This window comes from Phalaenopsis equestris, unplaced genomic scaffold, assembly GCF_001263595.1.
Source record: "Phalaenopsis equestris unplaced genomic scaffold, ASM126359v1 Scaffold000346, whole genome shotgun sequence".
Taxonomy (NCBI): Eukaryota; Viridiplantae; Streptophyta; class Magnoliopsida; order Asparagales; family Orchidaceae; genus Phalaenopsis; species Phalaenopsis equestris.
Window position 1 is genome coordinate 445,623 of NW_018164788.1, and position 68,494 is coordinate 514,116.

General features: G+C 33.0%; 1 protein-coding gene across 4 annotated transcripts; it reads left to right on the plus strand.

Annotated features, from left to right (window-relative positions):
* Positions 1-21,508: 21,508 nt before the first annotated feature.
* LOC110025973 (sugar transporter ERD6-like 4) lies at positions 21,509-57,117 on the plus strand. 4 transcript variants are annotated; one of them, XR_002294162.1, is made up of 17 exons: positions 21,509-22,058; positions 22,133-22,222; positions 22,320-22,379; positions 22,489-22,554; positions 22,678-22,743; positions 22,823-22,898; positions 23,275-23,339; positions 23,436-23,528; positions 23,674-23,757; positions 23,861-23,945; positions 31,565-31,611; positions 31,695-31,757; positions 31,837-31,896; positions 32,776-32,841; positions 32,928-32,987; positions 48,705-49,242; positions 56,454-56,532. XR_002294162.1 is itself a non-coding variant. In XM_020726688.1 (17 exons), exons 1-17 carry the CDS (start codon positions 21,774-21,776, stop codon positions 56,769-56,771), a joined length of 1,494 nt encoding a protein of 497 aa, XP_020582347.1. In that variant the 5' UTR covers positions 21,509-21,773; the 3' UTR covers positions 56,772-57,117. The 4 variants fall into 4 exon arrangements, 2 of the variants coding, with proteins under 2 accessions (XP_020582347.1, XP_020582348.1); XR_002294161.1 differs by having other exon boundaries at positions 48,705-49,247; positions 56,454-56,530; XM_020726688.1 differs by lacking the exon at positions 48,705-49,242 and adding an exon at positions 56,659-57,117 and having other exon boundaries at positions 56,454-56,568.
* Positions 57,118-68,494: the final 11,377 nt, after the last annotated feature.

The window sequence follows — 68,494 nt, forward strand, 5'->3', positions numbered from 1 at the left end:
AAGATTTGAATAAAACTCTTTCTCCACAGGGATGACTATGGGGCAGTAGTGTAACAAAATCACTTCCCAACATCTCTACGCAATGATCACTTCAACTCGAGTATTCGGTGTGTTGAATCCTAGTTTCACAAATACCCTCTCTTTGATTAGCCTCTTCTTCACTAAAAAATGATCATGCAACTTCTGCACATCGAAACTGGCAAAATTTCTTCGGTTGAAAATTCCAAATCTCACAATATTTTTGGAGTGGCACGCCATTGAATTTGAAATCTAATGGCTTTTCTCTTATTTTCCCTCTTGAGATTGACTTAGGAAACAGTTTTTGGGAGTTTTAAGTAGAAAAAACACCAAAAACTGCTAAAAACTGCCTTTCAAAATGTTTTAAGTCAATTTCATCACCGTGGCACATCATGCGTCAGCTCTCTGGAATTTGGCTCATCATGCGCCAATCCAACGCATCATGTGCCAGTTTCAAAAACAAAACTATTTCAATTTCAATCCAATAAATTCTCAATTTTTCCATAAAATAAAGATGTTTCTAAATATTTTCTCAAATATACGGACTATATAAAGACATACATATAAATATACATAAAATATTTTGAACAAAAACTCAAAAAAAAAATAATAAATGTAACTAAACAATGATACATATGGGTTGCCTCTCACAGCGCTTGGTTTAATGTCGTCAGCCTGACATTCCCCGTCAGCCTGACATTCCCCGTCTTTATTCTGGGTGACCCAACATTATAGTCTCTTTAACAGCTGGTTTTTGCCCATCAAAATATGATTTCAATCTGTGCCTATTCACTTTAAATATCTTTTAATCTTCGAATCTTCAATATTAACTGCTTTATTGGGATAGAGTTTTATAATTTTGAATAGCTCTTTCCACCTAGACTTCAGTTTCCCAGGAAATAATTTCAATCTTGCATTACATAATAAAACTTCCTATCCAGGTTCAAATTCCCTTTTTATTATCTTCCTATCATGCCATTAATTTTATCTTTTCATTATAAATCCTTACATTGTCATAAGATTTATTTCTAATTTTTTCAAGCTCATTTAATTGCAATAATCTTTTCTCACCAGCTTCTTTCAAATTAAAATTGAATTTGTTTATAGCCCAATAAGCTTTATGCTTCAATTCTACTGGCAAGTGAAAGGTCTTCCCAAAATTAATCTATAAGGGGACATTCCTATAGGTGTTTTATAAGCTATCATGTAAGCTCATAATGTCATATCTAATTTAGCAGACCAACAGTAGACCAATCCATTTACTAAGATTAACACTCTTTTCCAAAATTCTCTTAATCTCACGATTAGATACTTCTACTAAACCACTAGTCTGGGATGATAAGCAGTTACAATTTTATGCATGATATTATATTTTTCTACCAATCTTGTAATTCTTGCATTTCTAAAATGAGAACCTCCATCGGTAATGATTACTTTCGGCATTTCATATCTTGTAAAAATATTTTTAATTAAAAATTTTGAAACACTTCGATCATCACATTGAGGTTAAGTGATTGCTTCAATCCATTTTGAAACATAATCCACAGTAATCAATATATAAATATTTCTGAATGAAGGTATAAATGGTCCCATAAAATCCAATCCCCATGCATAAAAAATTTCAATTTCTAAATTAAAATTTTGAGGCATTTTATTTCTTCTTGAAATATTACATACTCTCTAACACCGATCACATGTTTTTATGTATATATTAACTTCTCTAAATATAGTAGGCCGATAAAATTTAGATTGCAAAATTTTAATGAACAGTTTTTCATTCCCAAAATGACCTCCAAATTCAGAATCATGACATTTTTGAATCATGCAAATTCAGAATCATGACATTTTTGGATAATTTTCTGAATTTCTCTATAAGACACACATCGTCTCATTACTAAATCTTTGCATTGTCTATACAAATAAGGGTCATCCCAAAAATATGGTTTTAAATCATAAAAGAATTTCTTTTCTTATTTTTTTGTTAGTCCATATGGTAAAATACCACTAACAATATAGTTTACAATATCATCATACCAAAATATTTCCCATCCTTTTACAACATAAAGCTGTTCATCAGGAAAAGTTTTTTTAATTCCTTTTTCCATATCGAGTATTTCTTCCCGTTTTAGCCTAGATAGATGATCAATAATTTGATTATCTATCCCTTTCTTATTGACTATCATAAAATCAAACTCTTGCATCAGAAGTACCCATCTAATTAATCATAGTTTAGCATCCTTCTTTTGCATCGAATATTTAATAGCTGAATGGTCAGTATGCACTATACATTTAGCTACAATCAGATATGATCTAAATTTATTAGAAGCATATACAATAGCTAATAATTTTCTTTCAGTGGTGGTGTAGTTAATCTTAGCATCATTAAGAATCTTACTAGTATAGTATATAACTTTAAAAATATTATCATATTTCTTCCCAAACACAACTCCAATTGCATAATCACTAGCATTACACATTAATTCAAAAGGTTTCTTCCAATCATGTGAAACAATTATAGGAGTAGTGATCAACTTTTCCTTTAAAGTTTCATAGGCTTTAAGGCAATCTCAGTTGAAGTCAAATTTTGTATCTTTTTCCAAAAGTTCGCATAAAGGTTTAGTAATTTTTGAAAAATCTTTGATATATTGTCTGTAAAATCCAGCATGTCCTAAAAAACTCCTAACTCCTCTTACTGTAGTAGGTGGAGGTAAGTTTTATATAACTTGAATTTTTGCAGAATCTACTTTCATGTCATTTTCTGAAGTTTTATGCCCAAGTACAATTCCTCCTACAACTATAAATTGACATTTCTCTCAGTTCAATACGAGATTAGTCTTTTCACATCGTTCCAAAGCTTTCTCTAAATGATTTAGACATATTTCAAATGAAGTTCCAAATACATAAAAATCATCCATAAAGACTTCAATCCCTTTTTTAATTAAATCACTGAAAATTGACATCATACATCTTTGAAATGTTGCAGGAGCATACATAATCAAAAGGGCATTCACCGAAAAGTAAAAGTTCCATAAGGACTAGTAAATAATGTTTTCTTTTTATCCTCGGGAGAAATATGTATTTGATCATAACCGGTATATCCATCCAGAAAAAAAAAATAGTTGTGCCCAGCCAGCCTATCCAACATCTAGTCCAAAAAGGGTAAGGGAAAATGATTCTTTATGGTGGCAAAATTTAATTTTCTATAGTCTATGTAGATTTGCCAACCAATGACTTAACTTGTTGATATTAATTCATTATGCTCATTTATCACTACAGTCACACCTTCTTTCTTGGGAATGCAGTGAGTTGGACATACCCAAGCACTGTTTGAAATAGGACATATTTTTCCAACATCTAACCACTTTAAATATTCTTTCTTAACAACCTCTTTCATCATAGGATTTAATCTCCTTTGAGGATCAACTGTTGGTTTATGTTGATCTTCAAATAAAATTCTATGCATATAAATTGAAGGTCTGATTTCTTTAATATTAGCTAATGTTCATCCAAAGGATTTCTTATATCTTTTTAACGTTTCCAATAACTATTATTTTTGCTCATCAATCAATTCTAAAGATACTATAATAGGTAAGGGAGATTAATCTCTTACAAATGCATACTTTATAAGTGTAGGAAGTGTTTTCAATTCTAGTTCAGGAGGTTTCTCAATAAATGAAATCAGATCCTTTTTTATTTCTGTAGAATCTAACGTCTTAAATTTTTCATGAACATAGTTCATATCTTCCTTACTCACTTCCATAACTTCAACTTGGATTTTATCCTCATCTTGATGTCTCATATATTCCTTTTCAAATTCGCTTTCAATTGTTTTCTTGAAATATTCAAGGCTTAAATATTTATTAATATCCATTCTAAGGCATTCAATCTCTTACTCTTTTGTAGGGTATCTCATTGATTTTGTAATATTAAATGTAACCTCTTGATCACTAACTCTCATAGTTAGTTCTGCTTTCTACACATCTATCAAAACTCTTCTTGTGGTAAGGAATGGTCTTCCTAAAATAATAGGAATTTATTTATTTTCCTTCATATCTAATATAATAAAGTCCATAGGAAAGATAAATTTATCAACTTTTACCAAAATATCTTCTATAACTCCTTTAGGATAGGTAATCGAACTATCAAGTAACTGAAGAGTTACAGTCGTAGGTGAAATATCTCTTAAACATAATCTTCTGAAAATTGATAACGACATAAGATTAATACTGACTCCTAAATAACATAAAGCTTTTCTATAAAATCGTTCATCAATAGCACAAGGAATTGTAAAACTTATAAGATCTTTAAGTTTTTCAAACAGCTTTTTTCTGAATTATAGCGCTACACTCTTCATTGAGTGTAACAGTCTCATTATCTACAAACTTCCATTTCTTATTAAGTATATCCTTTTTAAACTTGACATTTGTTCCAAAGCTTTAACAAATGGAATCTTTATCGTTAATTTCCTCAATATTTCTAAAAATTTATAAAATTGGTTCTCTCTATTTTCTTGCTTCAATCTTTGAGGAAATGGAGGTGATGGTCTTTCTATAGTGATTTTCATTAGTTTAATAGGACATTGTAGCTCAAAATGAAAATCTTCACTTGATTTATCATTTTCCACCTCATCTTTTCAAGTTCAACTTCTTATTGAACTCTATTTTCCAATTCTTTTCCACTTCTAAGCTGAATAGCTTTAATTTTCTCTTTGTTCTGATCTTTAAGATTTACTTCAACATTACTAGGCAATGTTTCTAGAGGTCTATTGCTAAGTGTGGTAGCAATACATCCCAATTGATTTTCCATGTTTCTAATTGCTTCTCCTTGACATTGTAACTTACTTCCCATTTGCAATATCAATTCTTCCATTGATAACTTCTTATCCTTAGTTTGTAAATTATTAAATCTTGGGGATAATAAGGTTTATAAGTTGGATTTCCTTTATTGTTGGAGTTTCTCAATGGGTTCGAAGTGTTGTTCCCCCATTGTTGATTTGCAGCATTAAAGTTATTGTTACTCTAACTAAAATTTGGATGATTACTCCAACCGGGATTAAAATAATTGGCATAAGGATTATTAGAACGATTATTTATTGCATTTAAGGTCTCATAAGAAGATTGAAATTCTATCATTGTCCCAATGAATTTTCCTCAAACACAGGTGATGTTTGAGAATAATTCATTTCATATTTATCTATCTTCTTTGATATAATAACTATGTGTGCAACTAACATATATTGCATCAAAATCAGGAATACTAGCTACTATTTTTGGATTTATCTTTTCAGAGGGCCATTAAAAATTATTAGCAGTCATCTCTTCAATTAATTAATATGCTTCATCAAATGGTTTTGACATTAATGATCCACCACCAACAATGTCAATTATAAATCTAAGAGGTCCAACCAACCCATTATAAAAAGTTTGAATTCAACTAATCCGTCAACACATGGTGTGGACACTTTCTAAGGAGAACTTTGAATCTTTCTCATGCTTCATAAATTGATTCCCATTCAAACTGGAAAACAGATGTAATATCATTTCTAAGCTTAGCAGTTTTTGAAGGTGGAAAATATTTAGATAAGAATTTTTGTGACAGACCTCCCCAAGTTCTAATAAATCCAGGTGCTAACGAGTTTAACCACATCTTAGCTTTATCTCTTAATGAAAAAGAAAAAATTCTAAGTCTGACAGCATCATTCACCCTCCATCATAATTGAATGTAGAACGCAATTATAGAAAACTAGCAAGGTGTAAGTTAGGATTTTCAGTTGGTATTCCCCCAAACTAATTATTTTGAATCATTTGAATAATAGCAGGTTTAAGCTCAAATGAATTGGCAGCTACAACAGGGTTTTGTATACTCAAATGAATTTCATCTGTTGTAGGATTAACATAGGGTGTTAAGGGTCTCTGATGATGTTCATTTTCATTTCCAACATTACTCAATTTGCAAGTTATTTTGCTAAAATAATCCATCTCTTCTTGTTTTTTTTTTAAATTTTTCTAATAGTTATTTCTAATTCAGAATCGTAAGGTACTAAATTTTCAGATCTTACAATACAAATAAATAACTAAAACAAGTAATTGATAATAAGCAAACACACTTAAATAAGAAAATTTTCAAGCTAAACTACAAACACCTTTTTTTCTAATTTTTTTTAAATAAAAATAAAATATCTTACTACAACTACTTTCCGTTACTTCTGCGACAATGACACCAAAAAATTTGATGTAGGTGGGTTTAGTGTGTTAATTTTACAATTAATTTTCAATATTACAAAATACACACTACAGATATAATAATAAATATGCAATATAATCCCAACAAAAGTAATTTGAATAAAAAAATGTATCTTTAAAACTCTTTTAAACTTCCAAATCCCGTTTAAAAATAATGCAAGTATATGTATCACTCTAGTAATAAAAAGCTCTAATGAGTCCCAGATATCGATCCCACGGGGAAGTTGGAAATGCCTGTAGATAGTTCTTAAAACTATAATTATAATTTTAACTAAAAAAAGAAAAGTGCGAAGTTTGAATATTAACTACTAAAGTGAATGTTATTTAAAATGCACTTGAAAGACAATGTTAACTAAATTAGAAACTAACTTTTAAATGTAAAATTATGAAAACTAAATGAATTTTTTGTTAATGGAAATTTCAAATTTAAGAAAGCATCCTTCCTCTTACAATGAGCATATGGATTGTGAAGAAATTAAAAATCATTTTGAAAAAATAATATATAAAAACTCTTTGTGACATAAAGGAGCAATCCTATTCCTTGCACTCTTCTGAGTGTTATAAAAAATATTGATTAATCTAGAGTTTTGTCCCTAATATCGTGGTTAGGTTGGGAGGATATCAACTATCACTCAAGAGCTCCCACTATTCCCTCTCCTAGGACTAACAATCTCTCATTAGTTTCCAATCAACTAGATCAAATTGGGGATTTTAATTTATCACCTTAAAATCTCTAATTTTGCATCCATTAAAGTATATTTCCTTATTTATTTGCACTCAATTTCATGGGTGACGTACTCTCCCATGAAATCAAATGTGATTCTCCCCATGTTGTAGAAATTATAGCCCTTTCGAAACATATATTTCTCAACACATTTTAACATTTCAATTGGCTAGATTGGAAAGCAAATGAAGATCGAAGTTCAAATCATCACAAATTATTAACATTTAAAACCATAAAATACAAAATTACTTCTACACAAAATCATATTTTAAAGTAGGGAGAAGGATAAAGAAGACTACTTAAAATTCTTGAGAAGGATACGACAAAACACGAATTTTATATATAAAAACAAGTTTACAAAATAAAAGAAATAAAAGTCAACATATCTCACAATCATTCCCAAGCAAATCCTTAGAAGTTCTCTCCAAGCCTTTCTCTCTTTACAAGCACTCTCAATTCTCTCTTAGAAGTGTAATGAAGAAGAAATCTCTAACCTTTTCTCTCCTCTTATAACCTTAGAAGAAAATCTCCAAGCCCCTGACTTTCTCTCTCTATCTCTCCCTCTTGCCTTTCACACCACCCCCCTTTCACTTTACACCCCAAACTCCTTGAAGTCTTCTTCTTTTATTTTGGGCTGCCTCTTTTCGAAAAGAATTCAAATTTCCCTCCAAAAGTCAACTCTTTTGAATTCAAAAGATGTGTCATTTGATCTAAGAGACATATCTCTTCATAAAAGAAACTTCCAAAGTGTCTAGATGCATTGAATTACTCCAAAAGGTTTTTAGAACAAGTGTCCCTTTGAAAATTTGAGCAAAATTTGTCTCAAACCACCTTAATCCGTAGAAATTCGACTTAGTCAAATGGCGCATAATGCGCCAAATTCCCAAAATTCACTGTTTTGGCTCTAATTTTCATCTTTTTTGCTACTTTTACTCCAAATGCCTAAATATGTTATACTTGTAAAAAAACACAAAAATACCCTTCGTTAAAGTGCAATATCACTAAAAATAGGCATAAAATACATACTTAAAACAACATATTATTTTGGTGTATCAACTGTCTCAGTAGTTTTTTAAATCGTTTCCATGCTTGATAAATAGATTCTCCTTCAAACTGACAAAAAGATGTAATATCATTTCTAAACTTCACAGTTTTTATGGTGGAAAATATTTAGCAAATAATTTTTGCGCTAAATCACCCTAAGTTCTGATATATCCAGGTGCTAACAAATGTAGCCATATTTTAGCCTTATTCCTCAGTTAGAAAGGAAATAGTTTAAGTCTTATAGCATCATTTGATATACTATCACATTTAAATATAGCACATAATTTTAGAAAATTGGCAAGATGTAAATTTGGATCTTCAGTTGGTGCTCCCCCAACTAATTATTTGATATCATTTGGATCATAGCAGGTTTAAGTTCAAATGAATTAGTCACTACAACATGTTTTTTAATACTACAATGAAGTTCATCCATCATAGGATTTGATGTAAATTTGGATCTTCAGTTGGTGCTCCCCCAACTAATTATTTGATATCATTTGGATCATAGCAGGTTTAAGTTCAAATGAATTAGTCACTACAACATGTTTTTTAATACTACAATGAAGTTCATCCATCATAGGATTTGCATAATCTCTTAAAGGTCTAAAATCTTGATTAATTTCAGCATTTTGATTATTTCAGTTTGTCATTTCTTGAAATTTTTTATCTTTTTCAATAATTTTAATTTTTTTAATTTTTCTAATGATTCTTTCTAATTCAGAATTGTGGGGCACCAGTCTTATAAACATGAACTACACATACATTACTACGAAACACATAAAATAAAAGCACACAAATAAGAACTTTATACAAAAATAACACAACAATATTCCTATAATAATTTTAAAAGTTTAAATAAGACTTTCTAAAAATAGAAATTTGTTCTCTGAAAATCTTTTCAAAATTTTTATACTTTGATTCCCCGGCAACGTTGCCAAAAACTTGATCCTGATTTTGTATGTCAATACGATGTATGCAATTATATTTTTAATTTTTCTTGACTTATAATTCTTTCTTTGCAACGACGCCAAAAAATTGATCACCAGCAACAACTAGGCAAAAGCTTGATTTCAAAGCAAATAAGATTGCAATTATTATATTTAATTAAGGAATACTACATAAGTATACGTATCGTTATAAAGCAATATAGATTTTTTTTTTATTAATCCCCGAATATCGAACCCATAGGGGGAAAAATATAATATATAATTAAAATCATAAGAAATTAGATAACAAATTCTACTTTGCAAAATACTCTTACTCAAATTATAAATGATAAAATAGGAATAAAAATTTGATTTTTTTTTTTTTGTAATTTTTTAAAAATTAAAGTAAAGAAAACAACTAACTAAACTTAACTAAATATTTGTAAAATGAAGGTAATATAAATAAAATATATTTTTCTATATTATGAATCGGTAATAAGTTTAGGAATTCTGTTGTGGAAATATTCAAATTGTGCTGTGTCAAATAGGAGCAATAGTATTATGGGAGAAATTGTAGGAGAGTGTGGAAGGGGATAACAAGAGAGAGTCTCCAAGAAGGGGCCTCTTCAATTTAATCCAAGTCTTTTTTTACAATTTTTCAAAAGGTGACTTGGTGTCTTTTCAAAATGTATCCACATTCAATGAATCTTCCAAGAGTTTCCTCCTTTAAAAAGCTCATTGGATGTATTTTCGTGTCAATTAATTGTTTCCCATGTTTTCACCAAGGGATGCTTCAAACAAATTTTCAAAAATTCATCCAAATTTATTGGATCATCAAGTAACTACTTCTGACACTTAAACACAATGTACTTGGCTCTTAGGCGCGACCTTCTCAGTTTTACTAGGCGCATAAACGTCAGTTCTGAGCACTTAGGAACCACAGTTCTTTTGCACACCTTCTTCATTTTTGCTCCAAATTTGATCCTTTTTTACTCTCATAAATTTTCATCCATTTGATTGACTTGGAAGAAAAACACACAAATACCTTCCATTAAAGTGCAATTTCTCAAAAATAGGTATAAAAATATGTACATAAAGACTATATATTTTAGGTGTATCACTCCCCAACATGACTCCAAAATTTTGATACCATTTTCAGGTGCACTCACACTCTGGTGGCTTATCATATCAGTAATATCAATTTTTTTAGTCTAGAATATCGATCATATAGGGAATGAGAGAATTAGACTTAAGAAAAGTTATAGACTCCTAGTTTCGTTCCTAGCCTGGAATTTAGATTGGGTTAAAATTCTACAAACTAATCCTACTATATTGCAAATAATTTTAAAGTTTAAATCATTTACAAATCCTACTTAACCTAGTTATTAGATTGATGATTTGGTTCTAAAGTTACCCTCCCTTGTACTAATTTAAGTGGAGTATAAGAAATGTAAAGTGTTAATAGTAACTTTGGCTAGTGATAATTAGGAAAAATTATATTCTTTATCCTCTCTCGAGTGCATAATGAAGACTGGTTGAAATGACATCAATTCCTTATTTCTCATTTTCAACCCATGAAAGAATATTTCCTTAAAATTTGCATCTACCTATGAAACATATTGACAGCGACTTTATATATGCTTAAAAATATAAGAATTTGATACCGCTGCTAGAAGATTTAAATCCTCAAAAATGGAGGCAAAAACTTGATGCAACTTTTAATATGCAAGAATTTATGAACTTAGATTTATATATTTATAATGATTTTGTAAAGTCACAATTTCAAACGCAATTATATGTATCATTCAAGTAATATAGGGCTCAGTGGAGTCCCGTTTATCGATCCCACAGAGAAGCGAGGTAAGAGGCCCTTAGTCAAATCCTAGTCTACTACAATTAGTCCTTAGTTTGGAATGTCGATTAAAATGATGTTTTATCTAGCAACTACTCATAAATGCAAGTGTTAAATGTAAAGATAGTAACTATAGCTAAATGCAAATATTATTTCTAAAGATAACCCTTTTTTGATGAATTGGTTTGGAGAATTTTGAGATATTAAAATCTATTATTCTTATATAATGAATTGGATAATGTAAAAGAATGAGATGCATTAAATATTGTATGTGCCAAATAGGAACAATCCTATTCTTTACCATTTGGTCTAGGCATAAAGCACATTGACTAATCCTATGCTTGTTTACTGAATCCGTGGCTAGGCTAGGATGATACCGGCTCTCACTTCGGAGCTCCCACGTTTCTCTCGCCTGAGGGTTAACATTTCTTCAAAGTATATTTCCCTATTTTTTTGCATTCAACTCCCATGAACTTAACCATTCATGGAATCTGAATGTAGCTCTACTTTGTTGAGAATTACACAGCCCTCTCGGGTCTTAATGCAATTCCAATGAATTTTAACACTACAACAGGCCTTTATTGTAATGTAAATAAAGTGCAAGTAAAAACCATCACATTGATAATTGAATCTGCTTCTAAAATGCATCACAAATTCCTAAACATGAATTCTACTCATTACGAAAGAAAAGTAAAATGAAAATAATTTCATACTCTTATCATACCATTATTTCCAAATAAGAAGAGAGAGTAAGTGAAACACATCACGAAGCACGAAGAAAACACAAAGGAAAACTTCATTTCATCAAAGCAAATTCACTAGATAAGTGTTACAAAACCATAAGATAATGAAGAACACAATACTTAGCTTTTTCTCTTTAAAAGAAAGAAGAAAATCTCTCCCCCAAAGTCTCCCGCCGATCCATGCAATGCTAGAATATCTCCTTACAAGTTTTCTCAAAATCTCCTCTCCAATCTCTCCAAAAGGGTAGAAATCTACATTTCTACTCCTATTCTAAAAATCCTAAGCTTTCTCCACACTTTTCCTAACATTCCTGTCACACATAACCCCCTTTTTCTAACCTAAATTTGTTCTTTTAAAGTTTAGGAATGATGTTTGAAGAGTTTCCACAAGAACCCTTTCAAAAAGTGCCAAATACGTTGAATTTCGGCCCATAACCGCCCGGGGCATCGTCGGCCGGCTCATGGACGCCGTCGGCGAGCTTTTCTATCATTTTTCGGTCTTCTTGAGTAAATCTCACCGTCGGCGCCATTTTGTCAGTTGGTAGACTGCACAGCTCCACCGTTTCGCTCCGTTTGGCTCCGTTTTAGCTCCATTTGACCCCATTTCAGTTGTGTTGTGTTCCTAATAGATAGCCCTACAAAATAATATTGAAAACAACCTTCCTTTAAAGTATAATCTTATTCAAAATATGCAAGAAGTAGGAAATATATTAAGCATCGAAAGACTTATTGAAAGGTGACAGGGCAAAAATTCATTTCTTGCTCGTTTTTGCTCTAAATTACACCTTTTTTGCATATTTTTGCTCCAATGACCATAATTAATCATACCTGCAACAAAACATCAAAAATACTCTTCTTTAAAGTGCAATATCATCAAAAATAGTGTAAAATAAGTATGAAAATCTCAACATATTTTCCCTTGGTCATTAATATTCATAGTTAACTTTCCTTTTTGCACATCTATCATAGCTTGTCCAGTAATAAGAAAAGGTCTCCCCAAAATAATGGGATATTCTTTATCTTCCTCCATATCTAATGCAATAAAATCCATAGGAAAGATAAATTTATTCACTTTAACAAGCACATCTTCTATAATCCCTTTTGGATGAATGATAGATCGATCAGTTAACTGAAGAGTTATAGTAGTGGGAGAAAAATCGGTTAAACCTAACCTTTTAAATAGAGATAGAGGAATCACATTAATGTTCGATCCTAAATCACATAAAGCTTTTCCACATAATCTTTTTCCAATTACACAAGGAATTGTAAAGCTACAATGATCTTTAAGTTTTTGAGGAAAATTTTTGTGAAGTATAGCGCTGCACTCCTCATTTAGTGCAACTGTCTCGTAATCCCCAAATTTTCTTTTCTTGTTTAATATCTCCTTCATAAATTTTGCATAACTTGGCAAATGTTTCAAAGCTTCAGCAAAAGGAATATTTATTGTTAACTTCTTAAGTACGTCCATGAACTTTGAAAATTTTTTATCGAACTCATGTTGTCTAAGTCTTTGAGCAAATGGAGGTGGTGGTCTTTCCAAACTGATTTTAGTTGGAGATATTAATTTTTCCAGATCCTTGGAAACATGTTCTTCAGGACTTTTAGTTTCCTTTGTTTCTCTCACAACATTTTTCTCTTTTCTAATCACATCCACTATCTCTCTTTCACTTTTTAATTGGACAGCTTCTACTTGTTCATTAGTGTTCTCTTTAGGGTTGATCTCAGTGTTGCTAGGAAGTGTTCCTTGGGGTCTATTGCTAAGTGAATTAGCAATTTGTTCCAGTTGATTCTCTATGTTTTAATCGCAGCATTTTGACTTTGCAACTGGTTTCTCATTTGCAATATCACTTCTTCCATAGACATCTTCTTATTCTCAAATTGTTGATCATTGTTAGAGTCCGGTGTATATGAAGGTCTGTAGTTTGTGTTCCCCTGATTATTCCAACTTTCATTAGGATTTGCATGATTATTTTCCCATTTTTGGTTTCCACCGTCAGTAGTATGATTCCAGTTAAAATTAGGATGGTTCTCCTAACCTGGGTTGTAAAAGTTAGAGTACGGGTTGTTTATGGTATTTAAAGCATCATTTAATAAGTTAGAATCAATCATATGCCCTAATGAACTTTCCTCACTTATTGGAGTGAGTTGAGGCTGGTTCATTCCAAATTGGTCCAACTTCCTTGATATTGCGACAACTTGAGATGCAAGAATTGTAATCACATTTGAATCATGAACACTGGCAACTTTTTTAGGATTTACCCTTGTAGAGGGCCATTGAAATTCGTTTGCAGCCATATTTTCAATTAATGCATACGCTTCATTAAATGGTTTTGATATTAATGATCCACTAGCGGCAACATCAACATCAATTATAAACCTAAGGGAACCCTACTAACCCATTGTAAAAAGTTTGTATGATTAACCAATCGGGCAGAGCATGGTGTGGACACTTTCTTAGGAGTTCCTTTAATCTTTCCCAGGCTTCGTATATTGATTCCCCTTCATACTGACAAAATGAGTTAATATCTTTTCTAAGTTTAGTAGCCCTTAAAGGTGAAAAATACTTAGTTAGGAATTTCTGAGTTAACTCCTCCCAATTTTAAATAGAGCCAGGTGCTAATGAGTATAACCACATTTTAGCCTTATTCCTCAGTGAGAAAGGAAAAAGCCTTAGTCTAACAGCATCGTCTGACATACCGTTATAACAAAATATAACACAAAGTTCTATAAAATTTGATAAGTGTAAATAGGGATCCTCCAAAGGAGTTCTCCCAAACTAATTGTTCTGCACTAGTTGGATAATCTCAAGATTTATTTCAAACGAGTCAACTTCTACGACAGGGTTTTGTATACTTGAGTGAATTTCATCTGTCGTAGGATTTACGTAATCCCTCAATGAAGTATGATGATTTTCCATTTTTTACTTTGAAGGTTTTCTATTTCCATTTCTAGTTTTTCGAGTACTCTTTGTTTTTTTATTTTTTTTAAAATCAAGAATATAAGGCATGAGTCCTGCAGATCCTTTGTTTTGCATACGCAACTTAACAAACAATATATTTACAATTAAACAAATAACAAATGAAATATATTCAACACAACAAAACATTTTCACGAACACCTTATTTTTCATAAAAACAATTTTTTTTTTCTCAACGCTTTTTCATATAAAAATACTTTTCACACAAAATAGTTTTTACGACACTACAGTTTTCTAATTCTAAGTCTAATTACTTCAACTAAAATTCTCCTAAGGTTCTTACCGAAGCTTCCCCGACAACAAAGCCAAAAACTTGACAACGACTTTATATATGCTTAAAAATATAAGAATTTGATATCGCTGCTAGAAGATTTAAATCCCCAACAATGGTGATAAGAACTTGATGCAACCTTTAATATGCAAGAATTTATGAACCCAGATTTATATATTTATAATGATTTTGTAAAGTCACAATTTCAAATGCAAGTATACATATCACTCAAGTAATACAGGGCTTTAGTGGAGTCCCGTTTATCGATCCCACAGGGAAGCGAGATAAGAGGTTCTTAGTCAAATCCTAGTCTACTACAATTAGTCCTTAGTTTGGAATGTCGATTAAAATGATGTTTTATCTAGCAACTACTCCTAAATGCAAGTGTTAAATGTAAAGATAGTAACTATAAATAAATACAAATATTAATTCTAAAGATAACCCTTTTTAGATGAATTGGTTTGGAAAATTTTGAGATATTAAAAACTACTATTCTTATGTAATGAATTGGATAATGTAAAGGAATGAGATGCATTAAATATTGCATGTGCCAAATAGGAGCAATCCTATTCCTTACCCTTTGGTCCAGGCATAAAGAACATTGACTAATCCTATGCTTGTTTACTGAATTTGTGGCTAGGCTAGGAGGATACCGGCTCTCGCTTCGGAGGTCCCATGTTCCCCTCGCCTGTGGGCACGCTCCCCTCACCTGAGGGCTAACATCTCCGCTTCAATACTCAAACAATAGGACCAAATTGGGGATTTTAGTCTGTAACCATAAAATCTCTAATTCTACACCCATCAAAGTATATTTCCTATTTATTTTGCACCCAACTCCCATGAACTTAACCATCTATGGAATTTGAATGTGGTTCCACTTTGTTAAGAATTACACCGCCCGCTCAGGTCTTAATGTCAATGAAATTATAACAAATTTCAACACTACAACAGACCTTTATTGTAATGTAAATAAAGTGAAAGTAAAAAAAAAACCATTTATAATTAAATCCGCTTTTAACATGTATCACAAAATCCTAAACATGAATTCTACTCATTACAAGAGAAAAGTAAAATGAAAACAATGACATAATCTTCTCATACCATTATTTCCAAACAAGAAGAGAGAGTAAGAAAAACATATCACAAAGCACGAAGAAAACACAATGAAAAACTTCATTTCATCAAAGTAAATCCACTAGATAAGCGTTTACAAAACCATAAGATAATGAAGAACACAAAAATTAGCTTTTTCCCATTGAAACAAAGAAGAAAATCTCGCCCACAAAGTCTTCCACCGATCCATGCAATGCTAGAACATCTCCTTACAAATTCCCGCTTACAAATTCTCTCAAATATCTTCTTACAAATTCTCTCAAATTCTCCTCTCCAATCTCTCCAAAAGGGTAGAAATCTACATTTCTACTCCTATTCTAAAAATTTGAAACTTTATCCACACTTTTTCTAACATTTCTCTCACACATAACCCCCTTTTTCTAACCTAAATTGGTTCTTTTAAAGTTTAGGAATGATGTTTGAAGAGTTGTCATAAGAACCCTTTCAAAAAGTGTCATAATACGTTGAATTTCGGCTCATAACTGCCCTGGCGTCGCCGACGGGTTAACCGTCCGAGGCGCCATTTGCGGGTTCGAGGGTGCCGTCGGCGAGCTTTTCTATCATTTTTTAGTCTTATCGGGTAAATCTCTCCGTCAGCGCCGTTTTGGCGCTGTCGGCGAGCAAACTGCGCAGCTCCACTGTTTCGCTCTGTTTGACTCCGTTTTAGCTCTGTTTTGCCCCATTTCAGTTGTGTTGTGTTCCTAACAGATAGCACTACAAAATAATCATGAAAGTAACCTTCATTTAAAGTGTAATCTCATTCGAAAATATGCAAGAAGTTTAAAAAGATTAAGCATCGAAAGACTATCGAAAGGTGACAGGGCAAAATTTCATTTCTTGCTCGTTTTTGCTCCAAATTGCACCATTTTTGCATCTTTTTGCTCCAATGACCATAATTAATCATACCTGCAATAAAACATCCAAAATACTCTTCTTTAAAGTGTAATATCATCAAAAATAGTGTAAAATAGGTATGAAAATCTCAACTTATTTTCATTTGGTCACATATCCACCTACACTCCACATCTCAATGTAACTAACCTAGTTGATTCTACCATAGCTCTCTCAAGTTGTTATGGTTTACAACACATTTTAACATTTTTCTTGGCCATAATGAAAAGTGAATGAAGATATGAAGGTTAATCATCACATTAAGTAATTAAATCAAAATAAATTTGAAAACATTTTGCACTCCTACACATCATACTCAATCATCACAAGGCAAGGTAAAGAGTATTACTTAGAAAGCATGAGGAACATAATACAAACCTTCATTTGAAAATAATAGAATTCCAATAAATGAAGTGTTTACAGAAATGCAACAAATGAAATACACAATCACTTATCTTCCTCTCATTTACAACTAAAGATGCTCCACCAAATGCTTCCTTGACTGTTGCTCATGAAGACTCTCTCTATCTTCAACTCAAGAAGATGAAGAAGGAACAAAACTCTATAGCACACACAACCTTCTCCTTACTTTTCCACTCAATTCTCCCCAAAACACTCAATATGAACTTAACTTTTATCAAACTTAGATCTACCAACATCAATCAATCAACAACCTTGATACCTACATTTTATAGACTCATGCACAACAATATAAATTCCCCCCATGAACTACTACACAACTCACCATGATTCCCCATGCCAGGCTACCCGAACTGCCAAAATTGCTCCAAGTAGATGTTGACACCTGGGCATCAATCTCTTTGTTTGCTCAAAAATGCATAGGCGCCTTGGCGCCCAAGGGTGTGGTGCCTAGGCGTCAGTATCGCAACGCCTTGATGCCAAGTGGGTGGCGCCTAGGCCTCATCCTCTCACTTTGTCAGGTCTGAGATTGGCACCCATGGGTCTGGTGCTTAGGCGCCAGTCTCCTACATGCTCCTTTGCTCCAAGTCTCCTCCACATTGCTCCACTTCTAACACTTATTGTTCCTACAATAAAAACTTGAAAATACATTTTTAAAAGTGCAATTTCATCCATAAAAATGTGAAAAACATAAAGGAATTTAAGTATTATTTTCTACACATCACTAACCCCTTATAGAAGGTCTGAAATGATCAACCACTCGGGCAGTGCATGGTGAGGGCACTTCTGAAGAAGTTCCTTAAATCATACCCAAGCTTTATAAATAGACTCACCTTCATGCTGACAAAATAAAGTGATATCATTCCTAAGTTTAGTCGTTTTTTAGGGTGAAAAATATTTTGCTAGAAATTTATGGGCCAAGTCACTCCATGTTCTAAGTGATGCCGGTGTCAATGAGTTTAACCACATTTTCTCTTTATCCCTTTAGGAGAAAGAGAAAAGTCTGAACCTAATAGTGTCATTAGAAACACCATTATGGTGAAATGTGTCACATAGTTCTAGAAAACTCGGTAAGTGAAGGTTTTTATCTTCAAATGGGGTTCCCCCAAACTGATTGTTTTGCACCATTTGGATGATAACAGACTTCAATTCAAATGTGTTGGACTCTACCACATGGGTTTGGATACTTAAATAAATTTCATCTACCGTAGGGTTAGTGTAATCTCTCAAGGGTCCAGGCGTATCAAAATGTACATGAGTTTCTTGGTTTTTTTAGGATTGTGTGCGAACTCTCCTAAGGTTGTTCATGTCCTTCTTGTTTTCTAATTCTCCTAACAGGTCCCTCTATTTCATAATCTTTGGGTTCAAGTTCAGTAGGTTTTGAACTACTCATATACGAACTATAGACCCCTTATACAAAAACTAACTACTGGAAAAAAATAACGACACAATCCTCAAACAAAACAAACTCAAAAACAAGCTAAACAACAATATAAATGGGTTGTCTCTCACAAAGCGCTTGGTTTAATGTCGTCGGCACGACATTTCTAGTCTTATTCTGGTTGACCCAACATTACTGTCTCTTTAAAAGTTGGTCTTTTCCCATCAGAATATGATTTCAATCTGTGCCCATTCACTTTAAATATTCTTCCAGTCTTGGAGTCTTCAATATTGACTGCCCCATAGGGATAGACTTTTATAACTCTGAATGGCTTTTTCCACCTATACTTCAATTTTCCAAGAAATAATTACAATCTTATGTTGTATAATAAGACTTTCTGTCCAGTTTCAAATTCTCTTTTTATTATCTTTCAATCATGTCATTCATTCATCTTTTCCTTATAAATCCTCGCATTATCGTAAGATTCAATTTTGATTTCGTCAAGCTCATTCAAATGCAGTAATTTTTTCTCACCAGCTTCTTTCAAATTGAAATTGAATTCTTTTATAACCCAATAAGCCTTATGCTCCAATTCAACTAGCAAGTGACAAGTCTTCCCAAAAATTAATCCATAAGGAGACATTCCTATAGGTGTTTTATAGGATGTCCTATATTCCCATAATGTAGTATATAATCTAGTAGACCAATCCATTTTACTAGGATTAACACTCTTCTCCAAAATTCTCTTAAATTCACTATGAGATACCTTTGCTAAACCACTCGTCTGGGAATGATAAGCAGTTGCAACTTTATGCACTATATTATATTTTTCCACCAATCTTGCAACTGTTGCATTTCTAAAATGAGATCCTCCATCGGTAATGATTACTCTTGGCATTCCATATCGTGTAAAAATATTTTTAATTAAAAATTTTGAAACACTACGAGCATCACGTCGAGGTAAAGAGATTGCTTCAATCTGTTTTGAAATGTAATCCACTGTAATCAAAATTTATATATTTTTGAATGAGGGTATGAATGGTCCCATAAAATCCAATCCTCATGCATCAAAAATTTCAATTTCCAATTAAAATTTAGAGTCATTTCATTTCTTTTTGAAATATTACATACTCTCTGACACCAATCACATGTTTACATATATATATATATATATACATACATATATATATATATATACATATCTATGTAGATATATATATATATGTATGTATGTATGTATGTATGTATATATATGTATGTATGTATGTATATATATGTATGTATGTATGTATATATATGTATGTATGTATGTATATATATGTATGTATGTATGTATATATATGTATGTATGTATGTATATGTATGTATAATTTTTTTACAGGGTAAAACTTAAAAACAATTAAACAGGAACAAGCGACACTACAAGTTTTCCAGTCTAAAACCTGCTAGTTCAACTAAATTTTTCTAATTCAAATTCACCACCGCTCTCCGACAATGGCCCAAAAAACTTGACACAAACCAATGCTACAACGCATCTGGAATGTCAATCCCACCGAGAACGAGATAACTCTTACTAAGAAAAGTTATAGCATATTGGTTTTAGTCTTAGCTTGAAAATTGGATTTTGTTATAATTCCAACAAAAGCAAATCTTAACTTATTGCAATTAACTTAAAAGGTGTCAAATACTTTAGTGATTCTTTCTTGAAACGAGTACGTAAATTTCATGAAATTAAGAATTACAAATAAAAAAAAAATAGAAACAACTTTCTTCTTTACCCCTCCTGGATGAATAAAGAAGCTTGGTTAGAAATGAATTTATTTCCATAAATCCCATGCTAACCCATCATGGTATATTTACATAATATTTACATCTCCTAACAAGATTTATCCCTATGTCTATAAGTTAATGTGATTAACCTAATTGATTCCACGATAATCTTTCCCAAGGCTTATAATTCATAACATATATTAACAAATCACATGGCAAGAATGAAATGTAACTAATATTGCCTCCTTTTCTTTGATTTCAAATTTATAATCTCAGAATTTTCTATGACAAGGTTTGATAATATATATATTTATTAAAAGTATAGAATATAAAATTATTTTTGAGAAGGTTTTATGATTTTACATCTTTGAGATGATAAACATACTTCATAGTAATTATTTAAATTAAATAAATGTGAAATATGTATTCAAATTCAAATTTAAAATCATGATATTTAAAGGTGCTAATAATGAGCAGAAGTTGAAACCATTAATATAGTACAAACTTCTATTTTTTTAAGAGCGATAAAAGATAGATTAGCATGATATGTTTTTATCTATGGATGAGTATTTGGTCAGTTTGGATAGATCAGTTTTCAAATCGGATAAATTGATTGCAATTAAAATTAAAAATCCAAAAGTATCAAACCAATCAAAATTTTGTTAAAACAAAACTGAACGAACATAAATTTAATTATATTTAAATAGTTTAGTTATGAACAAACTAAAATTGAGTTGTTAGTTAGAATTCAATTTTAGAACAAATATCAAGAATTGCGTAACTTGTATGTATAATATAGATTTATTTTCACAAATTCTCCATTTATTTTCAAATTTTTTAATTTTTTTGTTTATTTGATTAAATAAATTTTAAAATTTAGCTAATAATTAAAAATTGAATATTGAAATTTTAAAAATAAAAAATAAAAAATTAAAAATTAAAATGTATTTTTGAAATCAATAGAATCAATTAAATTTGGTGGAAATTCAATTTTTTGTTTTTATCAAATAATGCATGCCCCTATTTTTATCTAGTAGTAACCATTGTCACAATAAAACCGGCAATAATTTAGCATTGTATACTAAATAAAATTAGGTACAATATCTGCGAAACTCCCAATCAACATTTGCCTCTGAGCTGTTTGTTGGCTAATGCAAAGGTTACAAAGCGTTATGCCGTTTTCCAGCGAAGCGCCCGCCCTGAAAAAGACATGACAATTATGTAAAGAAACCTGACCTTCGCTCCTTCGTTCACCTTCCAACTTCCTCTCCAACTTCCTCTCCTCCTTTCTCTTGTTATTGTCGTGTCTTTTTACTTCCTCATTGAATCAAACAAAGAAGCCACAGACCAACAATCGTGAGGTTGTAAAGGAGGGGGTGAGAGAGTGTGTTCTAGGAGAGAATGAGCTTTCGAGGAGATGACAGCAGCGGAGAGGAGGGGCGGTCGGAGCTGCAGAAACCATTGCTGCACACGGGCAGCTGGTACAGGATGGGTATGGGCTCCCGGCAATCGAGTTTGATGGAGAAGCTCGGCTCCTCTGCCTCTGTCATTCGCGACTCTTCCATCTCCGTTGTACTCTGCACCCTTATCGTCGCCCTCGGCCCCATACAGTACGGATTCACTAGCGGTTACTCCTCCCCCGCGCAGTTTGACGTCATACGCGACCTCTCCCTCACTATCTCTGAGGTCCGTGCTCCCTCCTTATTAACAAATACTTTCTCTTCAGTTGATCAACAGTTAATGATTCGTGTTCGTTGCAGTTCTCGATCTTTGGATCTTTATCAAACGTGGGCGCAATGGTTGGGGCTATCTCTAGCGGCCAGATTGCCGAATACATTGGGCGAAAAGGGGTTTGTCGTCAATTCGTATTTTCAGATTGTTTTCTTCTTCCAATGTATCATGGACAGATACTGAGATTTTATTGATTTTTATGATGGTCTTTCGCAGTCCCTGATGATTGCTTCGATACCGAACATTATCGGTTGGTTGGCTATTTCGTTTGCCAAGGTTGGTGTTTTCTTTTTAATTGTTGATGATTGTGCTCTTAATTTCCTCTGCTAATTGTTTTATATTTATTTATTTATTGTTTTGTTTGTCCCTTGCAAATGGCTTGCAGGATTCTTCGTTCTTGTACATGGGCCGGCTGCTGGAAGGATTTGGCGTTGGCATCATATCCTACACGGTAAGCGAATATGGTAATTCTCCTGTTTCATTGGCGTTGTTATTATTTAATTAGAGTATGCAGGTTATGGTCAAGTTAGGTTCTTTATGCTAATTTCTGCACTCTGATGGTTCGTGGCTTTAGGTACCCGTTTACATAGCAGAGATTGCTCCTCGGAACATGAGAGGAGGGCTCGGTGCAGTCAATCAGGTTGGTTTTATACTGACGACTTTATCTTCTGTGGTGGAAAAATTTTCAATGTTTTCTGATTAATGTATTTTCAATGCAGTTGTCTGTAACTATTGGTATAATGGTCGCCTATCTCCTGGGCATGTTTGTAAATTGGCGGGCGCTTGCTGTGATAGGTAAAAATCATACAAATCATATTGTTTCACTGAGGACGATCTGTTTCCCTTTTCACTCAGTTTGTTCCTCCCAAGCTCAGTCAAACCAAAATTTCCTTAAATGGATTACTTAAAAGCAATGCTATTAGTGAACATTGATAATCCTTTAGAAAGAATAAAATGAACATTCAACTGCCTGTCCAGATATCAAGCTGGTTATGGGAATTTTGAGTAAACACAAATATCTATTTTCAACTTTTTTAATCTTCACGGAAGTATTATTCCTTCAAGTAAATGAAATAAATCAATATAATTTAAAGTTTTGCGTAATTTTATAAGGGTAAATGATAATAGATTTGATGTTGTTCTGATGATGCTGAAATTCAACATAATGCAGGAATTTTGCCATGCACAATCCTCATACCTGGTCTGTTTTTCATCCCCGAATCTCCGAGGTGGTTGGTGAGATTTGAATCTTAGCGCCAAGTTATTAATAAGAATAGGACTTGCCCATCCTTTCTAGTGATTGATTTGAAGTACCATCTTACATTTGCGCAGGCTAAAATGGGAATGATGGATGATTTTGAAGCATCCCTCCAAGTCTTGAGGGGTTTTGATGCTGATATTAGTGTAGAATTGAATGAAATCAAGGTATTGTAATAATGTTCCTTCATAATTCAGTAAAATGGATTAAAAAAATGCTATGAGTTGCTAAACGTCATATATTCAAATGAGATAAAACACATAGGCTGTTACTAGAGCTTTATGATTTTAATTAGGAACTTTTGTTTTATAGCGATCTGTCACAACATCATCAAGCAGAAGGACTGCAATACGGTTTCATGATCTCAAGCAGAAAAGATATAAAGTTCCTCTTATGGTAGTTCTCTTTGATCCCTGTCAATCCGGATTTTTCTTTATTTACTTTGAATTACTTATCATCTTTTTATTTGATGTAATATTTACTATTCACTGTTCTGCAGATAGGAATTGGTCTTCTTGCACTGCAGCAAGCAAGTGGAATCAATGGCATCTTGTTTTATGCTTCTAGTATCTTCAAAGCTGCAGGTAAATTTTAAGATGTACCTGCAGTTTCATTATTAGCTGGATGACTTCTGGCATTTTGACATCTAAATGTTTCTGCACTTGAAGAAATGAATGACTATGATTTACAATTTGGATGCTCTTCCGTTCTCTGCTAAATGCAGGAATTATTTTTTTTTTAATAATCATCTCCAAACTAATTCTCTCCACTAAAGATGTTTTGGCTAGAAGAGGAAATAAATGGAAAGACCCTTAGGATGGAATTATTTTTTCTAGTGTTCCAAAATGTATGAAATGATGATGTTGGATGAATGTTTTGAGGGTTACGGATTAAGGCCATCTAAAGCTTTGAACAAAAAGCTTACTAGATAATAGGAGAGTAGAAAATGTAGATGAGAAGGTGGTTCAAAATTAAGTGAGAAGATAAAGAATCAACTTCCTGAAGGATTTGCATCCAGGAGAACCTTAATTTCACACTAGGTCATAAGATTATATTTTATTCATGATATGGTTTACGGTAAGATTTTTCTTGAAAATTTATGAGCCTATTGAACACTAAATATTGGTTTCATCTTGTATTGCGTGATTTTTGGAACTGTGAAACATAAGGAGTAAAATTACAAGCTACTTTCATCGCATATGCTGTATGGATAAACCATGAGACTCATTTTATCCATTGAACAATGATAAAAAGGTTAATAAGTGGTTTTTTTAGCTTTACTCTTTTGCTACATTGAAATTGAGCTTTACAAAAGTTTTGTTGAATAGATTTGCTTCTTTGTGATTGAAAAAAAACTAAGACGCAACTAATCCCATTAATTTTAGATTTATTGCACCTTATTTACTATTATGTCGTAATAGTTGCTTAATTACATTAAGCATTACTTAGTTTCCTGAATACTATTGCTTATATTAGATATTGGGAATATCTATTATCCGTTGGATAATTTTAGGGGATGCAAATTTATTATTCTTAAAGCTTTTCTTTTTTAGGTCTCACATTTTTATTCATTTGTTGTCGATCGATCCTTTACTCAGGTGGTATTAGAGGTGATGGCAATAAAGAGAAATAAGAGTGACATTCTAGCTTGCAACGATGTTTGAAACTGGTCTCACCTCCAAAAACCTCAAGCTACTAGCCCTGCAGATGTCGGATGCCCTAGATTTGGGATTTCGACTTTCTGTTCGGAGGGTGTGATGTGACTTGTGCGATCAAACACATTAGTAATAGTGATGCCTTCTATTTAGCAACCACAGTAACGTATCTGGTACCCATACCAGACGTGGTTGGATTCTTTATTGGGGCAAATCGGAATATATTATTGATTGTTCAGTTGAATAGAATTTTAAACTTTTGGATGATGTAAATTCTGTAATCCTCCAAAATTATGATTCGACTAATTCTGTTTCTGTTTATGCTCAAACAGAGCCTTGGCTAATGGAGCATTTCATATAGGATAAAATTTTGCTGAATTTCACTCTTCTTGGGATGTATGATTATTGACTTCCGACTCTGGAACAATTAATTGTAGCTTTCCTGATAATCAGATTGAGGAAGACGTGTATTTGCATTCTTGCTCCCATGGCTTGCTGTGGCTCAATATTTCTCAAGATTCTGATACCAATTCTAGCCAATATCAGTGGAAGCCTAACTAAAATATTCTTAAAGTTTAGATGAACCATCTAAAAGTTAAGGAGTCGTTGACTCAAACTACTCCCATTACAATTCCTAGGAATAAATCTCATCTAAAAGATTCACATTTCTCTAAAATTGTTGCCTACTATAGTTTAACTGAATTCATGATTCTGAAATATCTAATAAACTACACTAGCCTGAGTTGAAAACGAAGAGGTACAACATGAACATAAAACTACCAATGGATTGCAACTGACCTTCCCTCCCAAACCGGTATGACATGCATTCAATATAGTGCATTTGGTTTTAACCAATTTTAGACAGCTACAAATATCATAATATGATAGTTCTTTTACATCCAAAATTTGATCATGGAAAAATCAAAGAAATGCTGATGAATGCTATTATGATGCATGATAATCATTTTCAAATTGTTGAACGGACTTTTCAAATGGTTGGGAGGGACAATGGTAGAACACTTTGTACAGTATTAAAGATTGGCCGGTGGGAACTTTTTGACCTAAGCATCCTTGAGGTCTTCGCTATTTACTCAGAAAATGTATGTAATGATTTGTTGAAACACATTCATGAGGAAAATACATCAACATGTGGACTAAAATTTGTTACTAGCTGCTATGGGATTATTGGTTTTGTTAAGTTCTTTGGACCATATTACAAGATTTTTATCATGAAAAGTAAGGTTGGATATTCAAAAAACAATACTGATGGCAATGGGAATTGTTTTGTTAAGCCTATCATATTTCAAACTCGTGTTATTCATGCAAATTATTATGATTGCATGGATCCCTAAAATGTTGCTTAATGCGCTTATGGTTTTGCTGCACTTAAGATTCATCTCCATGCTTTGGGACTAGTTGGTGTTCCAAAGTCCGACTTAGACGCTCATTTGACGGATGAGTTGATCGATTTCTATGTCATCCATAAAAATATCTCAATCAGATGAAAACATTCTCTATCAAGGCAACACAACTTTGTTAGACTGATGTGTGAAGTAAAATTTTTTCTAACTCTTTAGTTTCTAATAAAAAGCTCGAAGTTCCATTTGACAAAAGACTTTCTAACTTGAACACAGGGGCTTCAACTTGTAAGAAATATGAATCATATAGCAAATATAATTACTCAATGCCTTGTAGGAAGCTTTTTGTAGAGAATGGACTTGGTTGCGTTAGTGAACTTGAGTTTGAGGCGTCGACGCCTTCAATTTTTTTTAACCTTGATTGGCTTTTATCTTTTGGAATTTTATTTTGACGATATTACAAGAGGTCTATAGTTCCAAATATTTTTTTTTTTTTGAAATTATTTTTTGTTGCCGAGCACCTAATTTAAGTCCGTCTTTGAGTGAGTAGGATTATGACGAAAAGAGAGCAAAAGACCTAGCAACTAATGATAAATATTTCTAACTGAAGCCGATTTCTTTTGAAACGGAAGGGATTTGATATAGCCAATCTCATTATTCTTACATTTATTACATATTTACTATTGTCCCCTACTAGTTGCTTAATTACATTAAGCATTACTTAGTTTACTTGACTATTGTTTTTTTTATATGTTGTTGGTTGTATTAGATAAAAGGAGTATATATTATCCATTGGATAGTCTTAAGGATACAAATTTATTATTTATGGGAAATATAAAAGGAAGCTTTTCTATGTTTTCTCTTTTCGGTCACACGTTTTTCTTCTACTATCGATCAATCCTTTACATCAGTTGTAGAGTTGCCTTTTTGAGTCCCTATGGCTGCTTTAATGAACATTTTTTAGGAGTTTGATTGTTGGTCATTTTGCTTCGTTAGTGGGCTGGGTTGGGGATGATAGCAATGCTGGTGAATTTAATGTGCATTTATTTAATATCTTGAAGCTCTGATTGGTCAATATTAATTTTCTTAGAAATTTTTTTGTTTAAAATAAGATTTTAAAAAAATAAATAAAAATTTGAAACATTTTGACTTAGTGAGGCAAGACGTAAGATTCAAGGTTCAAAAATGAAAACAATAATTTATAAAATAAAAAGTGATTCATCCACTTGCATCCCATGGATGAAATAAGACAAAAACGAATGAACCCTTCTAGATGCAGATGATTGACTTCTAAGGCTGATAGAGCAAAGTTGAGCTTGAAACCTTCAAGTCATTTGAAGAGAACAAGCCACTTGATTAATCTCCTTGGTTGACTAAGCCAAATTCAACAAAGAAAAGTTGCCATGATTCCAACCATAAAAACAAATTGACTGTATTCTTTGTGTGGACATATGGTTTGAACAAAGCCAAAAAAAAAAGGAACTTGTAATAAGGTTGCCCAAGATACTGTGCATGCCCTAAAATTCCTGTATAAAATTGTTCACGCCATTACTTAGCCAAATGGATTTTTTATAATAATTTAACTAGTAAGACATTTAATGACTTCACTCAACTATTCCCCAAAGGTTGACTACTACAAGGTGAAACCAACTAGATGGACTATGTCGACTACTTATCATCTTTTCCCAAATGGCCTTCCTGAGAACTCAAAATGTTTGGCTTGCTGAGATTAGACAGGTGAGTGCCAAAAATTGAGATGGGGTAGAGATCAACAAGGGATATATAATGCCATACTTAACAATATTTCCACTTGCATGCACAAGGCTTTAGACCATATGTGCAATAATGATGCCATTGGTATTATTGGGAATATGTTGTTGCATATAGAATAATACCTCCAATGATCTCTCTCAAAAAGAAAAAAAAAATGCAAGAAAGCTAGAGAATTGAATTTCAAACATAATTCATTCCAAAATCGGATGAGCTTTGGGAATTGCAATCACACATGTTAATAATAGCCCAACTAAACTCTTACACATGAAAAGAAGGGAAGTTCTTGCCAACGAAGGAGATCGTCCCTCATAAAAAGTGTATATAAAACATCTTAGCCCATTGGGGCGAACTACAAAGGAGTTTGTTCCAAGCAAAATGGATTCAAAGGCATTTATTTGTGAACATATGCAGTAGCCTGCGGGCGGTTAAACCTAACTTTAATGAAGATTAGCTATCTATTCTTGCTCTCTCGTTTTTCTCTTTTTGGGAGATACTTTAGAAAGCTCTTCTCTTCCATTCCTCTCTTAGTGTAATCCAGGAGTGCCTTTCTCCTCACAACACAACATATCTCTTTTAGACATGGCCTCAAGAAAAAGAAGAATCTTTGAATAAAAAGAGATGAGGCAACATTAAATTGTTGGTGAAGCTTGAGGTCCTGTGATGTTTTGTTATATAGATAGAGTCTAATGATTTAATCTACAAGCTCAATTTTGTGCTAAGAATGATGGCAACCAGAGACATTGCCCATCCACCAAAAGTTTTGGTTGACATTGTGCTTCTGTTGTTTGCACTCAAGCATTTTAAGGAAGTCATTTAGGCAAAGGCGATGTTTGCAAACTCGCCTAAGAATGTGAGGGTAATAAACAGGGAGAAATTTTCCCTAGTAACTCATTCTAGAGCCATTCTAACATTTTTTGTTGTCCTTCACAGAAGTGATCTGTGATGAATATTTAAACCAATGTTAATAGAATTGGATCAGACTGGTTCGCTTGAGTGGTACAACTCTAAACCAGCCATATTATCGGTGGGTTTAACCTATGGGGACAACCTAAGCATCGAAGTAGCAAGAATTTGTTAAAACCGACAGTTCAACTAGTGAATCATGGAACCTGTCTTGATTTTGTAAAACTGTATGGTCCAATTTTCATGCTTTTAATCACCTTTAATCATTGATCCAATGACTCTGATTAAGTTGAGCTGATTAATCTTAAAATATAATATTTTAAATTTGTATTTCAAAAATTCTACATGATGAAAACACATAAAAACAAGCTGAAGATCTGATTTGATCTGCTTAGTGGGTGTACCACAGCTGCCCCCACTTTCAAATAATTAGGTAATTTCTTAAGATTAAGTTTCTACACAATTTCTTGAGCCTCGTCTTTATTACAAAATTTCCACAGCCATGTAACTTTGTGAAGCATTCCTTAAGCAATGCCAATCTTCCGTGTAAGCCACGAGATGTGTTTTGTAATCAGTAGACTTGATGTCAAGGTCTTTTTTCTTCCATCGTAACTTAGCCTTTGGAGTAATTTAAATGAAAAAATAGAAGATATTTCTTTAAGCATTACCACTGCCTATAAAAGCTATCTTAACTAAGGTCTGATCAACCATTGCATTACTCTAACTTTGGATATCTAGCCCTATTTATATCACCATTTTTTCTATTTCTATTGGCTTGCTCTGAATCCCGGTGCAGCTTCTTTGTGGGTTATTTTAATCCAACCTTTTCAACTATAATATCTTTATCTTACTGTGGACATATGTTCAATATTTCAAAATTTATGTAATTGCTCTCTCAATCTCTGGAGGACATGCTTTTACTCTTTATTACTTGTGTGACCACATGCTCTTGTGTGTACAAAGAAATTCACAGCAAAATTCTATGCCTATAAATAGCGGTTATTTGTAATCAATTTTCACACATCAATTAAATTCATGAACTCAATGAATCATTTGATTGATTATTATGGCAATAGCTCACTCCCTATTTCCCGTCCCATTCTATTCACCAACACGTATGCCCATGCCCTTCACCTTGCAATTTAAGTAATAAGGCTTACTCTAGCATCCCAAGTCCACCTCCAACTCTCTCCATTCAAGATCTACAAGGAAAGGAGATAATGTGGGTTGCCATTTAGAAAGAGAGGAAGCATTCAAGGAGACAATCATGGAGAAGAGATCAGTAAGCAAGGAAAGCAAGGAAAAATAAAGGAGGTGATCCAAGTACAATATGTTGCAAGTCAACTCAAGCGGCGTTTTGTAAATCTTCGTCAATCTCAAGTTTTGCCTTTTGTATTTTGTTACCCTCCTTAATTTCTGTAGACTATACCTGTAAAATTTGCATACTTCTTTGCATGTTCAATAGTATTTAATTTTCCTTCTGTTTTTAATGCAATAATTAGAGCTCGAAATTAGGGTTTCAATTAGAAGGGGCCCATAATATAAGCTTTCAAGTATTTTCACATTTTTTTTCTTCCACTAGTATTGCCTTTCAAGGCTAGCTCTATAAAGTCTTGGTAATATTAGTTTGTGTTTTGATAACCATAGCCAAACATAGCTTTCAATTGTTGGAGCTTTATGTCGCATTGTGCATCTAGGGTTGAAGAGAACGAGTTGTCACACTCATTCTCTTCAATTTTAGATATAGCATCTGGTTAGGAGTCTAAAAATCAAATCAATATTAGCGTCATGCTTTCCAATTCTGGATCATTGGACCACCTCTTCGACATGACGCACAAATAAAGAACCCTGATTCAGCAAGACTTGAAAGTTTCTCATTCATTATCTTAGCCAATTTCTCTATTTACTAATACTAGTTTTCATGTTTTTGCCAAGCTGTTCTTTTCTCAATCCCTACAAGCTTATACTTCTATTTACTTGAAGCACCACATCAAACCGTCAACAAAAATTCCTTTTTTACATCCACTGATTGGTTTGGAATGAATTCTGGTCCTTCTCTCAAATAACTCATCTTTCTTGTGCCTTCTCTTGATGGAATGATATCAGGAAGGCAGAGAAAAAACGCTGTTATCAAATGGAATAAAATTTAATCTGAGAACATCTGGAATTGTTGAAATCTTGCCATCAAACATAACGTAATTAATACAGATCATTGGTTGTGATTGGAAGTTATTCTTACTTGAATTTGATAGGATTTGCATTTGAAGGTTGATTTAGCTGAATTAAAGGGATATGATAGTCAATTACACCTATGCTGTGATATAAATCTGCCTTGATGTTCAGTAAGCACAAATTTTGCATAGTTTTGTAGTTTTCATCCTCTTTATGCTCACTAGTGGTCTGGACTTGGGCGGAACGTGATTCTGTTTACCATTTTGTGGAACATCAAATTATTTTTGTTATAGTATCTGAATAGGTTGGTGATTATGCTTGAGAAATTTTCTTTTGTAACAGGGATTTCATCTAGTAACATAGTTACATGCGGGCTTGGAGCTATTCAGGTGATAAGCCCATTTTTATTTTGAAATGTATTTAAATTTTCTTTTACCTGATTATCTTATATAAAACTTTAAATATAATTTAGGTTCTCGCCACTGGAACTAATGCATGGTTGTTAGATAAAGCTGGTCGTCGATTATTTCTCATAGTGAGTTTTATTGTGTTATCATTTGTTAGTTCCTTCAGTATACTTCTCTAACCATTTTATAATTTATTTATGCATACAGATCTCCACTTCTGGGACGTCTGCTAGTCTTATCCTTGTTTCGATATCATTCTTTATCAAGGTTCTTTCTCTCATCAATTTTTCAGAATAAACGCCTAAGTTAACGTGTTATTGCTTCTTTTGTATTTGATCAATTTTGTTTGTTTTATTTTTTATTTTTAAAAATACATTTGTTCAATTTGTTTACATGTTTTTTTTATTTATGAAAATAAATTAACATTATTTTTAAAACACTCAAAATATTTTTTTTTTTTGAGATTTTAAAAATAATTATTCTTTAATCAAATTGTCAAATATGTTTTGTTTTAAATCAAAACATAAATAAAATAAAATAAAAAATAAAAGTGATACCAAATAGTCTCGGAGAGTTTGTTGGGAAAAAAATTATTTTTTGGGTTTTATTTATGTTATTTGTTTTCTTAAATATGTTTGTTTAGTATAGATTTTTTTATTTTTTAACTTTTTATTAAAAAAAAATCTATTTTAAAAACAACTCAAAACTAATAACAATTATTTGCACTGTTTTAATAATAAATTAAATAATATAAAATAAGAAACATAAGTGATCCAAAATGGCTCCTAAACTAATATAAGATTATTATCTAAAATCACAACTAGCTATAGATTCAATGCTTATGTTTGAATATAACCATTTTGCTCTCTCAGATCGGAAATATGAGAAAATCGTCAAATTAGTCTTTTTAAATCTTTATATAAGATCGTTTTAGTCCCAAAAATTGTCAATTGGCTCCTTCCTCTTTTCAGATGGAATGAAATAGTCCCCATAAATGACTATAATAGCTTCAGTTTAAAAAGTCTAGGGGCTAATTTGACAAGTTATAGACTCTGAGACTAAAATTGCCCCATCTAAACAGTTAGGGCACTATTTTGGTACTTTACTTACTAAAAATTTAACATAGTTGTGTTTTATTGGATGTAGGGTTCTGTTCCAGAAGGTTCGGACTTGCATTCTGTGCTCAGTGTGCTCTCATTGGTCGGACTTGTGGTATGTTATGGCTGCGTGAATGACTTTCAGTCGTACTTTCTATGTTGTATATAAGTTTGAAAAATAATCTGATTATTTTCCTTTAGGGTTTTGTCATTTTCTTTTCACTTGGGCTGGGCGCCATTCCATGGGTCGTAATGTCAGAGGTAAATGATATAATCTTTATTCTTAAAACTGATTTTATTTCTTTTCTTTTTTTTTCTTTTTGACTTATCTGAAGAACTATTTTAGAATTAGAAAAAAAAAGTTGGTGATGATTCTCCATTAATTATTCAATTATTGGGAGAAGAACAAACTTGAAACTTGGCTTTCATATTAGAAATAAAGTGGTTTTACTGAAGAATGATTCATCAGTTGATAGGACCTCATTAGTTGTAAACCTGGTTATGAGTTTCTCCTTGCATGAGAACTCATTGTGATAATAAATTTTTCGAAGGTAAATAATATACATCCTCCTATAGCGAACTAAGCAAAGAATACTGCAGTGCACAGTAACATTACATTATTCTAGAGGGACCGGAAGACATTTAGCTCATGTTTTTTGAAATTTTAAAAACACAAAGCACAGAATCTTAGATGCAATATTAGTAAAAAAGAATAATAAAACTCAATTAATTTTTCTTAAGGTTATGATGTCTCAGAACACAAAGCATAATCTGACAGATGATCCATCACTATAAGAAGATAGTATACCTTTTAAAAAGTGAAATATGCATTTTTTGTATATATGTAAGGAAACATGTAAGTAAAAATTGAAATTCATGTGTTAGATATTTATATACATAAAAATTGATTGATATATTCTTTCTCAAGTTTTACATTAAATTATATATTTTTTAATTATAGTCATAAAAAATTTTTCTTGAAGTTTTTAATTCATTAATTAAGGACATGCATTTGCTATGCGTGTCCTCTCTTTTTTTAATATTATTTAAATCAGTTACTTCTATCCTGTGTCTGACACGTGTCAAAGTCGTGGTTGAGCCATGTCGGAGCTTTGTTCCTGTTTGATACTTGTCCGACATTGTACGAATCCTTAATTAAAAATGTTTGTGCAATATAGTCTTTACATATTTTGAACAAGTTGGAAGTCAATTATTCTCTATAAATGTAAAAATAAGATAGGCTAAGGATTACTCTAGAGTACATTGCTGCAGTGCACAGTAGCAGTACATTACCCTAGAGGAATCTTGTAGCGAAGTAAGCAAAGAATACTGTAGTGCACAGTAGCAATACATTACTTTAGAGGGACCGAAAGACATCTAACTCATGTTTTTTGAAATTTTAAAAACACAATGCATACACTCTTAGATGCAATATTAGTAAAAAAGAATAATAAAACTCAATTAAATTTTCTTAAGGTTATGATGTCTCAGAGCACAAAGTATAATCTGACAAATGATCCGTCACTATAAGAAGATAACAGACCTTTTAAAAAAAATTCTTAATTAAATGATGCACCACCCCGCTCCTATGTGTCATTGAAGTATATCACCACAAAGGTCTGTGCCGTTTTAATTTTGATTTTGAAAAATATAGGAAAATATGAAAATAGTTTTGAAATGAATATGATTTTTGAAAGTAACATTTTGATTTAAAAATAGGTGAGACCAAACGAGTCTCATATTTTGAATAGTTTGGGTGACTAAGTACGATACCATAAATAATACACTTATCCCGAAGAATAAACATATCATTTGTAGTAGGCTCAATCACCTAAACTAAAGAATTTGTGACATTTATTTGGTCTGCGAAATATTTTATATGAGGTCAACAAATTCCCCTACCTAATATAAGGATTAGATAAAATTTATTTTACCTGGGTTTTAAGTTCCCTATAGAGGCAAACCCCTATAGTTAATTACATCTTAAATGACTGGGGTCACTTAAGAAAACTCTCGATTAAGATCAGTAGTTTTACTATCCAGATTTCAAAATTTAAGTTTCTAAGATTGGACACGGGAAAATCAAATAGAAATGATTCAAAATAGGAACAGTTATTTTACGGAATCCAAAGGAGCGAATGGTAGGGGATATCACAGATCTAGGGAGAGCTCAGTGACATCCCAACTATCCTACTGTTTGGTTTTATATCTTTGAAATAATGTTATTTAATGTTTAATCCTGCAATTTATTTAGAATGTAAGACTTATGTTCACACGATATCTGATCGTGTAAATAACCTAAAAAGATAGGAGGATTTACACCGTACCATACAGTAACCTCAGAATTTTATAGTGTTAGGACTTATAATTGCTATAATTGCACAACATGGTTAAACATGGTTATGCAAAAGCCTAAAGGTGATATGTGAGGGTTTACGCTGCGCTAGACAAACCACCTCGAAATCCTATGGACTGTTATTTAAACTAAGGAAAATAATCGGTGAGAATGTATGTTGATGTTACAGATCCACCTTGAAGTTGTTCATCGTCGTGCTGCCCACAGTGTTCGCTCCAAAGCTCTTCGTAGTAGCACCTCCAGGTTTAATGTTAATCCTATATAACCGCTAGGTTTTCCTAAACTAAGGTATAGTGTGTATCAAAGTAACTAAGCTTGCAGTATAAAAGAAAAGAACAGTGTAATGTACAGTAAAGAGAAAGAACAGTAACATGCTGAAAGAATAATATAACGTACTAGGAAAAACAATATAACATTCTAGGAGAGTAATACAACATGCTAAGAAATAAAATTGCTGCAATGTAAATCACACCTGTAAATTTGGGAAGTCTGCTACTCCTTTAAGCTAGCTATTATTCACTGTATAAATAAAGGAAACATTGCTTGGAAACTTCGAGAAAATTGACAAATAAATATACGACGAATGATTCTGGAAAATTGACGAGTAATAATTTAAATAAAACTATCAAAACCTCGGGAAAGTCTCGGAGAGAAGAGACCACGAGTGCTTTGTCCAAAATTCAATAAAACATATGCAAAAAGTTCAAAAAAAGGGGACTGGACCACAAGCACTCGGGTCGGGGCTAGGCTCAAATATATATTTGTACTTGAGGGACGTCGAATGTTACTCGGTCACCCGGATGTATAAAGCCCACCACTCCACTAGAAGGATGTCCTACTGAACCTAACTTAGGAGGGTACTCCTTAGCCCAGGATCGGGGATCAACAAGTGGACAACCCAAATATAACATATTTTAAAATTTAAGTTTTGGCATGCACATATGTTTCAAACATACAAAAGAAAAGCTGTTTTTTTTAATTTTGTAATGAAAATATATTATATTTTCTTATAAATATCATATCTGTTCTTATCAATTTATTTTATCAATTTTAAAAGGTATAGGTGTCCACAGGTCGATCACGTCATTGGGCCTAAGACCACTAACAACCTCAGAAGGTACGAGTCCCCCTCTAATCTTATGTCGGTGAATGATACTTTCATCCTACAGTTCATCATGTCTTAGAATTGAGTCTTGGTGTTGTAGGATGAGATATCATTCTGCTCTACCACCGGCGTGCCTTTGTCATCATCGCCCTACTCCCCAAAATAAAACTGACCGACTTGCGATCTTGCTTGATGGTTGCACATCTTGATGGTTTCACACATAGCAAAAGACTATACATGAGTACTTATGTATCGGACATAAGCACAGAAAACCGAACCAAGAAGCAAGAAAAAAAAATATAAATGAGGATGAGAGAGAGGAGAAATTAATTCACAGAAAAGATTGAATGAATAAGGGTGAAGCAATCCTCAAAGTTATATAAAAAAGAGCTAAAAATAGAGCCCAAGGTCCTTGAATAAATCCAAGAAGGATATCATTTTCTCAACTCTTACGATTGGATCAACCCATGAAGGGTATCCTTTCTAAGTCTTTGTTTCAAATAGATTGAAATGGGCTCAAGGCTATCATAATGCTATACTCACAACTCCATCACTCATATGAATTTTTATGTCCAAATATGAACCTAAATGTGATGTTTATATTTATCAAGCCTTCATATTATCTTTTCAAACACTTTCACAAGATTTCAAATCATTTCATAAATCCAACCTATATCAACTTCATGATTTTCCAAAATAAAGTACATCCAACATTACATAAAAGAAACCAAATATATGCTCTCAAGTAAGGCCCATAAAAGGGACAAAAAATGATCGCAAAAACCACCACCAAACAGCCTAGAGCAGCTCACGGGTAAGGCCAAGAGGGGGGGCAGCAAAAAGAAAAAAAACGAGCCTGAACCATGTCACAACACCAAAGAAATGCTGCAGCAAGGCTCACGGGTAAAGGGCAGCAAGGGGAAAGCCACCACAGCATAGGCCTACGAGTAGGGGCCAAGAAGAAGAACCCTGAAGGCAGCATAGATCCACTGGTAAGGGCCAGGAAGAAAACCCTAAAGGTTGCAGCGCCAAGCAACTTTCAAGGCCAAAGCAGGAAAAAGAAACCACCATAAATACTACCATTGCATTGTATTTGACATACATAAGAGAGTGAATGGACAAACTATTATACATCATTGAGATCGAACCCACTTTCATCATATAAAGCATGAGGACACTCATATCAAACACTCCCACATAAAGATAGATATTAAAATTCATGAATTTTGGGATGACAAACTTGATTACTAATAACATATCTTAAGGGGAGCATTAAAGAGAAGGCCCCAACCAAGCCATGCCCAACAAAAGTATCAAACCAAATCCAAGGAACAATCCTAAGCAGTGAGAGATTTCAACCAACATATAATACCAAAAGAAGCTCTAACCGAGCCCACAAAAGGGGTAAACCAAACCCAAAGAAAGGTCCAAACATATAAGGAATTTTAACCAACCTAACTCACCAAAAGGAGCACAAACTGAGTCTAGCCCATTTTCTCAATAAGGCCAACCCGAACCCAGCAGAAAGGGGAAAGCCGAGCCCCATGCATAATACAAACCAACTCCAGGCAAGAGTGAAACCAAGCCCAAGGAATAATTCTAACAATAAGGGATTTCAACTAAAATACAACCTCAAAAGGAGCCCAACCAAGTCCAACATATGGGACAAACCAAGCCAGCATGGGGTAAGTCGAACCAAAGCCGAGTCCCACCAAATGGGAGAACAAAAAAAATTTCATTTATAATTTGGTCCAAAAGGGGCTCAAACCGAGCTCAACCACAGTGGCAAAACCGAGTCCAACAAATAGTCCAAACCAAATTTAACAAAAGGGAGCAAAAACAGAGAAACATTCCAGGTAAATTGAACTCATCAAATGGGTCAAAACAAAGTCATAAACAATCAGATTTTATAAAGCCTTAGACTTCAAAATTTTTTTGCACCCCATTATATGTTTTAAACAAAAATTGATAACAGGAAATAGATAAGTGTAACGAATCCCTAAAGCCAAATATTTCTCAGTATTGAAATGAATTTCAGGACTTCCTTCATTCGAAAATAACAATAATAAAAGACCTCAGCATTTCATTTCCAACATGTGTTCGAACAAGGGGTAGCAAGAGAAGCAAGAAATGAGCCCCAAACATATTTTTCAAATCATAAAAGTGATTTCCAACATGTATCAATGCCTAGACTTCAAAATAAACTAAGTCATTCCTCCATTAACCTTAGCAAGAGGATAGAGATGCGTCAACATGCCATCCTAGATAAAATAGAATAGAGAGAAGGAGAAGAATACCTCTTTTCAACAGATTTAAAATAAAATTGAAAAATAATTCCAGGAAAACCACTCTAAGAGAAATATTTCTCCTAAAGATTTCAAGAAACGACAACCACAAATGCTCCACGCCACAAGTACCCGGAAAAGATAGCTTAGAGAGGATTTTCGGCTAAGTAAACAGCACTCCACGAACACTCCACACCCCAAACGCACGAGAGTCAGATTTTGAGAAGATTTTAGAAGAGTTTTTCTTCTGTAACAGCCTCCCACGACAAAAAAAAACCTTTTCTTTCTCTCTAAAAATTTTCAACAACCTCACACAGAGAACTAAAGGGGCTATTTTAGGCAAAGAAGATAAGGGGACAGCCACCTACCAGCTTCCCTGATAAGCAAATCAGGTAAAGGGAGAGGAGGAGAAGGATTTAAGGCAAGAGGAAATGCAGCCTAGGGCAGAGGAAGAGGCGGCCAGGTGGAACTTCGCAGTTGGAGGGCCTCTCGGTCAAGCGTAGCTCGAAGAGGCGAGCAGCGTGTGCAATCGGTTGCAGAGGAATGTCGCGTGGATCAGCTAAGGCACGCGAGAGAGACGCCGTTGCGGCTGATCGAGCCACTGTCTAGGTCAAATTGGGGGTTAAATTTGTGGGTAGAGGTGTAAATAGGATTTAGGGTTTAAATTAAATTATAATTAGTGATATAATTTTAAAAATACCAAATATTTTAAAAAATAAAATTTGAGCTGTCCCTTTTATTCGTGCGCCATAACATAACAAAATTTGTGTCTATTTTAGGTAATTCTGACGTTCCGGACGCGCTGGCGTGGTCCATTTCACCGTCAGAGGTCGTTTTGACAAATTCGTTGATTTGCATGCAAATCTTCTCGTGTCAAAAATATGACAATATGAGTGTCTTTTCCTACTAAAATTGGTGTCACGGACGCGTTGGCGTAGTCCAATTTTGTATTGAAGTTCGTTTGGAGAAGTTTGCATTTTCACCCATCTTTTAGGCTTAATTGAAGTTCGATCTTGTGCACGTAGTGAATTTTGCGCATTTGATGAGTGTATGTGATGATAAAGTCATGAAGTGATTTTCCTAGGGCTTGAAATTCTATTGGGAACTTCTTCCTGAGTCTCCACACAATAACCCTTAACCGCTCGTCCATAAGACGATGTTTTTGAGACCATAAATCCTAGACATTATAGGAAAATAGGAAGTGACTGGAAAAAATGGTGGGTCTCAATTCTAGTTTTCTAGGATGATCAATAGGAACTCATAGAGCTAGATCCTAGGATCCTAAGGAAATGAGTAATTACCTAAAAAATGAGGTCAACAAGGTCATCCAAAAAAACCTCACCAATCATATGACCAGAGAAAATATTGGATCTTGGTTGTCTTTAAATCACGTAAAACTATGCTCGGATATGTCACAGAAATATATCACCACAAAAGGCCATCCCGAAAACCGCAATAATCATTTGATTAAAAATAAGGGGTTCCTTATAATCTTTAAACCATGTAATACCGAGGTCGTGTGTTTGACAAAACTATATCACTATAAAGACAGTCCAAAAGAACCCTCAAGGTCATTTATGTTATCATAAACTTCAAAGTAAAAGAAAAGAAAAAAGAAAAAAAAGAAAAAAAAAGTGGTTCAGAATAGAAGTTGCATTTGATGTGCCAGACTCGCTTGTACAAGAAGCAACCAGTTGTGAAATTTGGCTTCTTAAGAATACCGCACCAAATTTTTTACTCTTCTCAACTCTAGGATATTTGGAACAACTATTGGATCCAACTTCATTTAAGTTAGGATTGGATCCTTCATTTGAATCCGCAGTTTGTCTGACATATATAGGCTCAACTTTGTTGGTGTGTACTCTCTCTCATTAGTTGCCTATGCATGATCACCTGTGCCCCCATTAGATCTGGTGTGTACTCTCTGGTTCATTGTCACTAAACTTGAACTTCTAGGCATTTGGCACGACTTACAAGTTAATTAATAGTTGATATGTTATTTTCATTGAGATGGCATAAAAAAAAAGAAACATAATTAGAAAGTATCAAACGTTGCATAACTTTTTTACCTCCAATCTCTCAACCTACCATTTTTTTGAAGCATCAATCGTTCGCTTTATGTGATCTCAATCTCGCTTTAACTCTTTTTATATTTTCTAATTTTTTTTTTACTGATTCCATGCGTTTTCCAGTTGCATTTTATCATATTCTCTTCGAATATATTCCTTAAACATTTTCATGATATTCTGCCATATTTTCTTTAAAATAGACAGTTGGTCTATTTCCTAGTTCAACTTCCATCAGACATAGATCGCAGAAGGCTAACTTCCACTTCTTTATCCCATATAGCAGACGCTCTAATTTTTTTTAACTTATCCATTACAACTTCTAGCATGAAATGAACTGATGAACGTACTTTCTTAAAAGTAGTTACTCTGAATTACATTAATCAAATAAAAACTTGAACTCTCCAAAACATAAAGCAAATTAGATAAGCCCTTCAAGTAGTGACAGCAGGAGAGAAACCCTAATATCAAATTAAAAGCTGAACTATGGAAAGCTTACCATGCTGCATGAGCATTCTTATATATGGATTTTAATAATCATGAACTCAAGCATTGACACCAACATGTGCTTTTGCAATTAAATAAATATTTGTTCAAAGGTAATTAAGCTTTGCCGTTGGCATCACAATCCAACTCCAAAGTAACGTTAATTCAAGGCCATCACCAAAAGGCAGTTTGAATGCCAATGCAACCTAAGAAATCGAAGGGCTTTGGCATTGCTATTAATCTAAGGTCTTAGCGACCATCTACTTCATGAGCTTTAACAAAACATTCATCGCACTCGGAACATTGCTATTAACAAAACCACCATCATCTTTCATCCATTTTTCAAATTCTTGTTGCCATATCAAAAGTCATGTTAAAATGCTAACCCATATTCAAAACATTCACAACACTCGAAACATTGCTATTAACAAATCCAACCTCCTTCAACCATTTTTAAAATTTTCACTGAAATATCATAATTCATGATAAAATCCCAACTCCTATACAATACATTCATAACACTCAAAACATTGTTATTAACAAATCCTACTCTCATTCATTTCTCAAATTCCCACTTAAATATCAAAATTCATGACATAATCCTCACCAATGCTCATTGATCAAAGCACCTGAAACAGTGCTATTAACCAAGAAAACAATTCATTTTCATCAATTTCTCAAATTTCCACTCAAATATCAAAATTAATGATAAAATCCTTACCTATTTTTTTCAATAACAAATCCATCATTGGAAACCAAACAGGGCAGAGCCACCTTTCAGTAATTTTTTCAATAACAAATTCATCATTGGAAACCAAATAGGGCAGAGCCACCTTTCAGTATTTTTCGGAAGCTATGTATGTAATTATCTCAAAACAAAAAAGAAAGCAGCAAACCACATCATACAGAGCAAAGAAACCAAGAAGTACTGCTTGGACTGGATGGTATGTAATTATCCCATTAAAGGCAAATTAGACAGAGCAGAGCCGCAAACCGCACCTACCAAAGCCATCGGGAAGCCTATAATACTAAAACCAAACTAGAAACGTAAAACACTAACCATAGAGTGTGAAGCCACTAAGAAATAGAGAAAAAGGTGATGTTTCCGGTGCTATGTTTGTAAAAAAATCAAAACGAATGGCTAACAACACAAACCATATATCCCACATAGCAAAGCAACCATGAATAAAAGAGGGAAAGAAGACATTAGAGGAAGAAGGAATGAAGCGGGGCATAACTTATGGGGTGCGTTTAATGAAATGCGCCCACATCACGAAAAACAAACAAGCAGGAACCGAGTTTTCTGGACGTACGCAGCCCCAACACTCCTCCAAATGACACTTAAGAATGCAAATTAACACATCAATGTATTGAATTCATGCAAGAACTAGGTGTCTAGGGACACAATTCCATAAGATAAAATACAAGAAAACCACATCTCACATTACAGGTGTATGAAAATTGATTAACCATAATGCATGAGATAAAAAAACACGAAAATTGTTATTGCGGGAATAAAAAGTGCACAATGCACGAAGTACAAAAAGGTCAAATCTGAGCAATCAGTTCCTGCAATGCATCATGGTTATTTTCGTTCAATACAAGCTTTCATAAATCTCTTCTCATATAATTACACTCTACATCTCTCAATCTCTAACAAGAAACCAACATCGCGGAAGAGGAAGAAAAAGTAGGAAACCCTAAAGGGAAAACATAGTGCCCCAAAGACTCTCTAAACCTTAGAGGCCAAGCCCAAAGGCAAAAAATGCTTCTATCTTGACAATAACGAGCTTATATACTTAGGAGCTTCATTCGGGTTCCAAGTTCGTTATAAAATGGTTCCAAATTTCTCAATTCTTGGAATCAAAGCAAAAAGCGCGACAGGCTGGCGCGGGCGTGATATGTCTTTCAACATGCTTAAATTCCTTTGTCTTTTATAATTATTTTTATTGTAGGTATAACATGTAGGATGATTGGAGTAAATTGGAGAAAAAATGGAGGGAAACAGAGGCAATTTGAGCAAATGAGGCTGCCAGCACTTTTTGGGCGCCAAGGCGCCATTTTCTGGCGCCTAGGCGCCGGAGTCCTCCCAACAAACCGAGAAGATGGCGTCTAGGCACCACAGACTAGGCGTCAAGGTGCTGAAAACTACCTGGACGGTTTCAGCACAAACCAGGGGTTATCTATAGGATTTGGACGGTTTGGAAGAGGACATTAAACGACATTTGGAATTTTCAACTCCAAGAATTCTCCAAGGGCACTATGAGACATAGGTAGGAGTAGGAATTGTAGAATCAACCTGATCTTGAGAGATTGGACAGGGAAATTTGAGTGAATTCTGTAATGGATTTGTATTAGCATTGCAAGGATTATTAGAAGACTTTGTTGGAGTGATTTATATCTTTTTCTCAACGGAGAAAAGCTAAGTATTGTGTTTTGATTTTCTTGTACTTGATTTTAAGTGTATATTTAGTGAATTTGTTTTAATTCAATGAAGTTTTCTGTGATTTTAAATATGCTTTGTGAATAGAATTCCTGCACTTTTCTCTTGTGATTATTAGGTAGAATTTGTTGAATGTTGAATGCTATGGAATTGGCTTTTTTTTATTTAAATATGATGAGTATTCTCTAGGCTTCGTTTACATGTCATACTTACCATATGACTTGTTAAAATCAGTTTTGACCCATTAAGAAGAGCGGTGGTGAAACAACTAGAATATTCACATTATCCGATAGGCTATTGTGAAGTAGTCAGGAGGCAATTCAAATATAGAAGATGTGCTGATAGAGTTTGAACATGGAGTTTCAAGGGTGACAATTAGAATCAGAACCAAATGTGAACTATATTTATTTACGCGCTCAACAAAGGATAAATAGATTTATGCTCCTATTTGTCATTGCATAAATTACAATTCCTAGTTGTCATACTTACAATCTACCTAGTAAATCACAAGAGAAAATTACTTTTATCAATATTGAATTTCACCTAATCAATTGACCTAGGTAGGTTTCACTTAGTCATAGAATCTTAACTTAAGAATAGTTAGAAAATCACCCTTTATCAACCTTCCAAACTAGGACCTGAAAGTAGTAGACTAGAATTTCTCCTAAGGAATTTAACTACCTCACTTCTTTGTGGGATCGACAATCCAGACTTATTAGAGCCCTATATTACTGAAACAATATGTATACTTGCGTGAGAAACCCTGGTGAGTAATAGTATCTAATTTTATTAACTTAATTTATTTGTTAGGAATCGAATCAAATTTCTGGTGTCATTACTAGGTCTTACATTATTGTGATAATCTCTTGGGCGGATCAGGGCGCGTTGCAATTTGAGCACGGTCACACGATGTGTAGGTGCGGGTGCACTGAATGCGGGTGTTGGTGTGCTTGCTTTTGGCGTGGGTTTTTCGACTTATCTAGATTTAGGAGAGAGGGAGCCATATTTGAAAGCAGGTGCGTTAGACTAGGATCTCCATTTTTGTCTCGTGTGGCTGCCTAAATTGTCTCCTTTTCATCCTCTAGTGGTTTAAGCATTTGTACCCTGCAAAATACAACAAAATACTTTTTTAAGTGTAAAATTATGATAAATATGGATGAAAATATAGAATTAAATGCAGGGAAAACACATAAAATTGCCTCATGTTAATAGACAAGCATATCTTCTCTAATAAACGAAGAGCAGAATTTTGTAATTTTAGTTAAATCATAGATTTTTTTGATTGGATCAATCTTTATAGCTTTTCCTTCTTTTTTAAAGTTTTCCATTTAAAAATTATTATCTTCTATCATTTTTATTTTTATATGTGCTGAATATTCATACCAACTAAGACATAATTTGCAGTCATTAAAAATTATTTTCTATCATTTTTAAACGTCAACCATCTGTTGATCCAGTTAAGATGTAGATTTTTTAGATTTGTTGTAGTTTGTATATATTACTTCAATTTTCATGGAAAGCCAAATTAATGAGTACATGGTTCATCCCTAATTTTACTGTCATGATTATAGATTGCACTTGCATTATACATTTACTAAATATCTGTTAATCTTAAAACTGGGAGCATGGAATTCTTTTTTTATTATTGTTATAGTCTAAGAAAATAAACTGCCATGCATCGATAGAAAGTTTAAGTTTTGTTCACTATATAATATTTTTCAGAAAGCAATTTCTTATTGAAAGTATTTTTTCTTGTTGAAGTGGCGACATTTTGTTTTTTAGGCAACCATTTTTCCAAATTGGCAATTTTTGTACTGTTAAAAAATATCTATATGAAAATAGTTCTCTTGAACAACTCTTTAAACGTACTTAATTTCATTTGAAAAGAAATATATTCTTGAATGTGATGATATTTTATGGAGAAAAACTTTTAATTTTTGTGGAAATTAGATTTTAGAGAGCTAGTTTGGAGCAATGACTTAGTTGCATGTAGCCATTGTTGTATAGATACAAATACAGGGGCATAGACACGATACGAGCACGAGACATGCTATTAGCGGAAATATAGGACACAGACATACCTTGGACTTGTCATTATAAAAAGATTATTAAATATAAAAATAAATAAATAAATAAAACATTAAGAATAATACAAAAGAGAAAATAAAAAAATTATTAGCACTACTTAAAACTAAGATCTTGTTTGACTTCTCTTTTGTTTCTCATTTTAGCTGATATAATTAGTATATATCTTATTTTTTATCTTTAAAAATATATTAAATTATATTTTAAAATAATCAAAATGTATAGAAGTAAGCATATTTTTAATTTGTATTGCTTCAATATTTAAATCTTCTTAATCAATTATTCATTAAAAGAAATAAAATGAACACATGCTTACTTGGCACCCCATTCTTATGCATTTATATATCCAGCACCTAACTTTTGCTTTATTTTTTAATGCCACACAAAGCCTCCATATCACCTCTAACATACGACTGTTTCAATTTTAAAATATGCATTTTTTATATATAAGGTGACATGTAAGCTATGCATTTTTTGTATATATGTAAGGAAACATGTAAGTAAAAATTGAAATTCATGTGTTAGATATTTATATACATAAAAATTGATTGATATATTCTTTCTCAAGTTTTAAATTAAATTATATTTTTTTAATTATAGGCATAAAGATTTTTTAGTGAAATTTTTAATTCATTAATTTAGAACACGCATGTGTTGTGCGTGTTCTTTTCTTTTAATATTATTTAAATGAGATACTTCTATCTTGTGTCCGACAAGAGTCAAAGTCGTGGTCGAGCCATGTCGGATCCACGTCGAGTTGTGTTTGCGTCTGATACTTGTCGGACACTTTACGAATCTTTAATTAGAAATGTTTGTGCAATATAGTCTTTGCATATTTTGGAGGAACAAGTTGGAATTCAGTTATTCTCTATGAATGCAAAAATAAGATTGGATAAAACGGTGCACTTCGTACATTGGTATAATTTTATCTGATAAATCATACGCCCAATGAGATAATTAATGCTAAAATAAAATCCAAACTTATAAAAAAAAAGAGCATGCATGATTATCTGTGATTGATGAGTAACAACAATATGATAAATAAAAGTACTTCAATACCTATATGTACAAAAGATATCATTAATATGCGAGTGGTAAAAAATAATAAAAATTGCTATTAATCATCGTTTTATTCAATGTCAATATTTGCATTTATTTTAATTTTTTTTTACTCTTATTTTTTTATTTTTTTCTTAAAAGTATCATATTATAGTTGTTTAGGTTTAATATATTTCATTGCATGGAGTCATCACACAACTTTTCACTCATAATAGTTATTAATAAATGTTGGTCATCGTAATGTCATGCTTTATCATTGCCCCTCGATACCAGTTGATCTACTCCAATCGTAATATTAAAAGTCAGGAATTCATTTGTCACCTTTATGAGGCTCCTCTTGTTAGAACTCTTGAGTTTTATGTGCAAGTCATCAATATAGTTGTCTACTTATCACAACAGACATGATACTTTCTAAATCATTTTTATCTATTATTAATTATTTTCATTTACATTTATTATTTAACAATAATTTATTTGCAAACCATCACTTTAATTAAAAAAAAAATCCAATGTGATAGATAATATTAACAATTTGTATTTCAAAAAATTGCTTTTTTATGACTAAAAAGGCCCTTTAAATTTTGAATAAATTAAGTTTTTATCTTGAAACAATTTCCTCTCAATTTAAAACATATTTTTTCTTTTTTGAATTAATAAATCCCAACCCTTTATATTGATCTTGCCATTGTGTTGCTTGTGGAGAATGAAATTATTGCAAGAAATATGGAAGCGATGATTAAACAAATTAATAATGTTATTAAAAGTAAATTTAATTAATTTATAAATTAATTGTATAAAATCAAATATATTAAAAATTCATATCTATGTCTATTTACGAATCCAACATTAATATAGGGATATTCTGCTACTAATTTGATTTGCGTCGGATTTGCTTCATTATTGTGGTCAATGCTAAAATCAAGACTAATAATGCCATTAGCGTCAAAAATGTCTGACGTAAGTAACTTGCCTTGGAATAAATGTCTGTAAGCACGGACATTAATGAAATTAGGCACGGACCACTCCGACGCAACTTTAATGTTAGAATTTGCGTTGAAATATGATAAACACAAATTAGCTTGCTTATCTGCGTTGATGTAGTTTGCCAGAGATTCTCTATTAAAATCAAAATGTATCTAATAGCAGTGAAAAAACGTAGCAATTAGCGTTGGAAATTTTATTGTATGTTTGATGCAAATATGCAACAAATTTTAAAATAATGTTAAAGAACAATCAGATTTTTACAACATGCGCAAAACAAATCCATATCACAAATAAGTACCATTATAACTGAGAAGCTACATCGCCAACAAATTCAAATAATAATTACATACATAATGTAACAAATACGATTCTGTGCACAAAACCTTACATCTATATATAGAATAAATGTTCACTTCACAAAGAAAATACAATACCCCATGGTGGAGGAATGTCATCAAACTCTTAATCAACCTCCTCTTTCTCTCCTTATCCACATAACTCATATGAAGCTTGCTCGGATGATTATATTACTTTTCATCGGGCATGCTAGAGTCTCCTTAACTTTTTGCTGGTTTTCACACATCTGACAGATCTCTTTACTTGTAACACTGGCCTGTCGGGTGGCTCTTCATGCTCCGATTGCAACGAGCTCGAACCACCCATCTAAGCACGAAAGTGCTCTACCTCAAATGCTATTCCCTTCATGCCCAAGTCGTTGACCATTCCCTGTTTTTCTGCTATCTGCGTCAATAGTTCAAAATCAGACGATGCAATGGTAGACTGGCTATCACTGCTGCTAGTGGATGTCAGACTTTGGCTCGCCAATTCTCTCTCTCACGAAACTTCTCGTACTCCTATATAAATAAAACTAAAGATTAAGTGTCATTTCTAACATTAATAGTAAAAAATATATAAAAAATCAATTTTTTTTTTACTTACATTGACTTGCCGAGAGAGTTTAGAGACCCAATATTGCGTTGTAGGTGTCGATACTTCTGAACATGCTACATTGTAATGGTGGTCGGCTGGTCAAGCTCCTTAGCCTATGTACATAAGAAAATGATAAGTACCTCATAATTACATCAATCATTTAATTTTTAAATATTTAGAGAATCTTACCAATAAGAGCGGAGGACCAGGCCTCCAATGTGGACGCGGCGCCCTCTGTTTTGGGATGTGCTCGGGGCCTGCTTTGTGGCGGGGCTAAAGGTGTCTTCCGGCCCAAGCCCACGAGGGTGGCGTAAATCGAGCGGGGCTTACGCGCGAATACAACCGGAGTGCAGTACACGCCTCACGGGATGTACGCCTCGCCTCCTAATCGAATAAAAAGGGTAAAAAATCTCTAATTTTAAATACCTATCTCATTCGAGCTTCTCCCGCACGCAATCATCCCCTACAGACACAACTTCCTCCATCGCATGCAGAGTCGAAGAGGATTCTGCCGTCGTCTGCTTCGTTCCTCGCACCGCACCCACAGAAAATTCCGTAGCATGCTTGTCTGCTTTGTCTCACTTGTTCTCGCACGTAAGCGATCTTCGTCTCGCACGCGGGCCCTTGCATGCAGGCTCTGTCACGCACGCTTGGATTACGTTCGTCAGCGTTGTCTTCTCCCGCAGCGGCATTGTTTCTCCTGCAGCGACGCAACCAGTGAGGTTTTCTATTTTTTTATGCTTTTGTGTTTTTTTGTTACTGTAGAGTGTAGATACAATGAAATTTTATGAGTTTTTTTTTGTTACTGTAGCTAGTGAGGTAGCCAATACAGTGAAATTTGATTATTTTATGATTCTTAATGCTTTTATGAGTTTTTAATTTTTCATTTCAATGTAACAGCAGTAAGGTTAATGTAGCTACAGTAATTTCACTATATCTGCTGCAAAGAACTGCAAATTTTTTTTTTCATATTTCAACGCAAATTCTAGATACAAGACTAACAAGTCTAATTTGAGCAACTCTAGATTGTACAAGAGGAGCTGTAATGGCGGTGGTGCTTGTGACCAATACAGAGTAGTGTTGTGTTTGTCAGAGCGACACACGACCATCATCATCCTCTTATATGTATTCTTTGAAGTGACCCTATGACGTCGTTCAAGTGGTGTCATTTGTAACTTGAAAAAATATATTGATAAAATTAATATTTAAAGCAAAACTAATCAAGAGAAATCTAATATAAGCAACACAAGTAAAAGCAGGAATTTGTAGAATTAAAATAGGAAATACATCGTAACTGTCTAAAAAGAACAAAAAGTAAACAAGAAGCATAATATAAGCAATAAAAGGTAAAAACAGAAAGATGCATAATCAAAACAAGAAGCATGCAGTAACATCTAAATATAATAAAAGTAAAATCAACAAAAGAAATTAACCATCTAAACATACAAACCATTTTTATACTGTTTCATTTGACGAGTCAGTCGATGATGAACTTAAAATGTTTTCTTCAATATCATCATCATCATCATTATCATTTATATTTTGGAAACTTTATAAATTCTCGTGGTATCCTTTAGGGTAAACTTTTTTCGATTGAATCAAGTTGAATGCAAAAATCTGACATACCTTGCTCTTGGTGAATGATTTCAATAATAGTTTGCATCTCAATAGTTTTTCTTAGTTTATTCTTCGTAACGATAGCCCAATCAAGTTTAGCGCTTGCTCTTTCAAGGTATTGAAGGTAATAAACCTGACTAACTTAACATGCTAAGATAAATTGGATCAAACTTTACATCTGTTCATTTTGATTTTGGTAATATCATAAGAGTTTAGTATTTGTGTTCCTCGATTAAGAACAAAGATCAAACCACTCACAATTGAACATAAATACATTGCGTGTAATAAGATTCAAATATTTTAATTGAACCACTTCTTCAAATATGTCATAATAATTGGTCTTACTATCTGATTGTGTGTTTCCTCTAACACAAACGCCACAATTATACGCATTATTCCATTCACATCAAAAAAATTTATGTGAAATCTCACATCAAATATTTGTCATATGGTGACACTGTAATTAGGCTCGAAGCATAATCTAGTAAGCTCTGATTCGTAATTCTTTTTCTTGTATTATGTACTTATTAGAAGTTACAAATTATAATTACCTTTGCTTTGAACTTGAAATTTATATTACATAATAGTGAATCGAAGAGTTACTTTGACGTACATATAATTTAAACCATGTCGAAATTTTCTTTCAATTTTATTGTCTATTAGAGAGTTACCCCCTATGTTCAAATTGTCGGTAAATAACCTTCTCATATTATTGTTATTTGTATGTTGGAATAAATTAGTATAACATTCTTAATAATAATTAAGAATAATTTTTATTACTAGAAATCTTATCTATAAATGTTTGTAATTCGTCGCTGCTCGAAGCACTTTATTATTGAGGTAATGTGTACCATGCCTCCATGATTATTCTCCTAATATTTAAAATACAAATAGTTATGATTGTGAAGACATGTCACTAACAATTTGATATATTTGTTGCCCTTGCTTGAAATAGTACGAATAGAAAGTTGTTGTTTATTGCAGCAAGTATGTCTTGCATATCAAGTCCCTCCGGATATGCTTTATTCTTAATGTTTTTTTTTATTTTATTTAAAATTCTGCAAAATGAAGACATTTTTGAATAATTATGGTTATAGATTAGTCTAAAATAAAATGCAAGTTGTGAGTGTACACATTAAGAAGTCATACATCTCAAAAGGATACATTCATCTGTACTGCACTTGACTCCTCAGTATAGTCTCATAATATAAATGTATCTAATAGATGCTCCTTTGAGTAAAAAAAATTAGGGGAAATTATCCGCTCGAGCTTGCATAATAATAAGGGAGTATTCATGATATGATTTCTCAATGAATCAACATTCAGATTCCCCGTGTACAACCTCCTGAAGGATGTATTGATTTCGATCAATGGATCAAGTATCGGCTTTGACAGGACAATAAATGAAGATGGTAGTAAGCACCGTAAAAAAATATGACAGTCATGACTCTTCTTGTCGAATATCTTCCCCATGCCCAAATCCCAAGTCAACACAGCGACTCAAGTTTCATACACATCCATTAAGAAATTTCAGAGAATGTATCTATTCAAATATTGTTCGTCGTTGGTCCAATATGAGACAATACATAGTTTTGGATTTTATTAGTTTAACCTGTATTTTCCTTCAAAATATTTAAACCTCTCCTCTAACAGTACTCATTCCGGTCCAATCTTGCTTTCGCGTCATCTTTTGCTTTACTCTTAATATCCATCACACTTTTGAAGGTATTATAAAATTTTTTTTAATATGTATATTATCGAGATTATGTCTAATCAAATGAGTCCTCCAATATGGAATATCCAAAAAAATATTCTGCTTTGTTCAGTTATGTCTAACACCGAACTAAGGAAGATGATTTGAACCTAGTTCAGGTTTCTCAGTGATCTTTGGTATTTTACTGATCGTTTGTCATAAATTGGCCCTAGTTATTATCGGGGTTGGATTTGATTTTTCAATTTAATTTTTTAAATAGACGTGTTTATTTATTCTCAATGGGTGATTGTTGGATAAAAATATTTGATGACAATCAAATCGAGATTTTTTTCTATGCTTTAAAGTGAAATACAGTGAACATATCCATGCCGCAAGGACAAGCCAATTGCTCAGCTGTGCTCCAACCAAATAGCATCTCATAAGCTGAGAAATCACTAATAGTTCACATAAAAGCAACTTTCAATTAAAAATTCTATTTCCTAGCGATATCATAAGTTAGTACACATTTTTCTTATAATATTTGAAGCTCATCTATTAGAGACTGTAAGTAGACGTCAACTTTTTCTTTTAGGCCATGTAGACCTGATATGATCAACGTCAGAAACAAAAACGACGTTATACACATATGAGGGAGTAAATTATATGACGTAATAATAAATGGTAAACATGAATACAGTGTTAAGACTTGATTGTACGGGATGAACCCATCTGCACATAAGTTAAGTCTATTATTGCTTGGTTCAGTTGTAAAGTCAGAATAACTACTGTAGAAATTTCTCAAGGTTTTACCATTTAACGGGTGACTCATAAAATTATTATATCAATAAATCCAGTACTGTGCCATGTCATGTGAGGAGCTGTACATATAGAAATGAACAATCTCTGAAGCTAGGGCATGAACGACAAGAGAAGAGATGTTCGTATAAAATATTTTTCTGATTTTTACTATTTTTCCTCTTTGCTTTGAATCTATTAGTGCCGTGAAATCTAAATTTCGTCTCCAATGCATTAACCCTGTAATATAATATGCAACCATTAACATATTAATTTATCTTCTTAGATAGTGACACTAACTTTGGCTCTAAATTTTTTGCCCTATACAAGTCATCATGAACTAAATTCTCTGTAGATTTCGTCTTCTTTAATAATACTGCCATCTAATTGAAACATTTTTTAGGCATGTTCAAATTAGATTTGATGCTCAAAATTCTCAGCGTCATCCATAGTTTCATATGCATAGTGTAGCATTCCCAAAACAGTTGTGCAACATTTAGTAAATCATAAAATTGTTATTTTTCACAGTTCGGTGCCTGATCATCATTAGGAACTCTCCTAACAAAATGATCTCTGTGTGCATCATGAATCATTTTTTGTATCTGTCAGGATTGTATTCCATTAGAGGAGCATAACTTGATGAGACACAGATATGATTATGCTTAACATCTCGTTCGTACACACCATGTGCAGTCTAGGACCAACTACTGGGTTTAAATCCCTTACAGTATAGATTCAACTTGACTTACTCAGTTGTTAGGTACACTTAATTTTTATGCTTGGCGCAAGGACATCCAAATATACTTTCTAAAAGATAAATAATTAGTTGGGATGCCATTTACATGAATTTCTCAAAACCGTTCAAGAATTCATGAGCGAGTCCTTTTTTTTCATGGATAGAATTTGTTATACAACGATAATCTTAAATTTTGAATATTCATCTGCAATCTATATGAAGATTTATAGATTAGTACATTTTGATATCAGTTGTATACATTTCATATGTATTATATATCTAGCTTCTCAGAAGAATCAATCATTGAGCAAGAAGACATTCAAGTTCACAATGCCCCTGACGTTAAAAATAATGATGTGCAAAAATTCTAGGTCAACATGCACAAATGATGAATGTTCTTATTGTTAGGATGGACTCAACATGGCAGAAGAATGGTTTTATTCCCAACAATCATCTTGTTCAGTAAGCCTTAAGTTAGCCAAGGAACACCAATTCAACAAAACTAAATCACTTTTCCAATTTGACAAGCTCTGATAGTGCATGCTTAAGATTATATATATTAGATTGTTCAAAAAGCAACAACAATTGCTATATGCTCATAGCTGCTTTAGGGCTAAATCTTGTCAAAGGTGACAAATTCAAAGACAACCAAACACTCCCAAAAAATCTAATTTCATATTAATATAGCCCTATGATCACACCTAAAAGTCTATTGCCAGAAAGAACGTGACAAGCCCCTCCGAGTCAAATGACAATCTCAAAAATTTTTCTTAGAACTATGGTTAGTTGGAGGAAGATCAAAAGTTTTGATATCACACATGCATATACTTGAATCCGTTCTCTCTATTGTGTCTTGTTAAGTGTCATATTTTCATTTAATTTTAATAAAATAAGATCACTTTTCATACAATATGCCCAAATCTTTTTATGTCTACCGCTGCTGCTAACTTTCTTCGCATTGGTCGAATCTAAAACATCTAGTCTCTTAATCAGGTCATCAAATGGTCGACATTTGATGTGACCAAACCATCTAAGACAAGTCTCTCTTATCTTGTCTGCCACCGGAGAAATAACAACCCTTTTACATATATATTCGTTTTGCATTTTGTTCCCGAGTGTAAAGCCACTCATCCACCTAAGCATTCTCATCTCAACAACACTTAATTTAGCTTTATGTTTCTCTTTTATAGGTCAACATTCTGCACCATAAAACATTTTATATTTTACCACCATCTTATAAAATTTTCTTGTAAGTTTAAGCAGTACTCTTCCATCACGTGCAATAAGATGCATCTATTCCTCCATTTCAGCCATCCAAATCAGAGAAAAAATGAAGGGGAAATTCATAAAATGAGAGAAGGTTTACTTATGCTTGGAATGGACGAGTTGAGGGAAATGCGAGTTTGCCTGTGAAACACCGCAGAGGCTTGGAGAACATGAATTGTTGGAGCTACATTCGAAGAGAGAGGACTGCTTGAATGAGGTTGTGGAGCGCAGGATTAGAATTTTATGGTACCTCGGTCGGATTTGAGTCGAACAACTCAGACACAAATAAATTAGCTTTGGACTTTTCATCAGCTTGTTCGACGCTATTAAGAGTAATCTTTATGGTAGCAACATGTCGTTAATGTTGACGCTACATTTTGCTTCGACTTATATACAACACTAAACATGACACTAATACTGTGCATCAAAATTTTTTGGTGCACAGCCCATAAACGACGTTAAATGGACACAAAACCGACTCTAGGAGTGGCCATCGGAATTGTTCTGATGCAAGCTCTGATGCTAATTAGCTCATATCTTGTAGTGATAGTTTGTATAATTTTCAGGGATCTAAAATTGGAGTATATTTTAAAAGTAAAAGTCAGTTTATCTTTTGAGTCAGAATTGGGTTTAACATGCGTAGTGATGTTTTACATGTGTTTGATGCAAACATGGAAGACATTTTTTAGCGTTTGTCACATAAATGATTTGAATTTTTGTTTAATTCAACTAGCCTATGCCTGTTGCATGCTTATTTCTTCAAATAACGCAATGGCACTCAACTCATAGCATTAAGAGAGGGAGAGGGAGAGCTTATTAGCCTTATCTGGTTTAGCGTGCCAATACATCAATAAATTTTTACAGTTCTCTTCATGTCTCCTTATTGTGTGATTTCCATTAAAAAGGTAAATGCTTCTAATCAACCTTTGGAAACGTTCACTAGCAATTCAGTTAGAATAGTAAAGGAACTTTTTGCAAAATTCAAATTAAAATGTGAGAATAAACACAATAGAGATCTAAACATAATAAATAAATGGAAGATTTAAATACATGCCAATTCAAATGCATTTACATATCTGCCATCTAAACAATGATTTTTACCATTCATGTCACGTTATTTATGCATGAGTCAAAAGGTGTAATCCACTTTTAAAGGTGATGGTAATGTTTTTGATGTGATACAAAAGATTTGCGTGTTAGAAAAGTAAATAAAATGAAAGTTTAGGAGAATCATGTAAATACATAAGAATTGTGTTGCATGTATTAAATGCTTCTAAATAAATTTATTGGGTCTTTTGAGAGTCACCCAAGCGGACAACCAAATATAAATCAAATACTTACATCGAGCCTCAAAGGGAGTATTTGAGTATTTCTCTTCATACACAGAAATGATTTATAGTCATTACTTTATGAAAATGCAATTCCTTGTTGTACTTAATGATTATGAAAACATCCAACCATTCCATTTGATGCCTAGTAGTGAGCAAGAAACGACCTCCAACTGTTGAAGATAAATACACTAATAATTAGGTAGGAGTAATTTAATAAATATGGTTTCTGCAATTTCTTCATTTCTTCTAGTTTGGCAGTTAATATGAAAAGTGGTTATCTACGTCTTCCCAGACTTTTTCTATGGCAGATATCTTTGTCTCACTTCGCTTCTACTAGAGTTTCCCATACTATTACTTTTTGAAAAATACCGTGTTGTCTCACCAGACTTTTTTAGTGTCGCCTTACTCTTACAATTTACAAGAGAAAAAGATTAAAACATAGGTATAATATTGAATGACTATTGATTCATAAAAAGTTTTTGTTGTTCAGATTCTTCCGGTCAATATCAAAGGCCTTGCTGGAAGTGTGGCGACATTAGCCAATTGGTTGACTGCTTTTATCATCACAATGACAGCCACCTTGCTTTTGAATTGGAGCACTGGAGGTATCCCCATCCCCCCCCCCCCCCCACCCGAACTGCTTTTTCCTCTTATCTGGTTTAGCTTTTAATATGACTCTGATTTACCTATGATAGGAACATTCGCAATTTATGCACTGGTGTCTGTACTGAGTCTGGCGTTTGTGATCACTTGGGTGCCAGAAACCAAGGGAAAAACACTTGAGGAAATACAATGGTCATTCAGATGAGGTCAACAATAACAAAATACCCAACTTTATGGAAGAGTACATCAAATTCAAATCAGTAAGCTTCAGTTTAAGCAAATATTACTGTACACAAGCATATTTATTCCCAGTACAGCTGCTTATCCAACCACATATGACGGCATGGAAGATCGACATCTTTTGTTGGAATTCTTTTGTTTGATTGTAATGGAAGTGTGAGAAAAAAAAATTCATACACAATAATGACATTGGATTGCAGATCTATATATTTTGTAAATTGATTTGAACAGCAGGTCCTCACTCTTCGCCGGATTTCTTCGGTTTCGATGGTTTTATATGGTGTGGCTTTGTTTGTTAATAATCTTTCAAATAGGAGACATTATATAAGGTTAGCTGAGTATAACCATATAAAATTTGCATCTCTCTTTTTTCAGCCCATATTTCTATATAGGCAAGATTTTAAGCAAACAAGCGATAATTAACATCCCTCGGCTGCATTCTTGGTCCACCAATGAATAATGTCTGAAGTTTTCTAGCAATGTGTGTGCGATGCTTGATTTCCTTTCTAATCATAATGGGTTAGATTATTATTGATCATCATTTGACTTTTAACATGCTGTATTGGCAATGATCTTTATCAATGGCTAAGATCAAATATCCGCCCTTTGTAATTGCAAGAATTACTTGACCATATATCATCCATTGATTTCTAGTATACCCTATTAATAGTCATTTGATGCATGCCAAAACTAAAAATTGATGTCCATGTTCTCAATGGCTTAGTTTAATGTAGAATTAAGAAAACAACTAAGCTGGAGGACTTGGAATATTTTATTAAAATGTTTTATTAGTTATATAGCATCATTACTGTTTAGTTTCAAAAGAAATTATTAGTTAAATATATTTTTTTTCTTTTCAACTCTCATTTAAAGGCAATATAAATTATGTCTTACTGTTTTTGCATATTAAAAATTTAGTATAAATTTTTACGTCTTTGTTTTGAATGAATATCAAGCACTTAGATGGATAAAAAAGAACAATCGTACGATAAGATAAAGTTTTTGCCTGAGAAATATTAAATTAGAAAAAAAAATTACAAGACATAATTTTCTTAAGTAATTTATTATTTTTATAAAGTTATTAATCGGGTGATAACATTCAAAGTGATGATGGTCAAATGATTATGGTGGGAGGATAAATGTCAAATGATGATGATTAGATTAGATGTTTGTAACCAAGCAATTATAATCAGGCGATAATAATCATATAATTGTAGGTGGTGATATTTATTGATGTTGGTCATTATGTAAAATTATGGAATTCTTTAGACTTAAGGGTCCGTTTGGGGCAACTTATAAGTGCGGGCGGCGTTTTTAAAATGTTGTCGTACTGTTTGGTTCGCGCGTTTCACCAGTTTATCTGAAATTGCGTTTGGGTTTTTACACTTAACACAGACCGTGGGTCGACCCATGCGGCCGGCCCGCGGGCCGCGTTTCAGGATAAGCAGCTTATCATAAAATGCACAAGCTGTTCCAAATAGACCCTTAAAAACTCATTCCCCTTGTTAGTCATGGTCTTCTTCAGGGGTGTTTAATTTATAAGTTTTATGAGTATTTTTTTTTTCTGAAACTCTAAAATATTCTATCATATGATCTATGCTCTTTCTTTTGACCATTTATTGTTCATTTAACATTAAGTGTCTTACAAATCTCAAAATTCATTAAACTTGGGCTTGATAATTTTTTCTCATAAACATGTTTGATTTAAGTATAACCATGCAATATTCAAAGATTGTTTGACAATTAGTTTTAATTTTCAAATTTTCAATTATATTATAAGTGTCTGATTTGAGCTGGTTCAAACTTAGATTGGACAACTTCAGGTGTAGTTGATATATTTAGCTTGATAATAAATCTTCTTAAAGTGAAGACTGGATGGTTTTGAATTTAATTTAAAAAAGTTCGCCAAATTTTGCACGAATATTTTGTGTTTAATTCGATTGATATTTTTATAATGTATTAATAACAAAATTATATTGATCAAAGGCCTATGAAGTTTTTTAAAAACTAAAAAAACTTATGGTTTCTTATGTCGAATTAAACTGTGATTCAACTATATCATCTTGATATGTTTATTGTGCTGTATGAGAAAATCTCGATAATTTTTTTTGCAATTTGTAATAAGTGGTAATGATTATAAGAGAAATAAAGAGGCCAAAAAAAAAATTATATTACAAAGTTTTCCAACGAGATATAGCTCTATTTGGCAAGTCTTAGGATTTAATTTAAATGCGATTTAGTAAATCTTGTTGATTAGAATTTAATCAATGTTAAGATGGTTAAACTTCACATATTGTTTGATAAGACATATGTTAAATACGATTAAATCCTAGAAATTATATAACAACTTATTTCATTATTTAAATGAATTAGTTCAATTTAGTTTAAGTGTTAATTTTTTAGTTCTACCAACGTTAATTGAGAATTTATTACATTAACTATTTGGTAATTATAATAACTTAAAAGTTGTTGCATGCCAAAAGATTCAGAACTGTAGAGTGAGAATTTAATATATTAGCATTGCTAAAAGATCCAACCACACATGAATAAAAGAAAAGTAGCATGAGGAGATATTAAAATTTCTTATGCGAAAGAATCCTGGGAAGTTTAAAAACTATGTGGCTTAGGGTATGTTTGGCGCGACTTTTTTGTCCCGTTGCGGCCCGTGACCGTTTTTTTTTTATTTTTTTATTTTTACATTTGGCGCGGTGGTGGCGGCTTGGCGTCGAAGAATTCGACTGAAAGATGGGCCGCGGGTTATACTCAGGTGCCCGCTTTCTGAAGTGAATATTATCGCTTTGCCCCCTCCCACATGGCCCTTCCATGGAAGTGTTCCGTGCCCTAGCCGTGCGCACCGAGATCCATTGCCTCCTCCTGCGCACCAAAAATTTTCCTCCAGCCATGTTTCCTCCTTCAGGACTTCGCTGCCTTCCCCCGTCCTTTCCTAAGATTCTTCTTTTTCGGAGATCTTGCAGATATACATATTTTTTTTTTTGTTTCTTCTTCATTTTATGGATAACAAACGACGATCTTCCCTTGACAGCTCCGAATCCTTCTTCGTCCCACGTTCTTGGCCTCCTTCGGCTTCTTCGGCAATCTCGCAGGTATATGTTTTTTTTTTCTTTTTTTTTCTTGTTAATTCCATATTCCTTAAAGTTTTGAATACTTCTTCCTATCACATTCCTAGCTCAAGCTTGCTTTCCTCTTCACTTCTCTATCTCATTCCTTCGGAGGAAGCTTGTAGAGTATTTTTTTTGTTTTCCTTCATTGCATTTTCTGCTTCTCTAACAAAGGATTAATATTTATGGAATATCAAGATAGTTTTTTATGAGTAATTGCAGTTGTCTGATTTTTTTTTTAACTGCGAAAAAAATATTTGCTTTAACAATCGAAAGTAAATTAGGGGTTATAAATGAGGATTTTACCATGTGTGAATAGCAAATAGATCTTATGGTTTTTGTGTTTGTCTTATTCTTTTGAAATTTGTTCAATAGGTTAGTATTCTCTTTATTTTGACTTGTTTGCGTTTTCTTATAAGCATGTTAACTTACTCTTTATTTTGATTCGTTTATGATGTTTAATAACTTGCTCTTTAAGATGTAGTTCTTTTTTTGATTAGTTAAAAAAGCTTAATGCATATGTATGTCTATAATTATCTAAGCATGATTTTGTATATGAACATTTTGTTTGTGCTCATGTGTAGCAATGCGTACATAATGTCCTATTTAGCAAATGGTGTTGAGTCAACTATGAAAAATATATTCTACATTTTGAAGTGATCTTTTCCTTTGTTGAATGTCAAATGATATGTATTTAAGCAAGTTTGACTTCGTTTGAGCACCATCATTATTACAAAAAATTGGGAAAATTATTTTGAGCTATCGTTGAAATCATAATTATTGTTTCTAGACAATCTTTGATAATTGAGATTTGCTAAATATAGATCTCTAGTTTTCAGTCTATTCTGTTATATTCTTATATGATTTGCATTTCATGTATTTTATAACCTTATTACAAGGTGTTTCTCATATTATTTGATTTAAGTCACACTCTATCTAATTTTCTAAATTGTGTTATTACTTCTGATCATTGTTTTGTTTTATCGAAGTAATAAAATTGTCAATAAGTCCAAAGAGCTTGGTCAGCACTGGCACTGTGGGAAAAAGAAATAAAATTAATATTCTGCGACATTTTCCTTAAGGAAATTGAACTGGGCAATAGACCGACCACTTAGTTCAATAAGGAAGAGTGGCAGAATATTATTAAGAATTTCAAGGAATGTACAGGTAGGGAGTACAATAGGCTGCAAATGAAAAACAAGTGGGATCAATTGAAGAAGGATTGGAAAATTTGTAAGGATTTGAAAAGAGGCTCAATGGGTTTGGGTTGAGAGCCGGTGAAGCGTACCATTGATGCTCCAGAAGAGTGGTGGACGGAAAGACTTGCAGTAAGGAATTTTTTAACCAGTTTAATTTGAGTCATTTCATTTTTTTTTCATATTAACTGAATGGTTTGATGATTTTTTATATTCAGGTGGTTCCCACAACCAAAAAGTTCAAGTTTTGTGGACTTGAACCCGAGTTATAGGAGAAATTATACCAAATGTTTGGGGATGCTGTTGCAACAGGAAAATATGCCTGCGCTCCAAGTGAGACAGGGTTTGGTGGTGCACAAAAAAAATTACTATTAGCCTATCAGGTGATTCACCAAAATTTCACAGCCAAGATTTCCTCGAAATCCAATCAACCAATCGGCCTAAGAGCTCACGTGTGGAGAGTAAGAATAAGAGTGGAGCTTCCTCTATCTAAAACTAGATATCATACCTGATCTAGTCTTCTAACGACGCCCCCCATAAAGCTTAAAGAGCCACAATTACCGAGGTTGTTCAAATACTGGAAGAAACTCTAGGCATTGCTGAGGACTTCGATCTATAGTTTTTTTATGTAGAGCTGCTTCATGATTCAGTCCATAGAGATTTCTTCAGAGCAATTTCGATAGATCAACAGGTGGCATATCTGCGCCATTTCTATGCTTGCAAGGAGAAATGAGAGATTTGGACTTTTATTTAGTAGTTTTTTTAGAGACATATTTATTTCAATACTATTTAATTGGAACATTTACCAGTAATATTATAATTTCTCATTTAATGCTAGTTTTTTATTTGAACGCCCATAATCTCTAATGCTTATGCTTAAGAAGTTATTCTTGTTGAATTTAATAAGCTTGGTCTCTTTTAAGGTAACACTAACAAAATGTTTATCAACATGGACTGGGAAGAAGAAATACAGAGAAGGAGAAATGCAATGATCCAATTGATTCTTCAATATTACAACTCTTACATTGTCTGCTCTACATGCTACACATCATCTTATGTCGGAGACAAATGGGTTACAGAAATGCTTACTGGCCATCCAATAAGATTCAGGAACATGTTTCGAATGACGCAGGTGTTTTTTACCGATCTACTAACAGCACTGACTCCATTTTATGGTCTCTACGGGCATCCAGGACGACTGAACGTGAGGTCTTAGCGATTACTCTGTACATATTGTCATAAAACTAGTCAGTACGGGGTGCGATGAACGTGAGCTTTTAGCGATTATGCTGTACATATTATTATTACTTTACTTGTAATTTTATTAGTTTTTATTCTTTTTCTTATCACTTTTGATACTCGCTGCTAAGTGAGTGGTGTATTCATACTTTTATTATATTTTGAAATGAACTTCTGCTTCTGAATCGGCTTTGTTTTAAGTTGTCATCGGTATTTGATAAAAATTAGTTAAATTAATTAGTTCATTGATTATATGTTAAATACTAAATGGAAAATATATTTAATACCCAATATAAGAGCATTCCTATAACAAGCCTTTTATTTCATATGTTGATCTATCTAACAAGTTAACATTTTAAAATATATTAATCAATCTCATAAATTAATTACATAATAATAATTAATTAATTACTTAACAATTACATTTGTTATATGTTTAACAGTCTCAAATTTGAATAATTTATTACAGAATAAATTTTGCTTATGAAGTTACAAAAATTTCACGATTACAGCCTTCTTTTAAATAGATTTACCAAACAAGGAAAGAATGATCATTTTTCCATAAACAACTACTCTGCAGTTGCTTTCACAAAGCTGCACCAAACAGACAACCAGCTTTCCTGCAGCTGCTTCCCTGCAGCAGCTTCCTGGGGTAGCACTGTTGCAGCTGAAAAGAAGATAAGCTGCAGCTGTGCCAAATAGAGCCTTAGCCTAATAAAAGTAATTCACAAGAAGATTGTAAGTGCATAGGTTCAACTTTCTCTAGAATTATAGAAGATCAAATTATAGTGTTCACCCTCACAGATGTACAATAATCATCCAGGTTTAATAGTCATAATTGGGCCATAATAAATATAATTCTTAGTGATAATAACAATATTAAGCCACAAAAGGTTGTAGTTAAATGCTTTGAAGGTAATATTTTGCCACAAAAAAAACTACAGTTGATGGCTTTAGTAGTGTTGGTCATAAGGTCATATTTAGTTGTTGTAATAATAGTTGGTTACATGGGTCATAATTTGTCATATAAGTTGTAGTTTGTAGCTTTAGTAGCATCAATTGGTCACATAGTTCATAGTTGGAAGCTTTAGTAGCAGTTACCTACATAAGTCATTTTTTATCATACAGTTTAGGGTTGGTAGCTGAAGTAGTAGTTAAATACATAGGTTGTAGTTGGAAGCTATAATAGTAAGTAGATACATTGGTCGTATTTGGTCATATATGTTGTGGTTGGTAGCTGCAGTACTAATTAGAAACATAGACCATAGTTAGTCACACAACCCGTAGTTGAAAGCTGTAGTAGAAGTTAGCTATATATGTTATAATTGGTAGCTTTAGTAGCATGAACTGACCATAGAGGTTGCATTTGGAAGCTACAGTAGCAGTTAGCTACATAGACCGTAGTTGGTTTCATAGGCAATGGTTAGAAGCTACAGTGGTGGATAGTCAGATATTCCATAGTTAGAAGATATAGTAGCAATTAGGTACATTAGCCTTAGTTAATCACATAGGTTGTGGTTGGTAGTTACAGTAGTAGTTAGCAACATAGTTTGCAGTTAATCACTTAGGTTGTAGTTGGTAGTTATAATAGCAGTTAATCATATTGATCGTAGTTGGAAGTTGTAATAATAGTTAGTTTTATATGTCTAAGTTAGTCATATAGGTTATGTTTATTAGCCACATAGGTTGTAGTTAAATATATAGGTTGTAATTGGAAGCTATAGTTGTAGCTAGCTATTTAGGTCATTTTTTTATCATATAGAACAAAATTGATAACTATAGTAGCATATGTTGTCCAGAGAGGTCATAGTTGAAACCTTTAGTAATATTTAACTACATAACTCGTAGTTGGTTACATAGGCCATGGTTAGAAGTTGCATTAGTAGTCAACTAAATAAGCTATAGTTGAAAGGTTAAGTACCAGATAGCTACATAATTTGTAATTGGTCACATAGGTCATGGTTAGTCACTAAAATAATAATTAGGCACATATGTCATAGTTGGTCACATAAGTCATAGTTAGAAGTTGCAGTTACGATAGCATTTAGCTATATAAGTCGTAGTTGTTCACATAATTAATAATTGGTAGCTTTAGTAACATAAATTGGCCACATAGACCATAATCAGAAGCTTTAGTAGGTGTTAGCTACATAGACCAAATTTAGAAACATAAACCATTGTTGGAAGCTATTGTAGGAATATCTTGATAAATTGTAGTTCGTCACATAAGACATAGTAGCAATTAGTTACATTAGATGTATTTTGTCACAGAAGATGTAGTTGGTAGTTGTAGTACCAGTTAGCCACAAAGACTGTAGTTTGTCACATAGTTTATGATTAATAGTTATTAGTTGGAAAGCTATAGTGGAAGGTTGCAATGAAAACAGTTAGCCACATATGACATAATAAATAGCTATAGTAATAATTGACCACATAAAACATACTTAGTCACTACAAGGGCTCAGTTGGTCATATAGGATGTAGTGGAATGTTGTAATGACAAAATTTTGCAATGTATGCCATATTTAGAAGATATATTAGTAACTGGCCATAAAGGCCATAGTGGCTCGATGCAAAGGCATCATTTGTCTACAAATGTGGAAGTGGAAGGCTATAATGATAACAATTAGCCATGTAAATGGTAGTGAGAAATTATGGTAGTCATTGACCACATAAGTTGTAGTTTGTGCTACATCGGTTAGTGGTTGCAATCTTTCTCCCTTGTTTATTATTTTATCTCAGAGACAACACATGTCGGTATACAATTTACACAGAACATCAAGAGTTTGGAGAAAGTCATCACATTCTAATTACGACTGTTATAAGCAATTATTACCTTTAGTTATTACTGGATCTTCAATATGATATTTCATTACACCATATATGAGATATTTCATTATCGCATATTCAGGACACTTCATAAGCAAAAAAAATTTGCCTACAACGGAGAGCAGGGGTGGATGACGGTGGTCCATGACTGTCATTGGTGGTGGTTAATGGCTGACGATGGCTATGAATTCCTCTCATCTTGGTGCTCAATTTGAATGTAATTATGTCAGAATTAGAGTTCATTTGACCATGTAATTAATGATCTAAATCCTTCAAATGTGCTTTAATGACTTAATTTAGGCTTAACCACACGCAGATTGGACCAATTTATATATCATTGGATTCATATTGTTGAGATGGTTAATCTGACAATAAAATTGTTGAAATTAAAGCTTTGGATGATCTAGAATTTAAATCTGAAATATTTTTTCCTCAAAAAAGCTTGGAGATTTGTACAAATATTAAAAAGTTATTGATTACACATCAGTTGCATTCATTATTTTTTAACATTGGTGCTTGTATCATCCGAAAATATAAGTTGCTATGAAAGTCTACGTCATTATGTTAGTTCTCCTAAAAACATTAGTATACTGAATCAAAGTAAGAAATCTCTAGTATTGATGCTTCGTGGAGCATCAAAAATGGTAAAATTGAATTCAGAATATAAAAAGTGGCGAAGTAAATACTTCTGAAAATATATAAGATGATGTCAATATTAGTAGTGTGGGTGGCGATAGGACAACAGAGGCTCAACATTTTGGCATGTAGGCATGCATACCCTTGCGCACATGCATGTGTGTGCATAAAAATAAGCATAAATATGTGTTGAAGATGTAATGGTCCTTGCAAGAGAGCATGGATGCAAACTGCGACACAACAGAATGCGTGATGACAAGAGAATGTAGTGGTAGAGGAGCAAGTGTGCCCATGTGCACACATGCGCACATGCATGTATGGGGTTGAGGATCCTCAATAGTGACAGCGATGCACACTAGTGCGCATGTGGCAGCCGGCTTCTAGGCTTGTGCAAAGTATAAAGCGTGCAGGCTTATGTGGAGTAATGAGCATCGGGCATGCACGGTGGAAAATTAACAATCAACATTGGCAATTTTTTGAGCATGGGCAGACCGGATATATATAATATGCATGTTGGTTAAAATTTTTATAGAAGCAAAACAGGTCACATTGCCAATTGATTTCGTGCTGAGCCAAAGCTGGTTAGGTTAGTGTATGCGATTAGATTTATAATATTTTAATATGGGATACTACGCAAGCATACGTATCATTATCTAGTAATATAGAACTTTCTGATTAAGTCCCAAATATCAAACCCATAAGAAGGATTAGTTTTAGATAACAAAATACTTAGTAATATATAATCTTACTCAAACTTAAGATGCTATAGTAGGAATAAAAATTTGATTCTTTTTTGTAATTTTTGATAATTGAAAATAAAATAAGCAACTAATTAACTTAACTAAAATACATGTAAGATGAATGCAATATAAGTAAAATATCTTTTCCTTATCATGAATCGATGATAAACATAGAAATTTAGTTGTAGAAGTATGCTAAATATTTTGTGCCAAATAGGAAAAATAGGAATAATATTATTCTTTACCCTTACTAGAGATGTTATAAAGAACATTGGCTAATTTAATGTTTGAATAGTTCTGAAGACTGACTAGGTAGGGAAGGTACTAGCTCTAACTCTAGAGTTCCCTCTTCTCCTTCCACCTTGGGGCTAACATCTCATATCAAAACTTACAACTATAAGTCAAATTGGGGGCTTTAGCTTGTCACACTAAAGTCCTATAATTCTATACCCTTGAAAATATATTTCCCTATTTATTTGCACTCAACCCCATAAACTACATTCTCATTCATGAAATCAATATGTGATTCCAATCATTTGTTGACTAATACAACACCATCTCGGATCTTACATGTTCTCAAAACATGTTTTAACATCTTAATTGGCTAAATCAAAAAGTAAATAAGTAAATGAAGTGCAAGGTCTTGGCTAAATCAAAAAGTAAATGAAGTGCAAGGTCTTGAATCTTCACAACTTCTTCCAACAATGAAGTCTAATATTTCACACAACTACTTATCATTTTAAGGAAAAATATCATTTTAAGGAAAAATATAAGGAAAACTATTCAGAATCCATGGAGAAAACACAACCACACAATTAAAAACCAAGTATAGTCACAAAAATAAATACTTATCTCAAGTTCTCTCCATCAAATGTCTTAAAGTTCCATTAAATTCTATTCATTCTCTCTTTTGACACTATTTTGGTTTGAGGAGCTGCCCGTAAGAAGCTGTCGGTCGCCGGAATCGAAATTCCATCGCTTCTGAAGGACATTTTAATTTACATATAGATTTAAGTTTAGAAAAATATGAAATCAAACTGACCCCATATTTTCATAGTTTAAATGAAAGAGAACTATATCTCAAACCTTGTATCTATCCCGAAGGATAAACACAACTTGAGGATGATGTCGATCAGATAAACTAAGATATATATGACGTCCGTTTGGTCTGCGAAACCGTTTTATTTGTGGACAAATTCCCCTATTTAATATGAAGAATTAAATAGGGTTCGGAAAAGCTTCCTATAGGGGCAAGCCCCTATAGTTAATTACATCTTAGACAACCGTAATTACCTAAGAATAGTCTCGATAAAAATAAAAAAATATTATCTTCAAAGAATTTAAAGGAAAGGACTTTTCAATGAAATCGAATAAAGAGGTGTGAAAGGGGAATGATTCAAATTTGAAATATTTTTATTGTAGAATCCAAAGGAGGAAGAACTAGGGGATCAAATAGATCCCGAGGAGAACCTCAATGCCTTCCCAGTTTATCCTATTATTTGGCTTCAATTTAGATGAAAAATTATTTGAGTGTTTCATCCTGCAAATTTTATTAATTTAGGGATTACATTTGTGTGAAGCAATCACAAAAATAGCCTGGAAGATGTGAGGATTTAGGTCGCGACGAACGACAACCTCGGAATCCTAAAACGAGTTAGGGCTTAAATTGTACAGTAGAGTTGTACAAATGCATAAAGATGAGTTGAGGATTTATGTTGCATAAGCAGACAACCTCGAAATCCTATGGCTTTGGTTGTTTAATTCTTAGAAAGGAAGTTGGTTTAGCTGGCATAGACGTGTTTTGCTGTTGAAGATGGCCGTGTTGCCCACCATGCTAGCTCCAAGTTCCTTGTCATGAAGATTTTGAGTTTTCTAGGGTGTCAAGTTATGATATCAAATCAGGTGGCCCTATGGTCCCTATGGTTGTAG

Excerpts from the sequence above, each read along its gene's own strand:
- LOC110025973 (XM_020726688.1), top strand. The coding sequence starts at position 21,774 with ATGAGCTTTCGAGGAGATGACAGCAGCGGAGAGGAGGGGCGGTCGGAG. Across the intron at positions 22,059-22,132 it reads TCTCCCTCACTATCTCTGAG|TTCTCGATCTTTGGATCTTT; the intron begins GTCCGTGCTCCC and ends TGTTCGTTGCAG. Across the intron at positions 23,340-23,435 it reads CCGAATCTCCGAGGTGGTTG|GCTAAAATGGGAATGATGGA; the intron begins GTGAGATTTGAA and ends ACATTTGCGCAG.